Source organism: Crotalus tigris, unplaced genomic scaffold (assembly GCF_016545835.1).
Source record: "Crotalus tigris isolate CLP2741 ecotype Arizona unplaced genomic scaffold, ASM1654583v1 scf7180000017633.3093840, whole genome shotgun sequence".
NCBI classification, from domain to species: domain Eukaryota; kingdom Metazoa; phylum Chordata; class Lepidosauria; order Squamata; family Viperidae; genus Crotalus; species Crotalus tigris.
In genome coordinates, this window is record NW_024096527.1 from 1,739,132 (window position 1) to 1,811,220 (window position 72,089).

Sequence of the window (72,089 nt, forward strand, 5' to 3'; positions counted from 1 at the left end):
GCTACCGGGGATGACCCATTTACTAAAGTGGAGGCCAGAGTAAGGGGCAAAATTGGTTTTAGGAAAAGGGCATAAGAAAAAGGTCTGTGCATATCACCAGAGGAAGAAAGCTGTTTCTCAACTTCCCAGCCTCTCCTTAAAAAGTTAATGGGTAATCTTCTTTAAAATCTGGCAAAGTAGTGTGTTTTGTTGCTATTTATCATGCCCAGCCCTTAGAATAGAATAAGAGTTGTATGGGACCTTGGAGGTCTTCTAGTACAGCCCCCTGCTCAAGTAGAACCTATACCATCTCAGACAAATGACTGTCTAGCCTCTTTTTAAAAATCTCCAGTGATGGAGCCCCCACAGTTTCTGGGGGCAAGCTATTCCACTGGTTGATTGTCCCATCAGGAAGTTTCTCCTTAATTCCAGGTTGCTTCTCTCTTTGATCAGTTTCCAACCATTGTTTCTCATCCTTCCCTCTAGGTGCTCTGGTGAACATTACCCCTCTTCCTTGTGGCAGCCCCTCAGATACCGGAATACTACCTACAGGTTTTAGTTTTCCAGAAATCACCTTCTCTTAAGTCTACTCTGTCCCTGTTTGTACTAGGGTGCATAGATATGATTATCTGCCGCCTACTTGGTATCAACCCTACTAATCACACAGCCCTTCCTCAGAGTGAAAATATACCGTATGTATATTGTATGTGCATATGCACGTACGCACAGGTAAACACACACACACACACACACACTGAAAGCTAGTTTGTCTAGTGGTTAAGGCACTAATCTAGTAACTGGGAGGCCATGAGTTTTAATCTGTTTTAGTCACATAAGCCAACTGGGTGACTTTGGGCCAGTCACTTTCTTTCAGCCCAATTCACTTCACAAGGTGGTTGTTGTTGGGAAAATAGGAGGAGGAAGGAGTGTTGGATACGTTTGCTGCCATGTTTGTAAAAATAATAAAGGCGGGATATAAATAAATAAAAATAAAATAAAGGGGACAATGGTGAACTACTTCTGAAATCATCAAAAATACACGCATGTATACATCCCATGCCCATAGTAGCCTCTCCTCTAGCTCTATGGGTTTTCTTAACAGCAACAATATTGCAATCAAACTGCTAAACTGCTTTGCCACAAGGGTGCTGCAACACTGTTAAGCAGAACTGGGAAATAAATAAAACAAAAGAGCTCCTGCCCGTTGGCATCAGTGCTATGCAAAATTCATTCTGTGGTTTTTCTTTTTTTTTAAAAGACAGCTTCTCAGTGACTGCCCAACTTTGACTGAATCAGAGCAACAGGGTGAAAAGGACTGCTGGGGACAATGGAAGCCTCTGCATGAATGCTGGCGTTTGGGCAGCTGCCTGAAGATATGAATTCCACCCATCTTTGTTTATTTGGCCACACACCCTGGAGAATCATAGCTCTAGATTCCCGATTTAGCAAATGCTTTGTTAAACTATTATGACATATATATCACCAGCCCCTTTTCCCATGGGAAGAAGGATGTCCCAGGCATGTAAGCTGATGAATACATAATGTATCCATAAATCCTAAGGCGGCTCTCAAGGCAAGTCCACCATTTTGTAGGATGTAGTTAGTAAAACATGGTGATACCTATAGGAATTAAGTCCACAAAATTTAATAATGTCTCACAGCCTAACTTATCCGACAGACAGCTGTTGTTTGGGTTAAGACAAAGGAATGCTGTGAATATGGCCTTGTTGTAATAGAACAAAGCCAGGTGATCCCTCTCTCTATATAAATGATATAAAGGAATAATGTGCAGTATCTTAATATTTTGAAGAAAGGTGTTTTGAATGCTTCATAAATAAGGGATGACATGATTAATAACATCGTCTGACTTCTCCGTCATAAAGAATCTAGCCTGCTCCTATGTCTATGTTTTTAATTGATCAATTCTAAAACAGCTGTATAGCAGAGGAAAGCAAACAGATAATCTTCACTCTTCTCTCACAAGAAATTGGAAATCAATTCTTCTTTGAGTTTTATTTATGTTGTTGGAATAGGTTTTATTGGATTTATTCAAAACATTTATGCATTGGCTGTCAAGGTATGTATCTGCAAAAGAAATACAGCATTAAAAGCCACAAAGATCGCAGGTCAAATGCCATGTAATTTAAAATAAAAATATAAAGCAATGAAAGCGTTAACATATGTTAAGATGTTCAAAAAGTAAAAACTAATGACCTGTGTGGTAGAGATAAACCTTTGCAAGATGTCATAGGCAAAATTGAAAAAAAAAAAAAAAGCTTGTTGTATGCATCTCAACTGAAATTGGAAGAAAAAAAATTCAAAACATTCAGAAATCTCTCGAAAGTTATTAGATTTCCAGTTGCCTCTCCCTGGCAAAACTGGGTGAGAAGCGAAACATCTTCAAAGAAAAACAAAAAAGTCCAGTTGCCTCCTGAAAAAGCACCTTTGAGGACAACCATGACCTGGATGACTGAGAATCTTCATAGATCCTGGCAAACCTCTAATGGTATACGGTAATGTTGAAATGCTGGCTAATTAAATGACAGTTTTCACAGAAAACAGTAAAAGTTTAATCAGAAATGGAACACAACATATAGATTTTTCAAGTTTCTTAGCGCTCTCACTGATAGCGATAAATGCAATCCTGGTATTATTTCCTTATCCTTCATTTAATCTCATTTTAATGTATCAATGTAATCCATTTAGAAATTACTATAGCACACTGGTAACCAATGCAGTGACAAACTGTTTTGATAGTTTTAACTTTTTATACATTCTACATTTGCAAATAAAATGACATTCACTTGAAAAATGAGTCAGAATAAAAGGGGTGGTTTTTACTCTGTTCTTAGCAGCTTCTGGCCCATTTACAATATATTGTCAGGAACTTTCCATGACATGCAGACGGGATGAAAGAAAAGGAGGACATTTGAGCTCTCCTGCATGAATAAATAATTCAGAAATTGAATTATTTAGCAGTAGATCTCATAGACTAAAAAGCTGCAATACCCAAGCCTCTTCTGAATACCATTACCCAGCTTGTCATTTCTCTCTTCTCCAACAGATCTCAATAGTAAAGCAGCAAGAATTCAGAAAACTTGAAATATTTTAAGAAAAAAGGCAGAACAGCGATTTTTGGTTGAGGGGACTTTTCTATTTACACTGGAGAAGGACAAGCTGCCCTTCATATTTATTTTGTGGGAAAGTGGGAGAGTTGCAATGTGGATGTAATGACTAAAGAGTAATTACATGAAAATTTAATCACATTTAGCTGGGCTCACACAATAATACACAATAACCTTAACCCAAATGAAGCTTTTAATGTAAGTATGCTTAAGATCACGGCTCATCTACTTGTAATTGGAGAATTAACCATTGGTGAGGGTGAAATGCCTCTTTTGCAAAGATTGTTCCATATATTTGTAAGGAGGCAGTCGCTGAAATTTTACATCTAAAATTCAGTTCTGTATGAGGGAAGCTGACCAAATTGGACATTAAATATATACACAGATGGACATGCCTTTCGGATATCCAGGCTTTGTGGTTTCAACAAAATTCCTTAGCGTGGTAGGCAGGAAATGGCTGATGTTTCTTATGGTTAACACAAGGAAATGAGTAATCAGAAGATTCTAGAGGAGTACAGAAAGCAAGAAAAGTATTGAAAATGCATGGAAAGAGTGATGGAATAAATCTGCCCATTTACAAAAGAAAGGCCAGGGAGGTTAGGAAGGTCAGAGAAAAAAAATTATAATGATTTATATCTATTTATATCTATCTATTTGATTACAGTTTCATTTTAAATAACCATACACATAATAAGAAAAGATAGATAAGAAGGGCTAGGAAATCATTGAGCCAGTAACTGTATTCATAGATCTCATTAATTTTAGCTATGATTATCTGAATTGGTTGGCAATTACTGATTAAAGTAATTTCCCTTTGTTTACAATTTGCAACTGCAGAATTCACATAACACATAAGGCCAAGCAAATAAAATTATAGTTTTGTTGGAAGTTAGCACCCATCCACCCTCCGAGAGAAGAAAATAGTTTGGTGGGGATATTAAAAAGGCATAATATTATATTTCCCCAAAGGATCTTAAAGGTAGAAAAGCAAGCCCAGTTTTTCTTAATAGCCAAGCAGAAACTAGGTAGAGGCCAGGTCCGTAGAATTGCAGATTTGATAATCCTATTCAGCAAGGTTGGAGCCAGGAAGCTAGGAGCTGATGAGATTAGAAAGACAAAGGCCCCTAAAATCTAACTCTAAACCCCATCCAAACTCTAAAGACATGACCTTTAGGACATAATAGAATTAACCCACCACCCTCAAAATACCAAAAGGACACACTGAACCTCAGGTCAAAGTTCATGCCACAGGAACAGGAACTCCAAACACAAAAGCCCAAGAAGGTATAAAAACCCACCACTCCCAGCTACAAATGGTTAGCTTTCCCAGAGCCACATTTCTGTCTGGCTCTGCTCTTCAATAAACTATTACTATAACCTTCTTTCTAAAGCAGTCTCCATTTTATTTATTCCCGGCTTGGACTGGACCCTGATGAAAAATTTTCTTTCCAGTTTATCATGATCTGTGAACTAGGACAAAGATGCCTTTCTCCACTGTGCAATCTAGCAACCTTTCTTGAAATATTTTTATATCCATTTTCTATTCATCTCTATTTTTTCATACAACACTACTTCAAGAGCAACATTGGTTATCGATTTCCTTTTGGTTGAAATTCAGTGGACTGATTGTCACCTGTAATGTCCTTCATAGCTCACAACTTGTGTGACTGCCTGTTCTCAATACTACCTGCCTAATTAGATCTTCCTGGATTATTGACTGCAATATGTTTTACATGAAGATCATCCAGAAGCTATAGCTGGTTCAAAATCCAGCAGTGCATGCAATAAGTCATTTCTTGCTAAACCGATTTCTCAAGGTGAGGTTGCTATGTGGCTTCCAGGTGCTGATTGTTATATAAAACTCTTTATGGCATAGGACCTAGTTAACTCAGGGACCACTGTTCTCACATTGATTCTTCCTACTTGGTTCATGTCAGACAGAATGGCTATGCTCCAGATCTGCTCAATTAAAGGATGCCATCTTGTGGGACTCAGGAAGCATTCCTTTTCTGTTGCTGCTGCTGCCATGTGGGACAACATCCCCAGAAATACAGATGGTGCCCTTAAGACCTAGCTTTGCTCCCAGGCCTGGGGTTAATATATTATATGTTATGGGGATTCTGTTATGTTTTTATTGTTATCGTTGTTTTTAGTCCGGGATGTCATGTTCTATTTTATGTTTTCTATCTTTTTAACTATTTTGTGTATTTAGATTTTGTTAGCTGCCCAGTGTCTACTAGAATAGCCAGCCACAATAAATTTAATTAATTAAATATATACATACATGCATACATCTGCCTCCATATTCCTTCACTCAGGGAAGGCCATCTTCAAGGATCACAGTGACCTCAGTTGTTGACTCCCCTTGTGGAACAGCATTTCCCCGAAAATTCCTACTGTTGACTTTCAGGAAAGGAATTAAAATGTGGTTTTCCAGCAGGCCTTGGGAGAGAATGTTGTGATGTTTTTCCCTTGGAGGGTAGAATTTGTCTGCTAAATTGATTATGTTCCCAGTAGTGTATGTTATAAATTGTTGCTAACATATTTTGATGTTATTATATTTTAACCTATATATGCCACAGAAACCTTTGCAAATGGAACAGCTTGTAAGTCCATTAAACTGAAATAAAAATAATTAAATGTTTCTTTCTAGATTGTAGGCTCACAAAGTAAAATTAATGAGCAGTTTGCTGCTTATGGAACTTACTGACACAATATGTTGTTGTATGCATTGCTTAGCACCTTTAACAGCTTAAGACCGGATAAATTAATGGAATAGGCAAGAGTTTTCAGTCTCTATTTGTTAAACAGAATCTCCATATTTTATAAAAATCTGTCTGAATACTAAGCAATGGGAAGCAGAAGGACCAAAGGAACAATTGTTCATTTCATGCCCTATTCACAGATTTCCTAGAATTGTTCTTCCATTTTCAACAAAATATAGTTTTACACAATTCACTTTAGCAGCAGAATCTAGATTTCTTGTATAAATTTAGTGCTTTAGATCAGTGTTTCTCAACTAAACAACTTAAGATGTGTGGACCTCAACTCCCAGAATTCTCTAGCCTAGGCATGGACTAGAACAGGGGTGTCAAATTGCCGGCCCACAGGCCGGTTGCATCATGCAGAGGCTGCGCCCACCCCAGGTCCAGCAATGCAAAAAAAGTCGTGATACATCGCAACATGTCACGTGATGCAGCGAGTTTGACACCTGTGGACTAGGAAATTCTGGAAGTTGAAGTCCACATGTCTTAAAATTGCTGAGGCTGAGAAATACTGCTTTAGGTATATAGAGGATCCTGATCAAAGATTTACTAGTTAAGGAGGAAAAGCTATTTAATTTTATCCTAAGTGGTGGGAGTTGGACTGATAGTGAAATGAAATCGCTCCTCAATGAAACTCAATATTGTGAAGTAATATAATAGTGTGTGTTATTTTGCTCGTACACACAATTTATTGACATCTGGCAAACTGGAGATAGGACAACTGAGTTGCAATGAAGGGGCAGAAAACTGAATTATAGGCTTCATTCTCTTGTATTTTTTTCCCTATTTAAGGTTAATTTTAAACAATACCGAGCTATTATTTTATTTACATTTTCCTGAGCATAAGATAAGCTACGCTAAGATAAGATAAGCTATGTTAAGATAACCTTTATTGTCATTTTTTACTGTGGGCACGACTACACACATCAAAAATGAAATTTAGTTGCCCGCTCTCAAAGTGAACACATACATGACACACACCTAAACATACTATATACAACATATAAATACTATATACAACTTTATTCATGCATTCCATGGGAAAGTTTAACTTATATGGTAGGGCTCAATGACAACAAATGAACCTGGTAAGAATTCCTATTGATGTTAGCCCATTTTATTTAATGCTAGGGCTTCTCCAGACTGGGTGACCACCAAAGCGCCTTGATCTGATGATCACTTGTCCCAAAGTGCCATAAAAACGGCTGTTCAACTATTCTGATATCTTGAAGAAAGCAGACCCAGAAGGCACCTAATCCAGAGAGCTGTCCCAAGACCCTGTTCTGAAGAACACTTAGAATGAGGCATTTAAACTACTGGTGAGATAGGAAGGTCCTAGGTAAGGGGTTGATTCTTTTATTTCTGCTCTGTTGGCTAAGGTATTATGCTGGCTGGCCCTTAGTGGTTTTGACCTGATCACACCATTTTCGTGAAAATTCTTACCCGATTAATTTACTGTCTTAGAGCAATGGTGAAGAGAATCTGCCATTCTTTCAGTTCACTGGAAACTGTCTTTCTTGTTTTTGAATAAATTCTCCCTGGACAAAGAAACAAAAAAGTCCTCAACACAAAGCTTGACTGTGCCATTATCTTGTTCTACTGAAACAGTGAGGGAAATGGCCAAACTGGGCATGCATGATTCCAAATCATGCATTCCAAAGAACCATGCTCTTTTTAAGTTTTGCTGCTGAACAATTGCTACAATGTAGGTGCAAATGCAAGGCCTGTGTGAACCTTCCTTCCTTCCTTCCTTCCTTCCTTCCTTCCTTCCTTCCTTCCTTCCTTCCGTTTGATACTTTGGTCCTCCATTTTAACTTTGGTGCTACATGGCTAAGTTTATTAACATCTATATAAATATTAAACAAACCAGATAATCACTCAGCATGATTCATGAATCCATTTTTTATGAGTTGTAAATCATTCTAGAGAAAAATTTTTTAAAAAGCATTTCTATGTTCTTCAGAGGCTATTGAAGAGGAGGAGGAGGAAGAGGAAATAATAATGAGGGAAATTGGAAAAGCTATGGTTCCTCGTGAAACATTATGTTATTGTAGTTGATTATGAATAAGCAAAACAAAGCCTAGGAATAAATAGGAAAACATAAATTCTAAAATTTAACATCTTAATGCTTTTTACTGTACTTCCAAGAAGTCACCATAAGTTCATTTCTCTACTAAAAATTGGTTGTACCTTCTAAAGTTATCTAAACATTGTTGTGCCAAAATTATACTAATGATAACCAGTTTTGTATCACGTTATTAATGACTGGATGATGCTATGAATACTTTGTATGTCAACTAGTAGTGAAATGACTAGAGTAAATTTTTTTTTCACAAACTACTTAGTTCCTCATAGAAATTGCTGTATGCCAACTAAGTGCTAGGCATGACCTGAAATAGGAATGGGGAACAATGACAGCACCCTACAATGTCTTAAATTCTGTATTTTCCCCCTATATTTGGAATACAAATAATTTCATTTTAAAATACGTGTTCCATATCCTGAGAATCAATAGAAATTTAGTTTACCTCTTTAATTTAATTAAGTTCACAAGATTTTACACTACACCCATCATATCAGTGAAGGTATTTTTAACATTGTCAGAGGAAGAGCAGCAAGGCTTGGTTAAGCATCATGCAAGAGAGATCACAATGAGAATGTTTTGCATGGGAAATGAAGCTAGGTCCTTCATGTCTGTAAGGGAGCTTTATTCTGTACTGTAGTGCAGGAGGAAAGAGAAAAATCTATTCTATGAAGATGTTAAAAGTCAACACTGACTTGATAGCACATAATCAATGAATATTCCCTATTGAGAGGCTAAGTTCACATATCACCTAACCCATGATTTTTCATTATGGCTAGGTTCACATATCACATAAAGGCATAAATCCTGGTTTCTACATATAATGACTGGAGTCACATATTGAACTATGCCAGAAATAAAACATATTACAGTATGTAATGTGTCCTGTTTCAACCTCCAAGCTCTTTGAACCACTCTAACCAACTGATCTGCAATATTTCAGCTAAGCATGATGGCAGAATAACATTTTATCTATTTTTGTTGTCACCTACTGGTCATCTGGATTTTTGCAGCTTAAATTTGGTAGCCCATTTCTAATACTGTCTTCTAATGTTTCCTTCATCCATCTGGTCAATAAGTGGAGCACAGAAATTACCAGAAACCTAGCATCTTGTTCATCCTGGCACAGGTAATCCTAACTCAGGTAGTCCTTGAGTTACGACCACAATTGAGCCCAAAATTTATGTTGCTAAGTGAAACATTTGTTGAATGAATTTTGTCCCATTTTAGGACCTTTCTTGCCACAATTGCAAAAGGGATAACACTGCAACTGTCATAAATATGAATCAGTTGCCAAGTGTCTGAATTTTGATTATGTGACCATGGGGATGCTGCAATGGTCGTAAGGGTGAAACCGGCCATAAGTCATTTTTTTTCATTGCTCTTGTAAATTTGAACGGTCACTAAATGAACTGTTGTAAGTCAAGGACTACCTGTACTTATTCTTTTATTTCCTTTTATGGTGATGAATAAGGGGAAAAATCGTTGATAGGGGCAGCAGGAGTCAATCCTTCTCTGGAGCAGGACATGGCAGTTGGTTCCCATGGGCTCAAAACACCCTGTACAACAGCAACACTTCAATATCCTCACCTCAGCATTTGCTCTGGAGAAGCAACTAAAAAACAAGTTAATTGGCTCCACTGTAGAAATGTGTTTAAAGTGCCATTGTTAGGATATAGGAGTACAGGACTGCCTGCCCAGGGTCAAAGATGACACAGTGAAACCTATCTGAGTCCAACTGCTTACACTTGCTGGACAGAATCTTACCAAACTTAAGCTATAACTTTCTTACCTGACTTTATCCTGAGATGTAACAACCTCAAATCTCATGCCCTCCCCCTCCCCTGGGACTGCACCATTTCTTAATTTGGGCTTCCCAAATTGCCCAAGAAAGCTCTGTGCTGTCAAGACTTCCCTCCATTGCTTCTCCAGGTGCACATTCCATCACAAGCAATGATCTCTACTTTTAGTCAGCACAATCTCTGTGGTTTTTTAGGTCGATCAATGTGTTTTCTGGCTTGGTGGGCTGGGGGGGAAGAGAGGGAATGGTTCTGTGTGAGTGGCAGGCGCGTGGGCTGTTCCAAATGGGCCATGGCCTAGTAGTTGGGGACCCATTTTAGGTGACTTAGCATAATATGTAAATCTTGTCACAGCATTTACTGCATGTTCACAATCCAAATCCACAAGTATTTTTCTAAGATGATAATGATGACTGTATTTGTTAAGGCTATCCAACTCCAAGACTTATAAGCGCAAAATAGGGTAGAGCAAAATACAACAAAACAAAACAGCTAAAGTATTATCTAACAGCTAACTTCAACAAAACTAAAGTCCAAAGGCTCACTGGAATAGCATCGATTGAACCGACTTTCTAATAAACAAGGAGATACAGCCACCCATATTTCTGGGATAAGGTATTCCATCAAGTCGGAACCATTACCAAGACGGTCTGTTCATCCAGGCCATGAAGCCTACTGAGGGAAGTTAGCCCAGAAAAGGAAATATTAAAAAGGCAGAAAAATATATTTTTCCTCAAAAGGACTTTTTTAAAACCAAACCTGGCCCCTAATCTATCTCTCTGCCCCAAGCAAGAGCTAGCCCCATACGAATGCAGATGTAAAACCATCAGATAATTGAAGCCAGAGCAATCAAGACGACAAAAGAGAAGATCTGCATACCCCACCCAAACTCTAGTAGTCATTAGCCCCATCACCTGGGAAGCAGGATATGATAATAGGATTAAACCACAGATATCAAGGCCTAGACAAACACTCAGAAACAGCCTCAAGGTTCATGCCACAGGAACAGGAAACTATTCCAAACAAGGCTAGAGAGGGTATAAAAAACCTACTGCCCACGTGCTCTCTCTTTTTTCTTCTCCTCTGCTCCTTCTTGCAAGGACCATCTTTCTGCTTCTTCAATAAACTGTAACCTTCTTCCCAAAGCAGTCTCCATGTTGCCTATTTATTCCCGGCTTCGATGAACCAGGATGAAGACTTAGTTCTCACACTACTAAAATACATGCCAATATATTCTTTTGTGTATTCGTCATAAGTAAGCCACGAATGGGCAGCGGTAGAGAAGGGCCCATAGTTAGGGGTTGGTAGAAATTGTGGTCTGGGTTACAGCGGGGTTTAAACGTATATATAACTTTTTTTTAAACTACCAAGAGTGATTACATATCACAAAGAGTCTTACAAAAAGTCAGATTTTTAAATCACTTCGGGCAAAACCGCTTTGAATTTTCCAAGAAAGAATATAAAGGGAGGACATGTGGTTTCAAATATAAAATATTAGTGTAGATACGATATAAATTCTTATCAAAGAATGGGCAGAAAAACGACCTCAAAGAACAATCAACGAGTCTAGCAAACTGCGCTACAATCACCGTCTTTCTATTGTCCTCAACTTGCCCGGACAACTTTTTAAAAGTCTTTCAGTAGATTGCCCGGCGGACTATGGTTCTGCCATCTTTCAAAAGAGCCGCCACGGCTTCAACGCCTGGCCTTCGACGCCACCATGTGCAAGTCGCCCTTTGGATTCATTTGCCCGTAGCCACAATGGCGGCCGGGACAGACCGCGTTCAAACAGCGAAGAAAAAAAAAAAAAGCAAAAAACTCAACCCTCCACCTCTTTTAAGATGGCCGCCCCCCCCCCTCGTCTTCACCGCCAGCGCTCAAGAAGGCCTCGCGAATCCCACGGCGGGCAATCCAGCCGCGAGCCGGAACCCAACTTCGCCCCCGTCGCTTAGTTTCCACCAATGAGAAATCCCCGTCGGCTTGCGCTGGATCGAAACGGCGAAATTCCGTTGCCTGCCCGGTCAAAAGCAACAGCCCAAGCAGCCAATGAGTTTTTAGCGTCGGGAAGGAGTCGAGGGCGGAGCCTTTCAGCGCCGCCATTTTGTGAGTCTATATAACACGTAGCCGTTGGATCCGCTCCTGCTACTCCAGCGCCTGCACTCCGCTTCCCTTCGGGTTGCCTTCGTGTGCCATGGACGGGTAAGCGATAACGAGAGCGTGGCATGGCGGACGGGGGGACGGCGTAACTTGCGAGGTGATATTGTTTCGGGAGAGCTTACCTGGCCGGGTCGCGTAACTGAGGCGAGGGAGCGGCCGCTCTCCGTCCAGCGTGAGAGAACTCGCCGGACGCGGCTGTGGGTGTGCAATGGAGACAGAAACTGGGCCACTCGCACCATGGCAAAAACTTTGGCCGAGTTCTGGAAACAGAATTGAGAAGACCGGGGAATACACGTACCGCCGTCCCAGGACAGCCCCCTCCCCCCCTTTTTTTTCCTGTACCGGAATTTGCCCTTTTTAAAAGTTCTGCGCCGGCGCCGCCATCGCTCCCCCTCCCTTCCTCGCTCTCGTGCGGCGCGCGCACGCTCCCGGCCCCTCCCTGGATGTGCTCTAAAATTATCCTCCACGCGCGCGCGCGCGACCTAAATCCGGCTGCCCGTTGCTGATATTCTGCGCCTCGAGTTCTGTCTGCAGCCCTTTCTGCTTATCATTTCCGGCACATGGTTCATGGTTTTCCCCAACCTGGTTCCCCCCCCCCACCTCACCCCCGTCGCTCTAATTCAGGAATATGCTCGGTGGGGGAAGCTCGTATAGTTGTCGACCTGGGGTGTGCCGGATTAGAGTAACTGTCGCGGCCTTTGCTCCATCTGCTCCCCTCCTGCGCTTTTACTCAAAAGTCCCAAATGCGCGACTTGCTCAACATTCCGGATATGAACGCGCCCGTGCGTCCTCGCTCCTTTCCTCGCTTCTCCATTTTTTTTAATTAGCTCTCAAGGTAGTTCCTGCTGGGTTCGGCTGCCTCGTGCTCGCTTTTCTGGCCACGCCCCCGTCCCACATTTGGCCGCCTTCCGTAGCCCGGATATTAATTAGCCTAAAGGGCTTTCTTTTCTGCCTCCGCCCTAATCCCACTCTTGCTTCTCTTCGACTTAAAGACAAAATAATTCCCGAGTGAGGAGACTTAAAACACGTGCATTAAAGAAAATAAAGGTATAGTCCTATACGCGGTTTATGTACTGAACGGTGACCAAAAAGTTGGAGGCATCTAAGAGATAAAATGGTGTGTGAGTTAGAATTTTTTTAAAGATGGTGTGATGGCTTGACACAGATGGGAGATCAGAGGCGTTTAGCCTAAAGAGTAAGAATTGTGGAGGGAAGATAAATGATATGGGGGAGATAAAGAGAAATTTAATAAGCCTTCCTTTCTAATTACCTCTGAATGTTCAGAGATGCAATTCCTGATGATGTGATGATCTGTATTCAGAATAGGTTCTTTTATCTAATTGGTTTTTATTCCATGACACCCATCTTTTAAAAATATTTGATTTACATTTGAGTCCTAGATCCCGTCATTTATCTTGTTTCAAGTATTTTCTAATCAGAGTGAAACCTAGTATGTATCCTTCTCCCTTCAGTGCAGTTCCCTATCATATCTTGATTCAAAGAATTTAATTTTGCTCATTAAACCAAAAGGCTTAAGAGCAATTAATGACTGTAACATGACAAGACAGTTCTGTAGTGTAGCCTTCAAGTTTACGGTTCATTTTAAAAAATGAAACTTTTGTAAATAAGAAGGAAACAAGTTAAAGATCAGTTTGTACTGTTAAGATCAGCTCATGTATAAATAGCTAAATGAATCATTATCTACCAGGTAGTAGCTGCAGAATACCAAAAGCAAATAGGATCAACTAATATTGGATATTTAAAAAACCCAACTGAAATTTCTGACCCCATAGCAGAATATTTAAAGAGATCTGTAGGACACCTGGAAAACTATAAGTTGGGTAGTTCTAAGCAAACATGTTAGTAATGAAAAAAAATAACTAAACACATGGTGAAGAAACATTTTTAAAAGAAAATCCTCATGGATTCCATAAGGATAAACTGTTCCATTATTTGAATGTATCAGCAACACTTTTCAATATGCTGTACTTGGGTTTTCAGAAAGTCTTTGATGAAGTTCTTCATAAAGGGCTCTTGAGTAAACATAGTAGTCCATTGATATTCTTACCTCTTAGATGCAACATACCTCTAAATTCAATTTCAGGGAAGCAGCAACTGGAGGGAAATATATCTTCATCTCCTAATGTAAACATCTCTTTGACTACATTGTAAAATAAAAGGAGGACTAAGATTGACCTTGGCCTAATCCATCAAAACTATTCTTGCAAATACTCCGGTTTTGCTTCTTTTCTTTATTTACTCCGAACCTTTGTACTGGTAATTGAATTCAGAATCTAGACTTGAAATATATTTAAAAATTGTGATCTTCTTTGCTGTTAATATTTTTAAAAGCTATTTCATGGAATAGTAATATTTCCCCTTATTACATTACATTTATTTTACACTTGAAGTTGTAGCCTTTTATCTTCCTTTTTGTGGATGTGGTCATATCTATATCTTAGAAATACATTCTCATCCTTGTGTCATCAACCTTCAGAAGAGAGGGTAAGTGATACAATACAGATAGTGCAAAAATCCACTTACCAACTTGTATAATATATTGAGATGCAGTTATAAAAAAGGGAACTTTTGATATTATACCATGTTTTGTCATTTTAATGTTACCTTGACTAGTTGCAGAAACTGCTCTATATCCATCCCATTTTTCATATATCAGGCATTTGTTATTTTTATCTGTTCATTGTGAACCTGGTCAAGTTTTTAAATAGAACTTTTTTGTTTGATGACTGGTATACCAGATAAGCTGGACAAAAGTTGTCAAAACTCTCTGAATGATGGGCAAAATTATATCTATTATTTGTAAATAATTGAACAGCAAGTACTATACATTGTTTCTTCATTTGCAAAGCATAGTTACAGAAAAAAAATCCCTCCCTCCCTTTAACTTTTCTCAATCCAGTTTTGGAATCAAGTTTGGCAATTTCCACTTTCCTTAAAAAAATTTTTTTAGCAGGCTAGTGTACTGTAATTCTTGCTTTATGCTTCCCTTAGAAAGCTTTTTTTTAAGCCAAGAAATGTTTTCACTTTTCAGTTAATTGTAGATGTTCTTGGTGGGAACTTCATCATTTCTTCCTTCTGTAAACCTAGAAGAATAAAATGCTTCCTGTTACATTTTGCATGAGAATGAAGAATTTCCCTGCAGGCTTTAATGGGTGGGATTGTTATCTGGGTGTGGAGATTAGAGGTAGCTTTGTTTTTTATCTAAGCTGTTTAAAGATGATCTTGAGTAATAAAAAGTTTAGAAATTTAACTTAGGAGGTGTTACAATGTTTGCGTGGACCTCAAGAGGCAAATGATACACTGTGATGTCATCTTGTATAATGGCATTTGTATAATAATGTCACATGTGAGTTTCCATTTTGGAATTATTACGTGGTATTAACTGCCATTATTACAAAGTTGGAAGGGACCTTGGAGATATTCTATCTGCTCAAGCAGGAGCCCTATACCATGTTAGACAAATGGTTGTCCAACATGTAATACTGCATATTATTTATTTTAGCTAATCTGTCAGGCCAGCCAATATTATTATCTCTGAAAGTATAAGAAAGAATTTCTTGAAAAACGTAAAGCCATTTATGCAGCCTTTGTTCCCCCCAATGTATTTCTTTGTCCTTGTGACTACTACTTTAGCTTCATTCACAGAAATTCTTATATGCAGTGCTGATGCTGGGAAAGGGGTGTGTAATATGTGCATGCAGGGACAGTGTCAATTCCCTTAGGGCTGCCCTAGCTGCCAAGAGAACATAGCATCTGTTGAAACTGTTGTAGGCTTCGCAATGACGGCTGATGAGTTCATTAAATCCAGGGATTAAAAAAAAAAAAAACCTTACTTGATGCATAAGATTTAAAACAAAGGGTGTAACCTTGTTATTTAGTCTTGAAAATCAGGTTTTAGATGTAGTTATATGTCTGCAGGAACAATTAACCTTGTACTACCATAAAACTTAATTTGATGTGGGAGGCATTACCATAATCAAAAGCCTACTATATAGAGTTGGGTGGAGTATTTTTTTCTCAAGCTTAATGGAATTTGTTTCATTCGGTTTGTCCTCTAACTTGTTTTAAGCATGTGGAGATAAATGTCATGTGGCTTTTATGCATTGAAATATATGTGCAATATTGTATATTTGGCTTGAATATAGTCTGAATATTGTATCACATTCTTAGTAAGAGCAGTTTTTGTGGTATTTGTAGTAGACCTACTGGGAGATGTGTATCTTCCTATGAATTAAATTTCTGATTACTTTTTTGTGTCTAGCACTATTGTAAGCATGCATTGTCTGCTAGGAATTTCACATTTTAACCTTCATTTCACTGTTTTATTTCACATATTTTTGATGTAAATTGGCTAACTATGTAATCTTTCTTTTTACAGCATTGTCCAAGATATAACAGTTGGTACAAAGGTAAGTGTTTTTAATCCCCTCATTGTTTCAACAACTGCATGTTGTAAACCATCCTCACAGAACTAGGCTGTTTTAAGACTTAGGTCTCTGAATGTTAATGAAATGAGATTTCCATTGTGCTTATCACATTGGTATTGTGTGATGCTTTTTTGGGAGGGGGTTGCCATATTCCAGGGGAACAGGTTCCTTGGAGCCATCTTGGAAAGATGGGTTAATACCACACAGAAAGCAACTTCCCCTCTCATCCAAACTTCTAGACTGTAAAATTTCAAAAGAAAATATTACATTCTTTGCTGTGTATGGAGAGTAATAGTGAAATTGTAGAGGAACATGCCAAAATTGTGTGAACTTGAGAATGCTTCAGAGATATTTGGTGATATGGAAAAGCAATATTTGACAGAATTGTGCAAACAAGGTAACTCAGTTTGATATTCTAAACAGTATTAGATCAGTTCTGCTTGTGGGAAATAATTTTTTGAAGCTTTCAGGTTTCCTCAGTGCATATTGAGAAGTCTTTGTTGAAAGGCTGGTACTTAATTAAAAACTAGTCAAACATCTTTGAATAATACAAAACATGACTATTCAGTCTGGATATTTTGGTCCTAGATTTATTACCATTAATTACAGAGATGATATGATGAATAAACACCTATCAGCAAATTAATGAGAAATAGGTGTTCTGAGAATGCATCCCATCTCTTAGCTGCTGAGACATTGTAGTCTTAATATGTTGCTATCTATGAAATGTGAATCTTCTAGTCAGCAAGATTTCCAGTCAATTAAATTTATCAGAATTATATTCAAATAGGTAAGCGGGAAGGAAAGGATGATGTGATTAAAATCTGAGTTGTGCAGAAAAATAATTTTGAAAATTATGGCATACTGGTTATGTTGAAGGCTGCCTGAAGTCTAAAATACTTGAAATATTTGAGATGCCTCAGTTTTTTTGTAATTGATTAAAGCTGTTTTTAGCTGTTGAAAAACTTGTTTTATTTAAAGTATTTCTCAAGTGCTATTGTTGCTACAGTATTGATAATTCAAGAAATATCAATTTTAAGAATTTTAAGAATTAAAAATCCAACAAGTAAAATAATAAACAACTTGGATTGCAGAAGAAGAGCAGCAAATATAAAAGATTTGAAGGCTAAACCATACAATAACCAACTAAGGAAACTATGTATGTTTAGCCTAATGAAGAGAAGGTTTAGGGATGACACAGTAGCCAATACTTGGAAGGATTGTCACAGGGAAGAGGGGCAGAATTTGTTCTCCAAAGCATCTGAAAGCAGGACAAGTAGCAATGGGTGGAAGTTCCTCAGAGCAAGATCCAACCTGGAACTAAGGAGAAATTTCCTGATTGAATAATCAGTGGACCAGCTTGCCTCCCACCTTGGGCAGGAGGTTGGACTAAAACTTTCTGGTCCTAGGATTCTCACCTAAGACTTGGATAAAGTATATTTGTCAAGGTTCCTGATCAATGAGACCAGATAAATCAGAACTCCCAGGCAAGAAAATTCCTCAAAGAACATGTTTATTGGATACATAATATTGACAGGTTCAAAAGTGAAACCTGATCTAAACTTTCCCTACAAGAATCTAATACAATGTAACAATTCCCACCCATGCTATCCAATAGAACATCTTGGTGGGCTTTCTGACTCAACAATTCTCTGCCTTCCCTCCGGCATGGAAATGACCTTGGTTCCCACAAGAGTTGTTCATGTTTAGACTACCAGAAATACCATCTTGCCCCTCTCCCCTTCTTGTGGCAACCTAGAACAAAAAAATAAAATAAATGGCTGCAGCCAGGTTCGTTGTAAAGTTGACAATATTATTATAAAGTTGTGCCTTATATCAGCTTTACCCAAGGAAAATATATGACTTGGCATGAAATTTATGCCCAACTCCCTCATCACATAAATATCTGTATTACTACAGAAGTAGTGCAAGCTCTGTAATGGGCTTCATTATACTCTGGTTTGACCTTGTTAGAGAGCAGTTCACTCTGTCAGGCTAGATAGACCTACTGTTGTACAGGGACTAGGATCTTTGTCATGGAAACAGCAAATATGGCTTCAGGCCACAAGCCAAGAATGTCAGTGGAGACATTCCAGGTCTTAATGTACATCTTCAGTTCTATTACATGCTGGCTCTTGGTGGGCTTGCTCTAACAGGCTTTATCACATATGTGAGCCACATGTGTTGACATAAATATTAACTAATGCTTCTCAGTTTAAAAAATATGGAAAGTATGTGAAGTATGCATCTTCGTCAGTTTTCTGGAAAAATTAACCCTTTAATTCAATAAGACAACAAGAACGTATGATTATTTAAACCTAGGCTTAAGCATTTGACTGCTGTATTCACATACCAACTGCTAGTGAATTGTATTTTAGGGAGCCACTTTGTGTTAATTGGCTGGTGTTAGGATTTTAATTCTTATTAGCCACCTCAGCTTTATTTGTAAGGTGGGTAGCCATATAAATTTTACATACATACATACATACATACAAATATGTGTGCATGTCTGCTATGCCCAAATATATGAACTCTATTATGGCATCATGTGCTGGGCTAGTTCATATGAAATGCCGAATCAAACTATTCTAGCCAGTACTTTGTGTAAACCCGGTTGTTGCATTGCAAATTAAGGAGCATTTAGATCATAGTTCTCATCCAGAATCTGAAGGGGTTTTTTCTGTTGTATCACCTGCCGCAATATTTCTTGCTGTGTTTTTACATAGTGTATTATACATGGTACAGCCTTATTAATGTGTTTTGTAATTTTAGAAGCAAACTATAACAGTTTGGTCACACGAAGTAAATCAAAGTTTTAAAATAATGTTTGTGTTTTAGATTCTGAAAAATGAAAATCACAATAACTATTCTGGCAGAAAATATTGATGTCCTCCAACCAAAAGTATTTGTCCTATTTGTACTCTTATCAGTGTGGAGAAAACAGTTTCTGGAAAGTTGTGCTAATAGGTTTCAATAAGCAGTAAATGTTAAATTAGGTACAGGTAGTCCTCATTTCACAATTGCCTCAGAGAGTGAACTCCTATTTGTACTCTTATCAGTGTGGAGAAAACAGTTTCTGGAAAGTTGTGCTAATAGGTTTCAATAAGCAGTAAATGTTAAATTAGGTACAGGTAGTCCTCATTTCACAATTGCCTCAGAGAGTGAACTTTTGCATTTACAGATGTGATGAAAAAGTAACTTGTGACGATCATTCCTCACATTTACAAACTCCACAGGTCTGTAAAGCAAAGGAATGATAAGTAAGATCATAAGCATAGTTGGGGTTTTACTTAGCAACTGCTTCATTTTAACAACTGAGTTACCAGTCCCAATTGTGTTGCTAAACAAGGACTGCCTGTGTCTTATTTTAAATACAACAGTTAGGATCACATTTTCTGATAATTTAGCCTTCAAATCCCTGAAGATTAACAAGAATCGAAGAAAGGTATCTTCCTCTCAATAAGTGGCTAAGAGTAGATAAACAGATATCAACAGGTATCAGGAATGCTCTGGTCAACAGTAGTTCTGATAATTCCTGAAAATTTGTTTATTTTTAAGTGAAGCAAGTTTTATGTTTGTGAACTTCTACAAATAGACCGAGGCCAAGTGTTTATGCTGGAGCCCTGCTGCTCCCTGGTTATTGTGGGGTGGGGCGGGGTGGGGTGTTGCCATAATTGAACCAACTAGAGGCTGAAATTAGTTTTTATAGTTTCATGTTTGATTCAAAGGTTCGGTGAGATAAGAGTATCTCCACATCTATCTTTGTCTGTCTTATATGATATCAAAACAGGCTTCCTGTTTGGGCTCTAGCAACGCAATGCTTCCTTTTCCAATATTATCCAGTGGTACATTTATTAAGTAGAACAGCTGCAAACTTCAACTGAGAGACTAACTAGACTCTAGATGAATTTACATTGCTATTACACTTTATTTTGTCACAGTTTGTTGAATATTTTGTAGTCTGATTTGTAAAAAGTAAACTTTTAACTGTATAAATGTGCAGGAATATGTAAGCAAACTTGGTCAAGAGATTCTGTGTTCACCATAATGAAATAAAAGCATTAAAACTTGGCTTGGATGAGAATCTTGCAGTGCAATCAATGCACCTGTAAATGTTGGAAGCTGTAAACCTGGGTGTGGAGTTCTGTATCAGACAAGAAAGACTGCATAACTGACTATTCTGAGTTCAAGAACTCTGAGCCATTTGACAGCCCCACCCTTCAGATCCATTCAGAGTAGAGGTTTATTTTATGACTTGTCTCTAATAGTAGCTGGAAGAAGCCTGAGAAGGCTAAGAAGAGCAATACAGCAGAAGATAGCTGTGCTTTTGACCAGTCATGAGATCTTTTTGAAAGACAGACAAAAATTGATTTAACAGCTTAGGAACCCAACAGGACCAACAATGGAAGAGGTGGGGAGGGAACCTAATGTCTTCTGGATTTGCTGAATAAAAATTGCAGAATTCCCAGGCACCAACAATAGTATAAGGGTGTATGGAAGTTCTAATATATTATGAAGGGCATCAGTTCTATCTCTTGTTTAAAATTGATCTACCTCTTTCAAGTAATAAATGCTATGCCTCTTAAGTTTATTCTATATTTATAACTAAACAATAAAGGTGGGGAAGGTGATCCAACAAGACTGCATATTAGAATTTCAGAAGATGTCTTGGCTTAACTAGAGTTAGTAGAGACCATATTTCAATCTAAAATCATTGGAAATAAGTTTTCTAATCATCCAAGGAATTCCAGAATCATTGATGGATCTAACCTAGCCTCCTTGCAGAATACAGTTTATAACAGCATATATTTTTATAGGAAGAAAATATATACCAGTCATGGCGAACCTTTTAGAGACTGAGTGCCCAAACTGCAACCCAAAACCCACTTACGCATTGTCGAGTGCCGGGTGGGTGTGGTCCATTGGGTGGGCGTGGCTGCGGTGGTAACGGCAGACTGGGTGGGACTAAAAAGTTCAATTCCAACTTTGCAAGATCTTTTTTTATGTGAGAAGTTGAAATTGACTGATTTTTTTTTTTTTTTGCACACGGCGGCAGAGGCCTAAAGTGAAAAGGTTTTATAAAATCCAGCTGAAGGCCTAGGACTGGGGCGACGGCACGTGTGCCCACAGAGAGGGCTCTGAGTGCCGCCTCTGGCACACGTGCTATAGGTTTGCCACCACTGATATATACTTTTATAAGAAGAAATATTGTGTGTGTGGGAGAGAGAGAGAGAGAGAGAGAGAGAGAGAGAGAGAGAGAGAGAGAGAGAGAGAGAGAGAGAGAGAGAGAGAGAGAGAGAATGAATGAATGAATTAGGGATACCTGTTCTCTGGATTGAAGCAAAGGTTTTATTCATATTCCTAAAATTTGCTTACCTAACTTAGAACGTATTTCAGTTAACTGGAGAATATTAATCATGCATTAATTGTGTGTCATAAAAGACAGGATATTTAAGTTGCTGAAAGATTTGAAAGAAGTATAACTAGCCAGGATTCCTTTTGATTCCACATTGAAAATCTGAGACAAAAAATATATAGTTATGAATAATAAAAGATTTTAAAAAGTGGTTAAGCCATCTTGTTCCTCATAGCCAACATGGCTATGATTAAAAAAAAACAACTAAGCATCATTAGGCATGGTTAGTACTGGAACTGGGAATCAAGAAAATGCAAGGTGTACAGGCTTAGAGAGGAAATGGGAAGAGGGGAGATATGTAGGAAGAAGACAGTAATAAATGGTTTCTATATTTTTAACCAAGCAAAACAGCATGATGTGTCCATAAAGTTACGGTGAGTTGAATTAAAGGAGGTTTCTTATATTCTTTCTAAAGTTTGGATGCTTGCAGAGGAAAGATGTCATATTGTAGCATAAAATTAATTCATAGGATTGAGCATTTCTGTTATAATGGAACTCACTTTTTATTTTTTATTTTTGCTTTAATAACGGTACTGAAAAAATTATATAAAAGTAATTTAGTCTAGGTTTTTATTAAAATTTAAAACATATCTTTTTCACTGCAGTATGGACTTGTTATCTGAGGCCAATAAATGGTGCTCACATGGTCAGGTGCTTCCAGCTTATTTGTCCAGCTGTCCTGAAATATTGTAAACAGTCACAAGCATTTAATAAATGTGTAAATCAGCACTTTTCTATAATAACTAGAGATATTCATGGAATGGAAACATTGTTTTCTTTCAAACATGGAGCAAATCACTGCATTCCATAAGTTCTGGGATCAGCCCTAGCTTGGCAGAACTGAAACCTGGAACATTTTCAGGTTTCAAATCAAAATCCAGACACTGGTAGGTTAAGGCTGGAATGCCCTGCACCCTCCCCCATCTGAGCTGCTTTCTGCATGGCCCAGACTGGTGGCTTGCCTACCCCCCAAATTTCCTAGCACTTACTTTTTGTTCCCTTTTTTCAGCCAATGGTGATATTTCAGTGCTGCATATACGCTACTAGCCTCACCTTCAAGCTTCCCAGCAGCTTCCCTGCCTCCAGCCAATAAAGATAACCCATTTTAACTCTGATTTCTTTTTAGACCTACAGGTAGTCTTGACTTACAGCCATTTGTTTAGTGATCATTTGAAATTACAATGGCACTGAAAAAAGTGACTTATGGCCATTGCAGTATCCCCATGGTCACATGATCAAAATTCGGACATTATGATGTTTGCAGTGTTCCTGGGTCATGTGATCACCTTTTGCGACCTTCTGACAAGCAAAATCAATGGGGAAGCCAGATTCACTTTAACAGCCATGTTACATACTTAACAATTGTGGCAAGAAAGATCATAAAGTGGAGGCAAAACTCACTTGACTGTCTTGTTTAGCAATGGAAATTTTGGCTCAATTTTGGTAGTAAGTCGAGGACTTACCTGTATACAGTGCAGATTTTACTAGTTGAGTGGATTACTTGCTATACATCATAACTATACTTTGGAATGTTGCTGGGGTGGTGGGTTTAAATGGAACTTTAATATAGAAATCATATATGCCAATGGGGGCAGGATATATACCATGCTGGGACATGTGATGGCTGAGCAAAAGAAAGCTACTGGGGGCTACTGAGTGAAAAGTGATGTGACACACTTCAATTTAGTTTTTCACCTTCATCATACAGTACAGATCATAACATTCAGTTTAGTCCCCAATTTGGATAAATGTGTTTTGGTTTGATAATGGACATGGGGCAAACTGGTTGACATAAAAAAATCTTTCAGCAAAACCCAGTATTTTGCAGAGCTTGGTTATGTATGTAGGCATTACTAAATCACTATTACTGAAAAAGCAAATGGGAATTAATATGGACAGGCAGAATCCTGCCATTTATTCATTCAACATGCTCATCCAAAGATGCTATGATTAGAGAGCTCCAATACATTTAGTAACAGGATAAAAGACCGTTAGTCAAGAACTTTCCTAGTTCCCCTTATCCGTCTTCTAACTATAGTGCTTTCTCAAATGAAGACTGTCTAGAGAAATAATACTATAATACTATTTTTGCAAACATGCAGCATGTATTTTCTAAGCTTCAGCTGCAATCTGATTGAGTATATCAAGCTTTGTCCAAATTTCTGCCAAATTAGATAGGTATTCCTCCCTCTTTTATAAGAGGTGGATAATGCTGAGCTTTCTGCCTGGGATAAGCTTGAGCTAAAAAATGTTGCCAGACTCATTTGCACGAGAAGATTTTTTTCCTGAGCCTTCATATCAATACAGCAGGTAGATGTGATTTGTTAATTTTATAGTGCAGCCTGAGCCTTTGCAAGTCACCGTGCCCCATAAATGCCTATCTTCCCCCTTTTCTGTCACCTTTGGGGCAAAAGATGCTGCTTTTGAAAAATGCATTTTAAGAAAGAGCTCAATTTCACATGCTTGAATTGGTCTGCTGTTCATCTAAGAATCTATTTCCTTTTTTTCATATGGGAGTAGTATTCCACTATTACATTGATATTTCACTCAAAGCAAAATTGTTTCAAAGTGGATTGAACTGCAATTCTTGACTTGACCTTCATGTTGCAAACCCAAGCTATCTATGGCTCTCTGTAGTTCCCTTGCTTTAAGAGAGGAAGTCTGCAGCCCAAACAAGCATTCAAATAAACTGTTTCTTTTCTTATATTTTTCAGAATATAAATCTTACTCTTGGTTTATGGGCACTGTTGGAGTTGCTCTGTTCCTTGCTTGTATGGTTCTTAACATGTCGTTGTTGCTGATTCCATTATGTAGGGCTAAGTGGAAAATCAAGCTTTCCCTTTACTTTCTCCACCCATCTCAGTTTCTCTACCACTTTTAATTCTTGTTTTCATAGCACCTGAATAAAAATTAGCAAAGTGCTGTCAACTTACTTTTTTTCCTTTCTGTTTCTCTTTCAGCGGGGATCTGACGAACTTTTTTCTACTTGTGTCACTAACGGACCCTTTATCATGAGCAGCAACTCTGCTTCTGCAGGTAACACTGATAGCCCCCAAAATTTTAACATTTCTTTAGCATTTACTTGCCAGGAGAGATTGACCCTCCAAAGCAACCTGAATACTTATTCCAATCAGTTAAGTAGCAATTGGCTCCAAATGAGCTTTTTCTATCATTTATTAAAGGGTTTCAGCAGTCTTAAGTTCCATAGTGCTGATACCTGAAATTATGCCTCAAGTTTTTTATAAATGATTAATGCTGATGAAATATTTTGCATAGCTTAGAAAAACAAAGTCCATCTGCGGGGGGGGGGGGGAATTATTGCAAAATGGATTTGTCCTCATGTAAGGGTTATTTTCTGAATATGTGACACAACACTGGTAAGATCACTGTATTAAGACTATTTTCCAATGTCTGCAATAATATTTGTTCGAAGCGTACTGGGTGTTTTTATTTTGACTTTGTTCTCCTGACCTTCACTGTTGTGCTTATAGTCTATTTCATCAGAGTTCCCTCTTAAGACTAGCTTTTGTGTATTCTGTAGCAAATCTGTTGCTGCAGAATGATTTTCTTCTGAATATTTAATCCTGATGTTTTATAAAGCCAGTCAATATTTACTGGTCTGGCATTATTTATTTGTTAAACTTAGGGGATTGTCCAACACTGGGATACTTACATTTTAAAAGATAGAAAACAAAAAAAGCATGTCTGGACACAGCACACTCCAAATAATACAAAACACAACCAATAGCAGTTCTACAACGTTCTTATCCCAAGATCAAGTTTGAAAAAACATCTGAAAAATCAGGGAGGAGGGGTATTGCTCCAGAAGGCAGGTTTCATGACAGAGAACACACTTTCTAGAGCCTGATGGATGGCATCAAGCTTGCCAGCTCTGCCTGATCTTGCCAGTTAGGCAGAAACCATGGGCGTAGATGGTCTCCCAAATACCTTCATGCAGTGTCCTGAAGGGCTTTAAAAGTGATAACCACACCTTGAACTGTACCCGGAAACCCCCTGATAACCAGTGAAGCAGTGGTGCAACATGGACATGCTGGGCCATGCCCATCACTACTGGCACCATTGCATTCTGGATCAGCTATTTAGTTTATTGAGTTACAAATTACTTGCTTATTTTTGCTTGTTTGCTCTTAACTGCCTTGTATTTTCTATTGCTGGTATTAGTCTTTAGAACTAGGTGACCTTTGAATTAAAACGAAATTGTAAAGTTGCCCTTGCTGTCTAAATCATGATATCTTTGGATTGAAACATGTATACTTAAGTGCCTCATCCCCAACTCTGTTTGGAGTACAAAACTATTGTATTGATCAGCTGTATGATTATGGAAGCATTATGAAATTGCTGTTAGCTAGTTAACATGTTCATAAGCTGTGTCTTAAAGCACCATTGCTTGCCAGTCTTAAATTGCTACTGTTGGTTACAAGTTGCCCTAGAGCAAACAGACATGGAGGTAAATCTATGCAGGAGGTGAAATTCCCATCTGGGTTTAAATTATGAGTAAGGTGGTAACTTTATGATTATCAGTATATAGGTTATTATAGCAAAGCCTGAAGTTCACTGGATTACTTTTGTATATACTGTACTTACCGTATATTCCGGCGTATAAGACGACTTTTGAGAGCGTTGAAATCAGCGCCGAAGTCGGGGGTCGTCTTATACGCCGAGTCGTCTTATATGTCGGAAATAACGTAGTTTCTGGCGTATAAGACGACTTTCTAGGCATGCGACTCGGCATCGAAGATGGGGGTCATCTTATACGCCGGAATATACGGTATATGGCCATGTCAATATAATTAACTATATTAAGCAATCTTATTAGAATAAATTAGTCTGTACCATAAGTAACAGTTTTGCTGATGTGCACATTTGGAAACTTGAGGTTGTGTCCTAGAAATTTTCACCACATAGCTATTAGGAGTTGATGTATACATTTACAAAATGGCTGCAGTGGGGAGAGTAATGAAAATAGCGTGCAAGATTAATATCACGACTCCATTAGACTCCAGGATATCCTATAGCACTGTAATTTAACTTTCTTATGGCAAAGTAAAAGAAAACTACATGCTATTTTATTTTATAAAAAGATGCCTGTAAATCCTATGAATAATGAAACCCTGGAGAACTTTCGGAAATAGTGGTTTTGCAGAGATGTATTTACTATATTGGTTAACTTGATGTTAACCAGTTTTTTTTAACATCAATTTTGTTAACTTGATGTTCCAGTTTTTAAGTGTGAAATAGATTTTTTAAAAATAAAAAATGACGGGAGATGTGTGCAAATACACTAGTGGGCATTTATGCTATAATCTAGCAAACTGCAAGTGTTTAGAGCTGATTAATTTATAATATGATCAGGCTTGCTAGAACTTTATAAAAGGGAAGTTGCCATATAGTAGCCTTTTGAACAGAAACAGTGAAGTGACTATGCAACTTTTTTCATCTTGTATTCAAATTCTAATCTATGATAAATGCACTATTTGTCTTGATTACATCAGAAACTACCTATTCTTGTGTAATATTTTTCTAGCCAATGGAAATGACAGCAAAAAATTCAAAGGTGACAGCAGAAGTGCAGGAGTTCCATCACGAGTAATCCATATCCGTAAATTACCTAGTGACGTTACAGAAGCTGAGGTTATTTCCTTGGGGTTGCCTTTTGGAAAGGTCACAAACCTCTTAATGTTAAAAGGAAAAAACCAGGTAAGCCATTTTCAGATGTCTGGGGTTTGTTTGTTTGTTTACAAAATTTAGTTTAGCTATGCCAAAACCTTGGTTCTGTTTTGTTATTTAAAGGCTTATCTGTCTATGTGACAATAGAGACAGCTTTTTAAAAATTGATTTTCAGATTGTGGTTAGAAATCTTTGGGCAATATAATTTTTTTTTTTTTTTGTTCCTTATAATCCTTTACCAGGCTTTTATAGAAATGAACACAGAAGAAGCAGCTAATACTATGGTGAGCTACTATACTACAATTGCTCCTGTGCTCCGGAGTCAGCAGATCTACATCCAATTTTCTAATCACAAAGAGTTGAAGACAGATAATTCTCCAAACCAGGCAGTGAGTCAAAATTTAAAATATTACAGATTTTATACTTTCAAACATGTTATACCACAATTTGGACTTGTAAGGGAAACAAATAATTGTCCATAGGACATGTGACAGAGCCCATTGGAGTTAGGCAGTTATAACAGATTTGAAGTAATAAGTAAAATAATAGTCAAGAAGGATGGTTCGCTGGGTGAATATATTTAATCACTATATTGGATCAGGTCAGAATCTTTAATGGGGATGTGTATGAAATGGAAAAGTGTATTGCACTGAAAATGAACTACCATGTTTCAATTTTGAATTGCTTCAGATCAGCCATAGTTTGGCATTGAGTGATTGCTTTGTTCTTCATTATGGGCAAAACAAAATAAGGATATGAGTGAATAAGACTTCCAGTGAGGATCACAGTGAACTAGATGCTTCTCCAGCACTGGAGATGGATAATCCACTAATGCGTTAACTTAATCCTCCTGCCCAATCAGATCAAGTCAGCCAAACTTGCCATGCCTGTCCTGGGCCTGATTGCCCCAGTTTTCGACTTGATCTTGCCTTGAACAGACGTGCAGGTTTGGCTCACAGACAGTTAGATACCCATTAGTGGATTATCCATTTTAGACTAAGAACTTTCCTTCCTTCTGAGTCCTCTGAGCAGCGTTGGGACCAACGTTCCTCTAGAAGACCAAATTCCACTGATTCCCACTGGGGCTCAGCTTGCAAACGGAGGATTCCGTTTGGCCTCTAAATCCTCCCCCCCCCCCTTGTTTAGGAAAGGGAGGCTTTCCACATTTTTCCTTTTTCTTTTGGTTTCTCTTCCTCCCTACCCCCCCCCCCCAACTCTCCCGGCGTCGAGGCTTGCGGCTGCAGGCCCGATGAGCTTAAAGAGTCTGGTCCGCCTGGCGAAGGCCACAGGGACCTCAGATTTACTTGCTGTGCTTTCGGACGCTGCGGTGAGGAATCAACTCTCTTCTGGTGTCGGAGTTCGCGGCTGCAGCTCCGACAACCTTAAAGAGCCGGTTGGTGGGGAGAGGCTGCAGGGGCCTTGGACGGCCACGCGTCGTCTCTCGGCAGTTCCGGTGGCGGCGGGCTCGTCGGAACACCGACGACCAGCTGAGAAGGACCTTTCTTCAGCTCCGTTCCCCTCTCCGGGAAGGATCATCAGGCTGGGTGAGTTCTATACGCTGCGGAGCCGGAGGGGGTGAGCGGCCTGAGTCACGGTCACCATTTTGGTGACCGCGTGGCTTCCCAAAGCCTCGCTGACGGCAAGGGGGGGTGGAAAAGGACTTTCCCACCTACCTCTCCTGTTCTTAAATCCTATCAAAGGCTTTCCTTTCAACCTTGGGGTGCTTTTCCTCAGTGAAGGCCTAGATCTGGACAGGGGCCCTGCTGTCTGCAGCTACCATCTTGGAGGCTTCGGCCTAGACAGGACCGAACAAGGCCTCACTGAGGCCTCCCTTGACAAGGGCCTTTCCCTACTTTTAACAGCCAAGGTTACCTGGGGGAGGGGATTCTTGGTAATTTCCCTCGTGGCAATCGGAATTTATCCTGCTACCCTTGGCATAGGCTCAAGAGTTAATTATTGGGCCTCCTGGTATCTTAAACCCTGGTCACCTTGGGCTTGCTAACCACTACAGTAGTCCTAGCCTCTGACACTGTGCTGTTGCCACCTTTTATCTTGCTGGCCTGGCAACATAGCAAGCCCCACTAGCAGGCCGCAGCCCACTCCAGGTAGAAGCAAAGCGACTGCAGGTAGAACCGGGGCCTTTTTTTTTTAGATACCACTGGTTCAGTGGCCGGGTGGTGGTGGTAGGGCAATCTAATTCCAGCCTTTGCCCTACAACCTTATCAGCCAATTGATCCCTTTCCCAGGTGCACCCTCTCGCGCACCTGAAGATTTCATACCAGCATGGAGGATAACACAGCTTCCCAGTCCAGGGCCACCTCTCCTTCCTCCTCAGTCCGGAAAAGGCACGGATCTCCCTCCCAAGAGGCCACTGGTGGAATCGCAGCCGAGATCAGGCCCAAGGCTGCTTCAGGGGGAAAAAACCTCCAAATTGGCTGAAAGACAGGCCCAGCAGGAGACACCAGGCATTGGAAAAAGTTTGAAAAAGCTCAAAAAACAGGCCAGGGCTGAGGCTGCTCAGACAGAGGCCACCTTTTTTGATCTGCCTTTAGGTCTTGCTGCTTCTCCACAGGAGATCTGGGCTCCGGTGGAACCCGCCTCTTCCTATGACCAGACCGAGGAGGTACCTGTGGTCCAGGCCTTCAGATCCCCCCATACTCCATGGGTCCCGCAGACCCTGGAGGCCACCTTTACACCCATGGCCGCAGGGCTTAGAGGGGAGGAACTCACCCTCTCATCCCTGGACAATAGGATCCAGACCTTGGTAGCTCAGGCAGTGGAGCGGGCACTTACGGTCAGGGCTCCATCGTCCATCGTCCCAAACATTCTAGACTATTTACTGCAGGGACTGAATAAGAGGTTGGCACCTAATACTTTGCGTAGGCAGGTGGCGGCCCTCTCTACCTTGCTCTCTTGCGACACAGTTAGTTCTCTGGGGAAACACCCCTTGATACACTCCTTTCTCAAGGGAGCTACAAATACCAAGCCACCTGTGGTCCACAGGTGTCCCACATGGGAATTGACAAAGGTCCTTCAGATTCTTACCTGGGCTTCCTTTGAGCCCCTCAATTCGTGCGACATGAGGTCCTTATCCCTCAAGGTCGCCTTCTTGGTGGCCATCACTCCGAGATGGCGGCTCTCTCGGTCAGGGAAGATCTGTGTATCTTCCATCCGGATCGGGTCACTCTGCGCTTGGACCCCACCTTCGTTCCCAAAGTTAATTCTCTTTCATAGGACCTAGGACATCGTCTTTCCTGATTTCTTCCCCAATCTGTCCCATGAGATGGCATTCTCTGGACGTCCGATGGGCTCTCCGTTACTATATTAAACGGACGGCCCCCTTCCGTAGCTCCAAGGCTTTGTCTCCTCGCCTTCCTCCAGGGGTCAGAAGGTCTCGGCCACCACGATCGGTCGTTGGATAAAAGCTTGCATCACAGGGGCATACTAGTCCAATTCCTTGCCGATTCCACCCCGTGTCACGGCCCACTCTACACACAGTGCGGCCACCTCGGCGGCCTGGGCCACACAAGCTTCCATCGAGGAAGTATGTAAGGCAGCCACATGGTCTTTCCCGTCACCGTTCATATGGCACTACAAGCTGGATAGGTACGCTTCCGCCGAGGCATCCTTTGGCAGGAGGGTCCTCCAACAAGTGGTGCCCAGCAAAACAGTTCCAAACTTGCCCGCTTCCCTCCTGTAAGGACAGTGGGCTTTGGTATGTTCCATTAGTGGATTATCCATCTCCAGTGCTGGAGAAGGCGCGTTGTCCTACCTGAACACCGTTTCTCAGCATGGAGATGGATAATCCACACCCACCAAATTAGGTCCTTAGGCCTAGGGTCTGTTCTGTGAGCCAACACGTCATGCTGTCAGTCAGTAGCTGCGTCCTCGAAAACTGGGGCAATCAGGCCCAGGACAAGCGTGGCAAGTTTGGCTGACTTGATCTGATTGGGCAGGAGGATTAAGTTAACCCATTAGTGGATTATCCATCTCCGTGCTGAGAAACGGCGTTCAGGTAAGACAACACCCCCTCTAAAGGAGTGGGGACAAGAGAACGGCAGCCAGAGGCGAATGCTGAGTCTCCAGACAAAGGAGGAATTGTGAGATCTAGATAATCTGGCTTGTAGTTAAGAGAGAAGTTTTCTTTGAGACTTTGAGCTATCCCAGAGGTTTCTGCTGAAGGCATTAGAGAAAAGCTAATTAAAGTCCTGGCAAATTTTTGAATGGAGGACACAAACAGAAACTGATAAATGTTTACAGAATAAACTCAAGATTTGCAAGAACACAGAATGTTCCCTAGGAATGTTTTGGTTCATTTTGTCAGGAAGAAGACAAGGTTTAAGTTTTGCAGCATTTCACTGCAAGATTGAAGATGGATAATACACATATAACTTTCCTTAAAGAAATGCCTATCATAATTTTACATAAGAGAAAAGATGTATTTTTTAACTGAAAGGTCAAAGCAGAAAAGGATTCTATTTGATGTGACAAACTGGAACACTTGGAAAAAGTCATGGGATTTTGTTTTTATGCATAACTTCAAGAATATTAGATGCACAAAGATGGAAAGATTTGGTAGTACACCATAATGGAGGAAAGTTGGTGAAGATAACAGAACTGCCTGAGATGGCCAGTTGACTTTTTTATTGAGGGTGAAGATGTTCTCTATATTTACAGCTGATTGGAAATCCTTTGGAGATTATGTGTGAAACAAAAAAAAATGACCTCTGATTTATATTTTTAATAATTAGGAAAAAAAGATGTAACCATAGAGCAAGAAGTAAATTTATAATTGTATTTATAACTGCTAAACATCAGAAGCTACTTCTGGGAATCCTTTATTCCTTCTTTGTTTTTACACTTTGTTTTTTTTTCCCTGTTTTTCATTTTCTTACTCCGTTAGTTTCTATTTTTATCTTCATAACATTTTTAATTTTATATATATGTGTATTGGGATGAAGAAGGCAAGACGCCCCTTATTTTCTATCTCTCTTGTTCTTCTCTGTATATATTTATTTGTTCATTCATTTTGTATAGCTGCCAGTCTCGTTATTTCCAGTATGACATATCCCATTAGCCTGCCCCACTAATTGATGCTGTCACAGATGTCCCAGTATGGCATATTACACCAGTCCATCTATGGCAGTGTTTCTCAATCTTGACAATTTTAAGGCATGTGGACTTCAACTCCCAGAATTCCACAGCCAGCAATGCTGGATGTGGAATTCTGGGAGTTGAAGTCCACATGCCTTAAAATTGTCAAGGTTGAGAAACGCTGATCTATGGGTTGCTGTCTCTGGACAGCATGTCTCACCAACTTGACTGCCCCCGTCTTCTCAGCCCCTTCCTCCCTAGCTCCTCTGTATTACTGTTGCTAATGTCCTTAGATTCCCTCCACTCCTCCTATCCAGGACATTTTGATCTATGCCTGGATGAAAGCACCAGAAACCTGCATGTTTCAGTTCTGACATGGACCATTTAAAATCAGCTGTTCTGTGTACTTAATCCACTGTCAAGATTTTACATCAACAACTGTGATATAAGAGATCTGAAAAACAATTTGCATAGTATTTTCCTGATGTTAGGAAGTTACGGTCAATATTACTCTTATATTGCAAATCCAAAAATGAGAGGCTGGGAGAAGCTTATCTGGGGATATCTAATAAAGCAGCATTCCCCAACCTTTCCGGGTTGGTGGCCTGGGAGGGGGACGAGGGGATGGTTTTGTATGAGGGGCAGGTGTGCACACGCGCAAGTGGGGCTGCGAGTGCTGGTGCCTGCCACACATGCCGACCTGCCACTCAGGCAGCCCGGTTGTGAATAGGCCACGGCCCAGTATTGGGCTGTAGTCCACAGGTCGGGGACACCTGTAATAAAGTAATCCTTGCTAGAGGCAATAATTTGGATTGGAGTGTTGTTTCAGAGCTATTGTATTAAATATGTATATGACTGCAGGTTTTCCTAGGTTTAATGGGATTTAGTGGGCTAGACCTATACTACAGCTTTTTTAATTTATTAACTGTGGAAACATTGTATTGCTAATCATTATTATTATTGTTAAGGTGAAGCATAGGTAGTCCTTGGTTGACAACTGCTCATTTAGCACCAAACAAATAGTACTTAAACTCGTTGACAACCCTGAACGAGTAGTACTTTAAACAGCCATTGCCCTTATGATGATTGCAGCATCTTATGTCTGTGTGATTACCATCTTTGACCTTTTCTGCTGACTTCCCACAAGCAAATTCAATGGGGAAGCTAGCAGGTAAGGTTGCTCCCTCTCCCATAGGTTTGTCTTCCCTGGAGCCACGCTATAAGGAAGTTGCAAGTCCTGGTCATATGAGGCCCTCACTTAATGACCGGCGATCTTCACTGATGGGAATGGGATTGCTGTTGCTAAGTAATGCTGTCACATAACATGTTTTACAGTCACATTGCTTAGTGATGAAAATCCTGGTCCTAATGAACATTGTTAAGTGAGGACTACCTGTTTCTGTATTCTGGTTTCTTTTATGTTTGCATATCTGCACTCATTGAAAAACCCTTTATCTTATATGAAGGAGCAAATAACTCGGCTTCTTATTAATAATTTATCATGTATCATCCTTTCATAAAGGGCAGAATCCCAAGATAACATGCCTCTAGGACAGTGGTTCTCAACCTGTCGGTCGGGACCGCATTTGGGGTCGAACGACCATTTCACGGGGGTCGCCAAACAATGCAGTCCGCCATTTTTTTCCCCTTTTCCTTAGCTGTGCTACTCCCTTTTATTCTATTGGCTTTTGAAAGCCAGTAGAATAGACTCTCTTGAATAGAGTCTAATTCTATTGGCTTTCAAAAGCCAATAGGAATTGTCCAGGCTGACTCTGCCCTGCTGAGCCCGCCAAAAGTCCCATTCTGCAAACGGTGCTGCACCAGTTGAGTAGTCCTTGACTTAGGACCGGTTGAGTAGTCCTCGACTTACGATCGGTTGGGGGTCGCGGCATTAAAAAGGTTGAGAACCACTGCTCTAGGATTTTTTTCTTTGTAAAATAGCAACTGAATGTCATATTTGAGAGAGTTTGAAAGAAAATGATCTTTGCTGTTATTGGATAATGGATACATGCTTTTTCTCCCTATTTCCTACTTTATTGACGCGTTAAAACTTGATTCCATAGCGTGCTCAAGCAGCCTTGCAAGCAGTAAATTCTGTCCAGTCTGGGAATCTGGCACTGTCTGCTTCTGCTGCAGCTGTGGATGCTGGTATGGCCATGGCTGGTCAGAGCCCAGTCCTGAGGATCATTGTGGAAAACCTCTTCTATCCTGTTACTCTAGATGTCCTCCATCAGGTGAGATGCGACTTCCATCTTTTCGGTGGCCAGCATGTGACAGAGAACTAGTTGTGATAACTTGTGCCACAAGTGGCATGACTCTTTATGGTGTCTTTCATTAAACCTCACACTGTTTTTTTTTTGTTTCTGACATTTGCTTAGATTAGGAGCATATACAGTATATTCTTACGCAGCATTATTTTTGATCCATCCTTACAAAATAGATTGGATTCTTGGGGTCCAAAAACTGCTTTTTGTGTTAGATCTAGATCCTCTAACCTTGCTCTCTCCAACCAAGTAATTTGACTATAGCTTCTATTTTTACCATTTATCATGCTTACTGGGACTAGTAGGAATTGCACTACAGACACCTTCAATTTGAGGGACATTGTTCTAGTTACCATGTGTAATTGGCTTTTATTCACTAAGTGTGCATTAGGGGAAAATTCCGATATGCCTTTTGGATAAAATCCTTTGGATGTGCCCATGTAAACTAGAATACCTGTGTTCTTATCAGTTAATAAGGTACATGTTGCTACATATATTAGACATTATTTCACAAGGGCTGTGAAACACTTTGGATTTAATCCCTGGAATATGTTTTTGAACATAAATGAGCTCAAATGTGGCACCTCTCTGCAATACCTTGAAACTGGTTTTTGCTTAGATCACATCAAAAAAAAAAAAAACTTCAGATGTATTGATGTATCTTTTGAAGAATGAATGCAAAACACTGTGTGGCCATAATGCTTACATCTTAAAAAACGTCTCCAGTCTGTCTAAAATATTAGCAGAAAGCAAAGCATGGGGGAGGGGTCATGTTTCTTTCTGTAATTGTTTACAAGCAGACTTTGCTCTGGAAGAAGAGATTGGTTCATTGCCTGCAAAATAAAGGAAATGTTGGAGAATAGATCTACAAGGTTCCTTTTTACTGTACCTCTAGTGCCACCTAGAGTTGCTAAATTCAAGATGGAATTGCAAGAAATGTGATCTGCCCATTGAGACTGGGCAAAGATGTCTTATGTAAATTTGTCAATAGCTCCTTTATATGTTTGAATCTTTTGGTTTTTTCCTCTGGAAGTGGAAGTTTGTGGTATAATTCTGTTGTGTTAAGTTGGTATCATTCCCCAACCTATTTCTCATTTGCAGAAAAGGCTTGGAAGCAATTGCTTTATGACTTCTTTGTGTTTGTGTGAACACAGATTTTCTCCAAATTTGGGACAGTGCTGAAAATAATCACATTTACCAAGAATAACCAGTTTCAAGCACTTCTGCAATATGCAGACCCCGTGAGTGCCCAGCATGCCAAATTGGTGAGTTCTCTTCTTGTTTCTGTTTCCAGTCTGTAATGTCTTGAAAATATTATACAAGCATATTACAGGAAGCAGTCTATACAGCAGAACCAAAATAAAACCATTGTGAATAGTACTATCTGGGATATTTTAGGTGACTTAGAGGAATGTTGTGAATTTTAGAAAAGTAGAGATCATGCAAGTTTTATGAATTAGGTCTAAGTTTTAAACATAAGAGTACATATCCCTTAACATTAATTTTATTCCCCTTTTGCTTTACAAGTACCTTTAGGAAGAAGGAAATCCTGCTAAAACTATATAGCAGTGGTGGCAAACCTATGGCACGTGTGCCAGAGGCGGCACGCGGAGCCTTCTCTTTGGGCACGCGCCATCGTCCCAGCACACATGGTCTCTAAAAGTTCGCCAACACCAGCCAGCCTGGAGCCGCTGTTGGGGAGGTGCCACCTCCCCCTGCGCAGCAGTGCAGACATGCCTCGCTTATGGGCAGGCAGGGCGGGGCCTCGCAGAGGAGGAGGAGCTCGTCCCTCCATGGGACAAGCTGCGCTTGGTGGACAACCTGTAGGTGCCGGCGGCGACAAACTTGGCTGTGTCCCTACCGCAGGGGAAGTCGTAGGAGAGACAGTGCTGGCCGGCTGTCATGGTCAGTGTGGAGTGCCGGGACTGGTGGGCACAGGTGGCCGATCTCCACCCAAAGCTCTGACTCATAGGAATGGATGAAAAATATCCAGCGTCAAGAAGGGAAATCGAAAGAGACAGTGGACAGGGCCTTGCAAGCGGAGTGTGAAAGGGCGCTCTGCGAAGGTTAGGTCAGCGGGAGAACGGTCCATGCGGGGATTGTGGCGGGGGGAGCAGGACGCTCCATGCGAGGGTTGGGGTGGCGGGAGAACGCTCCGTGCGGGGGTTGGGGCTGCAGGGGAACACTCCATGCGGGGGTTGTGGCGGGGGGAGCAGGATGCTCCGTGCGAGGGTTGGGGAGGCGGGAGCAGAACACTCTAGGGGGGGGAGCAGAACGCTCCGTGCAGTAAGTAAACTTTAAAGACAGTTTTAAAATATGGCAGTATTCGAGAAAATCTTGCTCCTTACATGGGATCAGGTTTTTTTTCTTGACTCCCTTTGGCTGTTCGCTGCCAGACCATCTGGGAGCAAAAAGCCAAGGAGAGGGGAGAGAAGCCTCCTTAAGTGGGATGGCCGGGGGGGGGGGGAGGAGAGTTTCGCTGCCAGATTGTTTTGCTTGATGCAGCAGAATGGGAAGGATCCACATTCTGCAGTAAGTAAACTTTAAAGAGAGTTTTTTTTAAAGTATGGCAGAGAAAATAATCCACCTTATGTGGGATCAGGGTTTTTTTCTCCACTCCCCGCCCTCCCCGCACACCTCAGTACCTACCACGGCTGCCAGCTACTCGAGCAGGTCATTAGGCCACCGCCCACAGCTGCATGCCCACCCAGCACAAAGGAGATGAAGCAGTCAGCTAGGAAGCCCCACTTAGGCTTAGAGGTGGTAGAGCACACCCAGGGCCAGCAGGCAAAAGACCATCCCAAACAGGGAAAGCCAGATCCACCCAGGCCCAGCAGATATGGAGAGAGGCACACAAGCCTAGCTGGGACTGGGGGGCCATGGCACCGATGGAGATCCGGCTTTCCCCACTTGGGGTAGCCTTTGGCTTGCTGGGCGTGGGCCTGCTTTATCCCCTCTACTGCCCTGCCTCCTGCCTCACCTTGTCTTGTTTCACCTCACCCTGCAGGACCCTCACCATCCCACCTGCCAGAGACCTCCTGGATCTCCCCCAACCCTGTCCGCCCCCACAGGTGTCTGTCCCCATGAGTAACATTGAGGTGGCCACGCCCACCCAGGCCATGCCCACCCACTACCATGACCACCATGGCCACGCCCACTCTGGCCACGCCCCTGGCACGGCGATGCATAAGTGGGTTTCGGGTTGCAGTTTGGGCACTCCGTCTCAAAAAGGTTTGCCACCACTGCTATATAGCATAGTAGGGAAAGGCATTGGTGAAGAAGCAGAACAAGGAGTGCTACTGATTTCCATCCTCAGACATTGCCAGCTCCTGTCTACTCTTTCCAGAGGAATATAGGATTGTTCTAGAATAGATTTTAGGTACAGTAATGTACGTTGCTCAGAGATTTAAAGACTTAATATCATGTTCATCTGAATGTAACTTTCAGATTTTTGCAAACAGTTTTATGGACACTCTTAAGACTCCCTCTCTAGAGATTATTTTCTCTGTTTTATACGTTGGGTGGATATGGAGTGTACAATTCCCCCCCCCCCTCAAATAACCTGCTTGGCTTAGATGCACTCTGCTTTGGTTTCCTGTAGTCTCTCGATGGGCAGAACATCTACAATGCTTGCTGCACCCTCCGTATTGACTTTTCCAAGCTCACAAGCCTCAATGTAAAATACAACAATGATAAGAGCAGAGACTACACCAGGCCAGACCTGCCTTCTGGAGACAACCAACCTTCCCTTGATCAGACTATGGCAGCTGCTTTTGGTAAGGGATTGAGCAAGAGAATTTTAACTGGGAAGTCTGGGGGATAATCTTTATTTCTTCTTAGCAATAATTAACTGGCAAATTAGGCAGCCCACTCTTGACTTCATTTTTCCTTCCTCCTAACCATCAGGTCAGTCTACTTTATACAGTATTTGTAAAGACAGCACGACAAACACAAAGTGCTAACGTAGCTACAAGCTTCCTTTCCATGTTCTGCTAGCCTATGGCATTATGTTATCCCAAACAACTAGATATAAATAGTCCACAACTTATGACAGTTCATTTACCAACAGTTCAAAGTTGCAAAGGCCTCAAGAAAAGTAAATTACAACCATTGCAGCCCACAATGGCCATCACTGCAATTTCTCCCACCACCACAAATGGCGTTTCCCAACTGGCTTGCATTTATAATAGTTGCAGTATCTTACAGTAAATTATTTGCAATTTGTGACTTTCTCAACCAGCTTCCACCAGGCAAAGTTAATTGGGGAAGCCAAATTTGCTTAGTGACCATGATGACCACTGTAAAAAAGGGTCATAAAATTAGGCCCAGTCACACAATAACTCGCTTAATGACCATTACTTAGCAACCAAAATTCCATCCCAGTTGTGGCTGTTGAGTAAAGGACTGCCTATATTTTTTTTTATTTTTAATTTGTTAGTAAGTGAAAATATTAATAACCAAATCCAACATTTAGATAGTTAGCTCTCTAAGAACAACAAACAACTTACATAAGATCCCTTGATGTAAGAGATATATCAAGTTCTCTTAGAGCCATGTGTTGAGTGATGTTCTAGAGGCACCTGAGGCTCTATTGATTAGGAAAGGAAAGACCTTGGGGAATTTCCTTCATTTCCTGTGAGACAACTGATTATGAAGAGTAAAAAAATCATGTGGCACATTTAAGGTAAAATTACTGTGCTGAAGCCTTTACTGGAAATACTTGGCAAAGTGAACTCTGTTTCACGGTAATTTACTTCACAGATTTAAAATGTCGGAAGATGTTCTAGCATTCTTTCCTTCTCTTTAAAAAAATAAGAGATTTCTCATTTTCTTTCCTTTACATTATTGTCTCCGGAAGCAAACCTATTTCATATACCTGTTTATAACAGAGCTTTCCAGGGCATTACCCATAGAACATCTCGCATTTCTTCTTGTACAAAATACCTGTGAAGAAAAATGTAATTAAGCTTTATAGTTCACACCAATTGTTATCAGAATACCCAATCCAAAAGAAAACTTTGAACAGTAAAACAGTTAAATTAGTTCACTTGGCTCTAAGAAAATTGGTAAATCTTATGCATGATGTGCATAGGGTGTGTGTGAGTTGTGTGTGTGTGTGTGTGTGTGTGTGTGTGTGTGTGAGAGAGAGAGAGAGAGAGAGATCTTGATTAAAAACATGTGCCCTACTACAGATAACTGGAGTTTCTCATATCTAATGAACTAACCAATCTTTTCTATTTTATAGGCGCTCCAGGGATCATTTCAGCCTCTCCTTATGCAGGAGCTGGCTTCCCTCCTGCTTTTGCAATTCCTCAAGCAGGTACTGTTTCTTTAAACATTGCTCACGCTTTTGTTGTACCTTTGCCCTTCTTCCTCCCTCTTATTTTGGACTCCTAAATGTTAGCAGGTGATTGGGAATAGTAGTTTGTACCATTTGAGAAAGCTACAGCCACAGGCTCATAAGATTCATATATTCTGTGAGGATCTTTGTCATCAAGGAAATTGTACTAACAGTTATGTCCTTAGTTTCGGTAGTGGGTTTTCAATGTGCCCAGAGTCCTCTTACTCACATGCAGTGGCTTGGATCGTAATGAAAATGTGCATTAAATATCATTAGTTTCAACATTTGCTTGGAACATTTCGTCCTAGTAAGATAAAAACATTCTGGTTGATTTATAGTATGGACGCTATAAAGGCAATAAATTAAAAAGAATTTGTCTAGATAGGCTGTGGCAACAACTCAGTCTACCTGAAGAAAATGTATTTTATTTTGACAAAATCACATGGGCATGTTGACGTTACGGTTGATAGGGAGGCTGAAAAGCCGTAGATTTGAGATTTGGTACTTTATGTAGAAATTCTAATGTCTCAAGTGTAAAATTCCTATTAATAACTTTTGATGGATTTTTTATTATTAAATCTTACTGGACAGAGTGCTTAAAAGGGAAATGTTTGATAATTCTTGCAAGATATACATACTTTCCCTCCCTTTGGTCCTATATAAAATAAGGCAGAACTATTCATATTCCCACACAATCATCCCTGTTCTGAGGGACAAAGGAGGTAAATGTCTTTTATGTGCCTTTGATACAATAGAATAAGCTCATGTTTAGATGCTTGTATTAGAATGATGTCATTTGCCAGTGACTGGAATGTATAAAGTTATGGTTTTAGTATCTGCATGATACAAAAGAATGAGGCACTTCTAGCATGCCTTGGTGAAAAAACCGTACAAATGCACTGCTTTGTGTGTCATCTCCCTTCCTGCTTCCCCCTTTCCCCCCCCCAGTGGTTTTGCTTAAATAAGCCTATGAAATTTTGCAGAACTTGTTTAAAAGCAGATGTCTGATTCGCACGTCACCCAAGGAGAGCCAAATGCAGCCCCACAAGGCTATTCCCTCTGTCGGAAGCTGAGAGCAGAGTCCCGAGCAATGCCAGAACTGGAGATGCTTCAGCCCATTAACGTTCAAGCGTATCTGGTTTCTGGGCCCTTGAATGAGAGAAAATGTACACACTAAAGTTACTTTCTTTAAGAAATATGTTGGTCAAAGGTCCTTATTTCCACTGCAAGTCATAGCAGGGAATGTGCTGTGGACTTCTCTACCGGTTAATACTTTTTAATTTTTTCAGGCCTCTCAGTTCCAAATGTACACGGAGCACTTGCTCCTTTGGCTATCCCATCAGCCGCAGCAGCAGCAGCTGCCGCAGGACGGATTGCTATTCCTGGCCTTACCGGGGCAGGGAACTCCGTTCTGTTGGTTAGCAATTTGAACCCAGAGGTTAGTGGAAGCCTTGTAATCTTTTCTATCCAACTTAATCTCATTATTTATTTATTTATTTTGCTTCCTTCCAATTTCTGATCTTGCTTCTCTCTGAACTACTTCTTCCCCCAAAAATCTTGTGCTGAATTTTCAATGCGGAATTTTTTTTCTCTCTCCCTGAAACGGAGTGTCCAAAATCAAAAGTCCAGCAGCTGATTCAAAAGCAAATAATAAGGGGTGTGGACCACTATACCTTGCCCTCAGCCATCGTGGCAATTGTATGTCTTAGAAGTTGTCGTCCAGAATAGCTGTAGGCACACTCCTCTGCGTTTGGATATTTGATGGGCTGTGGGTGGAAGGCTTAATGTTGCTCCTTCCTGGATGTGAACCAAAGTGTTTGCTGGCCTGCTCTCATTCCCCAAAGCGAAATTTTAAGACCACTTCATTGCAAAATTTCCTACTTTTTATATCCTATTGGTTTTGTCTCTACTTGGGTCTTCCTCACCACAGCAAAAATCCTGTAGTCCTCCCCCCTGGCATGTTGTAACTTTCGAACCCTGCAGTTGGAGTGACAGTGTTTTATTCTGTCCTCTTTATGGGTGTCTTGATCTTTGCCTCCCCTGCCAGCTTAGCTTCATTTTATCTTTTGCCAAGTATTTATTTTCTTTGACATGCATTGATACATTTTCCTTTATCAAAAAATTCTTTAAAGTTGTGTGCCTTATTCTGTTCTTTAACTTCTTAAATAATTTTACATTTTTCAGTTCTATTTAACTTTCTCCCCTTTTTGATTGAAACATTTGGCTGCCTTAAATGGACCTTGAAGGCATGTTAAACAATCTTCTGCACAAAGGATGTAATTCAATAGATCCACTTGGACGTTGAAGTGGGTTACTGAAGTAGAAATTACATTCAGTTTTAACTCTGCAGTGAGCTTATTGCTTGAACCCTGGTGCTTAAAACTATGCTTAAAAGTTAAATTTCTGCTTACATTATTTATGTAAGAAGCTCTACTGCAGAGGGATGGATGAAAGAATGATCAGTTTGAAAATTAATAGGAAATTAACCATTTATAATTCATTTTGTTGTTTTTACCTATCCACTACAACTATTCTTTTTAGGACATGAGGTTTTGCTAGCAATACTCAGCTCATTTCAGGAGCTTCTGGAATCCCATGAATTAGTACAGTTCTGACAGCAGAACTCTCCTTTTCACTAGGGAAAATTTGGCAGGGGTGATCAGTTATGGAGCAGATCCCCTAGATGGGGTTTGGATAATTGCAGTAGTAAAGGGAGGATGCAGTATAAAATGTTTCAATTCTCCCTGAGCATTGACTTATTCCCTTACTCTCTTTCCAAGTAAAAAATAAGCATTAGATTAATGGCTACAGAGTTTCCTAAAGTGAGTGAGCAGTTAGTGAAGTTAAGCAAAGAGTACACAACTGTAGCTTCAGGCACACTATTGTTCAATTCTTTTTAATGTTCAGTAACATAATAGGAAATTCCTAATGAACTTATTATGCTTATTATTATTTAGCTTAAGTTGGGCAGAGGAAGCATATTCTATCCTATATTATCCTAGCAATCGGATATCTGAACATTTTTAATGAAAAATACCTTTTGTGGAGATCAGAAAATGAATGGCAAATTATTTTAAATTGAAAAGGGGTAGTTGAAGCAGCTGCTTCTGAAAATAGAAGGAAAATAAATGTCTGGAGCTGAATTCTAAAGAGCTGAATACTGGATGAGCGTACCAAAAATACAAGTTAATATGAAATTGGTTGGATCTCTTTTTGCATCTTAAATTTATCACTTCTGACCTCAAATCTGCATGGAAAATATTCCATAGCACTTTTTAGTTAGTATATCTTTGCAACCAAAATTCTGAGGCTATTTTACTCAGTAGATATGCCTAAGTGAGTATTGCTGAGCAACTGATTTCATGCCTCTTTTATGTGTTTATTTTACTCATTCATCCAGCTTCTCTTTTGGGCTAGAAGCTACGATATCTCTAGTGAAGCTGAACTAACAACTTCAACTTTTTATTTTTCATTGCTTGTGTAATCAGTGTTATAGAAACTTAATCTGTGCATACAGTTGAGAGGCAGTATTCTCCAGAGGGACTCTTACTCACCATCTCCTCCTTCCCCCTTCACCAGCATTGGAAACTATAAGAAACAGGAGACTGGCAAACAATTGTGGCTGAGATGTAGACTAGTATGAATTCTCAGACTATTGTCGGTTTTTGTGTTGATTACTTTTGATTTATAAATGTTGCCTGCAGTTTCAATGTAGAGTGGTACCGAAGTGTGCCAGTCAGTTGGTATATGGACATTTGTGGGTATCAAGACTGTATATCTCATTTGCAGTGTACACAATGCTGCTTCACACTTTGGGCTTTAGGAAGACCACTCAAGGGACCTTTGTGGTATCCATTTACTTTATTGTGTAGGGTGTCTGTTCTTGATACTTTCTCAGGTAGAAGAATCTACAAGGAGAAATTGGGCTAGATTTAGTTCGGCAGCAATGTTGCCATAGCTAGAGCTTGACCCCTAAAATAGCTGGTGGGGAAAGAAGAATCCAGCCCTCATCCAGATTAAAGCTGGATTTTCCTTCAGTTTGGTATAAATTTGATGCCAGATTAGTATGAATTGAAAGCCAGATTGTTTTAACTTTTCAGCAGATGGTAACTATCTTAAGAAAAAGCTATAGAACAATGTCAGTTCCTACCAGATTATGGAGAGAAACGTGAAGTACAGCTTAAAACTTTTGACATCAAAAAGAACCTTTTCACCTGTTGCTTGAAAACCTGTTCAGGGTTGTTTAAAGGTAGAACTAAGTAAATGCTTCTGTTTTAGAAGGCTGATGGGAGTCCTTGGCAGGCTTTTCTTTGGAGCTTTAAATGGGCCTCTATTTCTTGGCACTGTCATGCCCAGGATGTGAAGCTTGCCATCATGCCCTTTAGTCACTCTGTTGCAATACTGCCTCTCCTTCTTAGTTATATCTTACTTAAGTAAAATGCTCTTCTTTTATTGTTGTGTTCCACTAGGTTAAAAAAACCCTATTAATATTTTTTTTTCTGTTGAAAGTGTTGTATGTTTTAGAAATCTATAAATCTTTACTGATGGAACACGACATATTTCTTTTATGTATTTACTGACCTGTTTTTGCTACTTTTTTTCTTTTCTCTCCACCCCATCCCTCAATATTTTTTTTCCTCCCCTTCTCCCTGATCCGGAATTTCTTTGCCAACTGACTGCACGGTACTTCTGCTTCCTGTTGTTGCTTGAAACAAATATATATACATATATATAAAAATGCCCCCCTCAAAAAAAAAAACCTTCCTGCTCTTCGGAAACCAACTTGCCCTTCAATATTAACCATCTTGAAAACTTCATCATCCATCAACCAATTTCGCCATTTCCTGCGGGGACTCTACCTTTCCTTCGTTGTCGACGATTTGCGCAACCTTCACTCTCCCCTCCGATTCCTTACCTCTTCCCTGTCCCTCCGCTGCCTTGCTCTGCTGTTCTCTAAAGAGAGTTACACCCCAATGCCTCTTTATTCTTTTCGGTATGTTATCATTCACACTTTTTTATTATCTTTTTTCATTTTGAGATTTTACTTTGGGGAAAGCAAGTGTGGTTGAGGGAGGGTCAGTCGTTGGTTGAATTCTTAAGTTACGAAATTTGTGCTGTTTTAGTTTCATTTTATCTGTTGTGCATGGTTTTGATTGCTTTGCATGTCTGTTGGGCAGATCAGAAACAGATAGCATGTGAAATGGTTCACCTCAACTCTGCTGGCAGCAGTTGGCATTTCATTGGGTGCTCCCCAGTATGCTTATACATACTCCAAAGAATTGCTCCAATGTTCTGTTGCTGATCAGATTTATCCTTAGCAGAATAAAGCAACTTTTAAGTGGAGTGAAAACAGTGTGGGGTTTGAATGGGTCTTGGATGAATTTAGGATAAGTAACATTTCTTTTTGAATACCTGCTTTTTTCTTTGCTAACTTCCCTAAGGGGTATATGGTGATGTACAAAGAGTGAAGATTTTGTTCAATAAAAAGGAGAATGCCTTGGTTCAAATGGCAGATGGCAATCAATCTCAGCTGGGTAAATACACATTTCTTTATTTTTAATGTTTGTGTGTGGGGGAATAAAGTAGATCTATTGTTTTTTGCTGAAATTCTCACTTTATCGAAAGCATATCATATTATCATGTTTTATAATAAATAGAAGTCTTTGTTTCTCCAACTAAATGTTGTGTTTCCTTAATCAGCATGCTTTCTGCAAGCTATTTCAAAAATAAAATGTTGTTTTGTTCATACTTTTCCCAAAGAGGATACAATTCTACACATTTTTCTTTAATGCATTATGCATTTGGTTAGTGGTTTGTTTTTTTTCCTTAGTTGACCCAAAAATTCTGAAGTCTATGTTTTGCCAAGCATATGTTTTTTGAGGTTGAAATAGTCATGTGCATCATGCACATTTAAGGAGGTGTAGGTATTTAGGACCAAAGTGGGAAAGTGCTTTGGATCTTGCATTTCCATCCCCCGCCCTGTTCGTCAGGTGCATCTGTAAAAAGTCATGCCTTTTCTTTGTCTTGCAAAGTACTTACAGTTCCCAGTGACAGCAAGGCTTTGACTGAGCTGGGTCCAAAGGGTGTGTCTTACTTTGGACCTACATCCCTGTAACTTTTTAAACATTAGTGATTACACCTCAAGAGACAAAATGCAGTAACAGCACAGAAAATTAATTTCTATTAAATCTAATACACTGACATTATCTGACTGGCAACAGTCTTGATATAAATCATATAAAAGGCACAAAATAATCCTGAACAGCTTCCCTTTTGAAACTTTTCAGGGCTATTTTGTGCCTTTTATATGATTAAACCTTGTGGCAATACATAGCTGTAACATACATTTTTCCTTCTTAAGAATTGCAGAGCATTATGAAAGCTGTTACCTGTCCAGAAATTAGTTTTGTTAACATATATCAGCGTTCCCCAACCTTTTCAGGTTGGTGGCCGGGGGGGGGGGAGGAGGAAATGGTTTTGTGTGAGGGGCAGGCACGCACACACAGTTTCATTTGTGTGAGCACTCACTGCTTGCGCAAGTGGGACTGCACATACGCTCACTCATGGCTGGTGCAGCCCTGTTGGGAGCCATGGCCCATAGGTTGGGGGCCCCTGACATACACTTTCAAACCCACATCTTTCAGTTGAGTGGAAATGTAGGAACTGATTCTCTACATTCTTTCATGAGCTAGAAATATCATTCTATTGATTATTCCACCCCAAGAATCAGGTTAACACTACAAATAATGACATATGAAGAATGTCATCCTTTTAGCCTAGAGCAGTGTACAACATAAGCTGTGCCCCATCCATACCATTTTATGCTCTTATCTTGATGGCAGAAAAATAGACTTGGCTCTGAATTTAAAAATGAGCCTTATTGCTTATCCATGGGAGAATGCCACTTAGAATCTTTTCATTACCTAAAGCATTTTTATTCTTCTCTTCTTAAACTATAGGGTCTCAGGATGGCTTAATCATTCTTAAGCTTACTCTGTGTGTGTGTGTGTGTGTGTGTGTGTGTGTGTGTGTGTGTAGAGAGAGAGAGAGAGAGCTTATATATAACAAAATAACTCACAATCACCAGGAGAAATAGGAAAAAAATTAATAAAACCGAGCTTTCGTCGGGAGCTTCCGATATTGTCAGGGTTATAGCCACTTGACAGAAATGCCTTAAATAGGGTTAATTAACATTTGCGCCTGGCTCCTTATTGATGGTTTTTTAAATAATTTCTTTCCTTAAGGGGCATTTATAGTGGATATAATACAAATAATCCTCAACCTATGACCATAATTGGGATCAAAATTTCTGTTACTAATTGTGATGATTATTAAGTGAGTGACATACAATGTTATGACCTTTTTGCCACAGTTGTTAAGGGAATCACTGCAGTTTTTAAATGAATTGTGCAGTTATTAAGCGAATCTGTCTTTCCCCATTGACTTTGCTTATCAGAAGCTGATCGGGAAGGTCACAAACTGCAATCACATCCTCCCAGGACACTGAGCTGACATAAATACATGCTGGTTGCCAAAAGCTGAATGATCATATGACTAGGTTGCTGTAAAAATCAAAATCATCATGATGTTCAGTAAATGGTTGTAAGGCAAAGACAACTTGTATTTTCTCATTAAATCCATTCCTCAAGTTTTGTATGTATGTATGACTCAGGAACGCTTTGGCATTTGGCATGAGAATAGCACAACTAAGAGATGTTGGCATTGTAAAATTAAGTGCTATGCAGTATTGAAAGTGGAACCTTTGCACCTGGTGGTGGAGAGGTTTGTACAAGCCCAGTAAACAATGGATCTGAGTATGGGCTGGAAGCCAGGCTTTTATAGGTTTTTCTCCTTTTTTTAATTTTCGGCAGCCATGAGCCATCTCAATGGTCAAAAGCTGCATGGGAAGCCCATCCGCATCACTCTGTCAAAGCACCAGACAGTGCAGCTGCCCCGTGAAGGACAGGAAGACCAAGGGCTGACCAAGGATTATGGCAACTCCCCTCTTCATCGCTTTAAGAAGCCGGGTTCCAAGAACTTTCAAAACATCTTTCCCCCTTCTGCCACTCTTCACCTCTCCAATATTCCGTAAGTGGTCTCCTTGTTCAAAGAGAGCAGTCCTAAGGTAACAGTTAGTTTAGCTAATTTGCTTGTTTGTTTTCAGGTCTCAGAGCAACTCATACCAGCTACTCAGTTATGTTATGACATCATATAATATGTTTTAAGGCTTCAAGTATATCAACTTGGTACATGAATCTATATCAGCAGAGAAGATCCTACATGTTCTCCATTTATCCAACTCCCTTCCTTGTCTACCCTCCCATTGACCTCAGATATACTGAGTCTCGGATGAGATTTTGTGCCCAGACGGTGGCTGAGCAGCTCAGCTCAGATCCTGTTTTGGGGGCAAGAGCAACAACTTCAAATGCAACGTATAAGTAATAGTTCAATTCCCTAGCATGAATGATCTAATCTTTCTTTGATAGTTTGCTGTTTGGGAGAAAAATGTCAGCTTCAGAGACACGGAGAGAAGAAAAGGGCAGTGTCAAAAGAAACTCCTGGGACATTATTTTATCAAGAGTGTAACTTTACTGATAGAGCCATACGGGCACAAAAGAAGCAAAGCTAGCTCTGAGGTTTTCACATGAAAAACAACATAGTTAACTTCCCCTTTTCCCCATTTGGGCCACCCGTTGTCCACCAATTGGACACGTTCTTTTTACTTTGGGACAGTTCCCAGCGCACAGCTTTGAAGTATCAGGATCTTCTCAGGTTGCAAATGGCTCACAGAAATTCCTCACCTCCTTCCCAGCTCCCAATATATTCCAAGCATTCCCCTCCCCCTTTATTTCTTTTGTCAAATTGTGAGTTATGTTAGGAGTCAGCCTTGACAGCCAATCTGTCTTTGTATATTCTAGCTTTGTCCAGTTCTGATGTGTAGTCTTCACACAGATTATTTAAGGGAAATGAGATTCCTTAATTAAAACAGGCTCTTAAATTTAATTTTGAGCAAATGCAAGGAACATACAAGTAGCTCTGCTTTTTTTTGTTTTGGGTATCCTTATACAATATGTGAGCTTGTTGTGCACCTCAAATGCAATGTGACTTTAAATTCAGGATGGCTTAGAAATTCATGGCCTCCATGATGCCTGTTTGCTTGTCCCACTTGAAAGGGGCTCAAACCATCCAGGTGATCACACTCTGGAATTGCCTTGGAGCAGATGGCATGTGATCAGAAAGTGGAAGATACTGTTGTTTACTCCTTTGTCATGGTAACTTGTAAATTGCCTTGCTTGTATGTAGTTTGTCGATATCATTGGCCTATATTAATTAGAATTAAATGTCTTTTTCTGTTAATGACTGAGATTCTGTAAGTCATAGAATTGTGATGAGAAATAAATGATGTTGGAATGATACTTGATATTTGTAGAAATGAAGCAAGGATTCCATGTTTTTTGGGGGGGGGATGTAAAATCCCAATCGCCATTGTTCAGTTTGTGCCCAATTGTTCCTTCTCCTCCAGGCCTTCAATAATAGAAGATGACCTCAAGCTGCTCTTCTCAAGCAATGGTGGGATGGTGAAAGGCTTCAAATTCTTCCAGTAAGTGGTCTTAATTTTCCTGGAAAGGGGAGGAGGGCAATCAGTTGTTTCTTGAATGCTTTTCTGCTTCATTCTTGAGGAATCCTTGTTCCTCTGAAGGTTTCTGTTTGCTACGTGGGAACGTGTAGCTTTCTGTAGGCAATATATGGAGCAGGGTTTCTTAAACTAAGCTTTGGCTATATCCTTTGAGTAATTGCTCATTTGTGAGTTGAGGATACAGTTTGGGATTGCTGCCGCCAAAATGTTTGCCAAACAAGTGTCCTGCCTCCCCTTTTTATTTTTTGGGGTCAGGATAATAATATTTAAGGCTGGGAAAGAGGATAATTAGGTCAAAAAATTCAAGAAAGACTGGTTCTGTATAAAATAATACAGGTAGTCCTCAATTTACGACTGTTTGTTTAACATTGGTTCAAAGATAAAATAGCTTTGGAAAAAATGACTTGTGACCTGTACTCACACTTACAGCCATTGTACCTCCCCTATGGTCATGTGATTGCAATTTGGGCACTTGGCAGCTGGCTCACATTTATAACCAGTTGCAGCATCCTGCAGTCATGTAATTGCAATTTGCTACAATTTGGCAAATTTTCAGTAAAAAAAAAAAAAAGCCCATTGAGGAAGCAGTACTTGCTTAATGACTGCAGTGATTTCCTTAAATGACAGCTGTAAAAATTGTCATAAAATCAGATCTGACTCGACTTATGACCACAACGAGTTACGACAAATTCCAGTCCCAATAATGGGACTGTTGGATAGCTGTTGGATTTTGTATCTGGCTTTTAGCATTTCTCTAAAGTCTTTGAAAATAAGTGTTAGCTTATTTTTTTCATAAGAAATTCTCCATGAAATCACCTAACATCGGAATATAAGGGATTCTGTCAATGATAGTTGGCTGATGCTAGATTCTAGTATTTGAAATGAACTTAATTTTGTCTAGGACACATTTGCTTGTTCATCTTTCTGTCTGACAAAAGTTGTTTTTGGCAGGAGAGACCGCAAGATGGCTCTCATTCAGATGGGATCCGTGGAAGAAGCCATTCAGTCACTCATCGACCTCCACAACCACGACCTTGGTGAGAACCACCACTTGCGTGTGTCCTTTTCAAAATCCACAATTTAAGTGCTTTGGAAAAGCATGCAGCAAGACGGACCTGACTGAAAAACAAATCACCACTCTTCTTAATAGGCTCAGCCTTGCATATATTTTTTTTTCAATGGCTGGACCACCAGCAAGGGGTGGGACGACTTCCATCATTCCAGAAACAAAAAGAAGCCACTTTATAAGAGAGAGAGAATGCAACTGAAGTGACCTTAAAACAGATTTTATTTTTTTAAGGAAGAAAACAGTTTACTGTTTTTTTTAAAAAAAAAACGAGTAAATCTTAATTCACATTGCTATAATCTTTCTTGCAGAGAATGAGATAACAATCTTTGACCAGGAAAAAAAAAATCACAAGCTTAAAACGTTTACATTCTTTGTTGGAAGCCTCTCTGGGAGTCTTTTACCTTTTCTCCCACACTTAAACAAAACAGTCCCTCCCCTTCCCCAAACAGCTTATCAACGTCACAATGATGCCTTTATCCTTGAGTTCTGGAAGAGACCCCCAAACTGTGCAGTTAGCTTTAACATCTTTTTTATATATATATATATATAATTCCCCAAACACGGTTGCCTTGGGAAGGGGGAATGGGCGCAGGGAGCAGAAACATTGCCTTTCCCCTCAACCTTTCATTGATTATCCTCTGGTGCCTTAGACATTTTCTTTACCTGAGGTAGAAGGAGCAGTAGATACTGGGAAAAATTGAAGGTTACTGTCTTCCACAGAGGAGGAGACATGACAGATACCTTTCTCAGTTAAGCAATCTAGACATTTCTGCCTAAAAAGTCTTAATTTGCAGATGTGCTGATTTCCATGCCCACAATGTTTCTCACCTTGAAGGCTGATAATAATAAAAAATCCTTCATTATCAGTCTTATTAAAGCTCAGATTGATGGAGTGGAGGAAGAGGGAAGTTTCCTTATCCTGCTCGTCAACATTTCCTCGTCTGCAATAAGTTTCATCGGGTTCTGCTTGATACAAGTAGTCCCCGACTTCAGAATCTGAAACCCCAGAACAAACCTGTTCAGAGTATCAAACTCCATGAACTTGAGTTTGAGATTAATATATTTTGGGCTCTTACTTAAAAGAGTTAAGATGCCATTAAACTCCACTCTTAGATTCATCCCTTACAACAAGCCCTCTTGTAGTAGTAGCTTCAACTTCTTGTTTTAATCCCTTTTATATATTTTTTTACATACAATCTGTTTTTGCCTAGCAATACTTTCCAGTTGACCAAATATTCTAATGAATTCATATATGAAAAGGCAATAGTATATTTTCTTTTATAGATAAGATGGTATGAATATATCTGACTTGCTTTTCTATTACCCTTGTATCCTGTACTCTTGTATTTTTGTTTGTAAGATGGAAAACTAGTGCAGGAATTTAGTTTATCAAGGTGATTTCATGGCTGAAAATTAATGTTATACTTTGAACAATATTTAAAGTAGTGACCGTCACTTGTTTTGAAAAAGGAGATCCACATTTAATGGGTCATCTTAGTTTAATAACTATGCTTTTATTTAAAGAATATAAACTTAACATCTTTTTCTGAGTAGCACCTAAAATGCCATCCTTCGTGGCCTCCAACTTTTCCATGCTGATCTACCTTCTTTGTATCCCAGTGTTGCCTTACATTGCGTTCCAACTCATGTAAGATTTTTAAAGATAACCAGAATCTTATACTTAATATCAGGGTTACTTATTCAAAAATTGTGGACCAAAGTGTTTTTTTTTTCAATGTATGTGATGTCTCTCAAGTCACTGTGTTCCCTGCTGTTTCACATGAGCTGTTGATGTGCTTTTGTTATTGATTTTGGGAAAGTCTTAACTTTTTTAAAAAAGAAAATCCTCCCCGATGTTATGGGGAACCAATCTATGCTGGAGGAATGTGTGATATTTTGCGTGAGGTTCTGCTTGGATTGCCAGCATACAATACAAATTTGAGCTATTTAACAACTGTCCTCTTTTTGACCAAACAGTACCATTTCAGAAAGTTAAAATAACAGCATCTGCTAAACAATTCCCCTATTAGAGTTTCTCATTACAAATATTGACTCACACAATCAGAGGGTGTTAACTTTGGGGTAAAGGGTAGCATGGCAGGACTTGGAAAGGTATCTAGCCACTTCCATAGGGCAGCTCCATTCCAAACCTCTGCAGTCACAGATAAGAGATAGCCAGAGGCTGGCCCAGAGCAAGTAGTTTGCCACTGAGATGTCTTTATGCAGTGCTATTGGAGAAAATGATGTCTATGTAAAAGGTCTCTTGCCCTGTAATTGAGTGTGTTCTTGGCCAACTTGACCCAATTAAGCCATAGTTTCTAGTGAGTTGTTGGGAACAGAGAGTAAAAACCTCTATTTGCCTTACTTACTCTACAGTACTGGGCTAGCAGGCAATATTGGCAGTGGCCATTCTTGGAGGATGGGCAAGAGACCCATGGCAGGCAGTGGAGGAATAGAGTCCTCCCTAGTTGCCTGACTCTGTTCTAAAGGCCCAGAACCAAGTATGAGGGGCACTAGAAAAGGCTTGGGGGAGTAGAAAATAATTGCCCAGTAGCTGCAAGCTCACAGCAAATACTTGATATTCACCAGAACAATATTAAAGTTAAAGGGACAAGTGCTAAAGATCCTTTAGGATTTAGGCCTTCACAATCATTCAGCCACCAGTGGCACCCAGAAATAACACTAGATCCTAGCAGAACCTTGGTTAGAATTGTCTGAAGTTTCACTTTCTAAGTGTGTTCCCGAAGCCTCTCTTGTCCTCGGAACACAGCCTCTTTGCTGACCTCTTTGATAACTTGAATCAGTCAGCAAGACATTTAAGGTTTTTCTTTGTGTGTTCAGGTGTGCTTTTCCAAGAAGCACACCAATCTTATTGCAGTTAATTGGGAAGAGGGGCTTCATCTTTTTTTTTCTGACCCTGTGTTTTGTTTTGTTTTTTGTTTGCATGTAAATGTAATGAGAAAAAAAAGGTGTAAATATTTATAATTTTTTATACCTGTTGTAAGACATGAGGGGATGGCAGAACTCGAGTTTTTACAGCAAAACAAATGTATATTTTGATAACCAACTATTAAAGGTTCAGTATTGGGGTTGGGAGGGGAGGGCTACCAAACACACCACAAATTTGATTGCCTGGCTTAAAAAAATGTAATGCAAAAAAAATTGAAATTAAAAGTATTTTATAACAAAACGTAGTACCTTTTTCTGTAGTGTTTAGATTTTTGCTTGTTTGGATTGTAGAAAGCAGTCAATGGCCTATCTGTACTACTTTTTACTTTGGCTTTCAATAAATGTCTTCTGTATTCTTTGCTTCTGTTTTTTTCCTACCTGTATTATTGTGCTATTTTTGTTTTGGCTTAACACCCCTTCCTCCTATAATGTGACTCTAGCTGCCTCCCATTTTATGCAATCTTCTTTCTCCCATATTTCTCTTGAACTGGTATGCATTGTATGCATTTAATGGCAGATTTAGCTGTCTGTACTCTTTAACACATAGATCCTCCTTTGGAGTATGAAAACAAATACCAATAAGATGATTTAAATTAAGCAAAGAGAAAGCCTCTGTAACAAGCATGGCTTTGGCAACCTGTAGCAAACTATGTCCCTTCCAATGATGAAGTATACTGGTAGTCCTCAACTTACAACAACTTGTCACTTAGGAACTCCTGAAAGCTACTTATTGCCCTGTTTCAGTGTTCCAACATAAACAAACACGTCACATGATTGCAATTTGGGTACTTGGCAACCAGCCTGCATTTATGGCTGTTTGCATCTCCCTGCATCATGTGACTGCAAGGTATGGCTTACTGGTGGAAGCTGGTGTTTACCTCCGCTTTCTAGCAAAAACCACCTGATAGCAAACTATGAATTTGCTTTACAACTGCCACATTCACTTAACAATTGGCAAAAAGGATCATAAAATCAGGTTCTGTCCTATGGCAACCAATTTTATGGGCATCATAATTTTAACAACTGAAATTGCAGGGTCAGTTACAGTCAATAGTCAAGGGCTGCCTGTATGAGCTCATTTAGACCCAAATCTCACTGAATTTTTACACTCTTAACTTGATTTATGAAATGACATCATCGTATTAATGCAACTTCCTCTGGGTGTTCCTGGAATTTTGTCTACACGTGACTTGGCTTCTGAATATGTGCTGAATCTGACACAAGCCTACTCAGAAGGGGAGGCAGTCTGGGTATTGGTGGGAAAACTAAGCATTTCTGGAAGAGTTTGGGGGGGGGGAAGCAATTCCATTGCATTTTACTGCTGCTGTCTGGTATAAATCAACCTCCTTATGACTGAGCCTCATTTCTCATAGTCTGAACAGAATAAGTTTAAATTTTAATAATCAGTCCCTTTTAGTTTTGATTTTCTGGTTTGCCCTTTGTTAATTGAGAAACTTAATGGAGAAATTAAAAATGCAGGGCACTTTATAATATGTCTAATCCTGATGACTTTATGGTGTTGGGGGTTTTGTTGGAAAATAAATGCCAACAAGATAAACTTGCTAGAAAATAAATTTTGTTATGCAAAGAAATATCTGTGTAGGAAACACGTTAGAAAAAAAGCTTCAGAAGATATTAAGATTTTTGTCTGAAAAGTCTTACTACATTAACAGTCACTGATGCATTTGCAGTTCTATCCAAAAATGTAGGCGCCTCTGGTCAAAATATGCACATTTTTAAAAAAATTGTTCCCAACTCAATATAAAATGGATCCCAAATTCACCATTTGCCAATAATGTGTGCTTGCAGAATTGGGGTCAGCTGAACCTCAGTATGAGAGCAAGTGTAGCTACAGAAAAGGTGTATTACCTGACAGTTCTGTTTTTCCCTATCGTAGTGTCTTCCAAGTGTGTTTGGTTACTTCTAAGACACGCACGGATTGTCATTCTGGGAACGACAGCCCCAAAGCAACTTGAGGGGCATCAAATTAAGGAAGACTAAATAAATTAAAAAGCTCAATTTGGGTCATTACCAGCACTGATCAGTGACTTTGTTCTTGTTTCTGCCTGCCACTGATAACTAAATGTACGTGCCAACTAAAATTAAGCAAGAGGCTGTTCTGGTGTGGTGTCTATCTTTGTTCAGATTACCATGCGTGGTAATGAACTTAATTATCAGCTATTTATAGGATTCTATTCCTTCAATCTTATAGGGAAACAGCATTTTTATATTAAATAGTGGAAAGGAACAAATGGGATTGCTATTTTCTGTTCTTGGCTCCATAATCTGAACTCCAAATGTACTTTATTTATTTGCATCATTAGACAATAATTTGAATGGTCTGTTCTAGAAATTCTATTAAATGGGAGGATGCTATTTTTATTTTGATGGTCTCCCGCTTTGCTTTGTCATGCACAGGTTATGTTTTCCTTAACATAAACCAAGATCTGCAACCTTTTCATAATCATCGTTGCTCATTTTTTTCCTCCTGTGCCATTTATTAACCATTTTCTTTGTGTTTTGCAATTATGTTGCCATTTTCTGTTACCTTAAACAACAGGTTGCATTGCTTTAGTTTAAGATAATTGGATTAAGGCTACCAATCTCTGAAAAACACAGGCTCTTTATTTTGGGGTGGTTTAGCATGCATTCATCCTCTTGCAGTGTTGATTGAGCTTCACCCAGACCTTTTCAGTGTTTTGGTTTTTTTTAGAGGAAGAGGACGGAGAACTCAAGAAAACATCCTAAAAAAGGAAACCTGGTTTATATATGAAAATTTTAAAGGGACGTGTCCCGTCTGGGTAATGAAGCTGTCTATAGATTGCGCAAACACAATTAAAATAATTTACAAGCCAGTTGTTCATTATTCTAGGGTGACCCTTGTGTATAGGTTGTAAACAGATCATACAAGCTGTCATAGTTGCCCACCACTGATCAAGATGGCAATACAATAAGTGAGATTTTTGTTGACCCACCAAAATAATTCTGAGAATGGTGTGTTGGTTCAAATAGAGAAACTCTGCAGCTGCCCCAATCTTTTTGTGTAGCACCTTTATTAAAAACAGACGGGCAGGCTGTATGTACTCTGTGGAATACAGAGATCAGGCTGCAGAAGTTTGGACATCCATTATAAAAGCTTCACAGAAAGTGAGTGGTAAACTCAGTGCACCTGCATGCCTGCCAATTTACCAATTTATTAATATTGGTAAAACTCACTTCCTGCCTCTGGTGATGATGCTTCCTGCACGCTTTGATAGGACTTGACTTTTTCTCTCTGCTATATATCAACAATCCCTGAGACAAATGCTCTGTTGTAGAATTGTGGTGGTTTTTTTCCCCTGTGCATCTCTTACCAAATACTCTGGAGTAAGTTTGCAGTTGTAAAATGGCGTGGATCACTGGAAAACAGCTTTCCCTTGGAGGAGTTGGCATTTAATGTGATTTTCCCTACCAGAATGGACCACCAGAACTTTTCCCTTGGGAAAATGCGTAGCATGTCTGGCTATTATCGATAGTGGTGGGGAGAGATGCCCAGATTGGGGGGGAGGACTGTTGCTATGGTGACAGCAAGGTCAGTAGGGAAGCAGGGCAGCCCCATAAATCATCCAAATGAGCTGTGAGAATCAGTGCAGTGTCAAACAGGGCATGTGACCTGAGGCAGTGTGTCCCCCCTTGGAACAAACTGCTCCCCTCTATTTTCCTCCCTCCCCCTCCCTTAGGAGGCCTCAACAGGTGGCATCCGTTACACTCTGAGCAAAAGAACCTCAAATTTCACAACTGGCTTGTTTTTTGAGCTGCGGGCTGTCCAGCTGCTGCTCCTATTTGGCTTAACTTTTTTTCTGACTTTTCCATGACAACCTGGCCCCTCCACCCAGCCTCCCTGGATTCCCACACTGAATCACTCTAGGGAGACCCCCCCCTCCCCAATCTCTCCCTGGGCATGCTTTGTAACATGATGAGGCCCCCTTCACTGACTCTGTTCCAACGGGCTGAACTGGCTCATCTTGGATAAATAGAGCAATTACCGCGTTGTCAAATTCTTTTACATCTCGGCAGGGTGGGGGGTTGGGGATGTTGTGTTTCTCTGTGGAAAGTTCCTCTTGCAATATATCCAGGAAAAGAAAATGTCTTCACAAATTAATAAGCGAGGCACAGCTTTTTGTGCGCTAAAAGGTGCCACATTCTGGAAAAGGATTATGCGGTTATCCTTGGGTGTCTTTGAAATGAAAGGGATTTGCCTCCCTGCATATTTTATGCTTCCCTTTGCCTCTTCCTGCCAGGATAGTTTTGTGATCTACTTTAGCAAGTTGGATTTTGAAGCTTTTTGCTTCAGTTGCAGGAAGGCTTAAGTTCTCTCATGTTGCAGAGGTATAGGGTCCCCCCATTCTGAGACGGGGGTTGGACTAGAAGACCCCCAGGTCCCTTCCAACTCTGTTATTCTGAATATTCAAGGATGTATATCTGATTGTGACAATCTTCACAGGCCAACTTGTCCTCTGCTAATATGACACGATGTTTGAAATGCGCACAAAGTCACATTTCAAAGATAGGTATGGCTTGGAGACTTTGATTAGATGATACATCTAGTTCTTAAGGACACAGAAAAATTAATGCTGACCAAAAGACTATTTAAAGGTGTTAACACAAACAATCTGTAGTTCGCTATCAGTGATAGTACTGTAGGAGATGACCGGGCTGAGCCTGAAGGAGGGGTCAAAATGCATCATCAGTGCCTGCACACCCGCAAAAGATCTAAGTCCAGCCCACCTTGAATTCTTTATTCTTAACTCTTGCTAATTTCCCTTGACTGTTAGTAGTTCAGATTATTGTAGATATCTTAAGCTTGCAATACATCTTTATGCTATTTGAATCTCCTGATTTCCCCTGCACTTGACAAGTGCCTTGTGATAGTGTGAGTGAGCTACACACACATATGCACTAGGTAATATAGTCATAAGAGGAAGTAATCTGTCCAGGAGATCCCACTTTCTTCATTTGAAAGAGGTTTAGTTATTGCTTAGACTGCTCTCCAAGAAAAAAATATATGTTCCACAAAGGAGCTATGCTGCAAATTGGCCATCGTACCTTTTCGTGTCATCTTTATCTATTGCCCATTCTATCGAGTTGAATCTTCAAGATTGTCATTTAAGAAAAATGTACGTGAAATATGAATAACACGGTGAGGAATAGGAGTAAAGTAATTCTGGATCATCTCTAAAGAGCTTCTTCTGGTTCTGTTTTTAGCTTCCTTCTGTGTGCTATTCTCCCCCCACGGTTCAAATTAAAATGTTCACTTGCCCTCTGAGAAGTTGGACCAAGTTCTTTTTTTCCCGTGCTATCTCACTCATCAATCCACTTAATGTCCCTTTTCTCAGAGTGCAAGAAAACATAAATACTAATACAATGCAACGACTGAGTACTTTTTAAAACTTAAAAAAGAGCAGGAGAGACTTAAAGTCTGGACTTCTGTCCGAGATCATTTCGCTACAGTAGTTCCTTCTAATAAAAGGCAGCCGAGCTTGTTAAGCCGTAGTATATTACTGTTGCAATTGGTTTGTGTGTCCAGAGAGGTAAGATGCGGTTTGATCAGCAAACAGCAGCTTTGCAAACCGAGCCTTGAAATGGAGACCAACCTCATGTTGCAAGCTTCTTTTCCTTGCCTCTGCCTTGATCTGAGAACAATCATGTCTTACAGCCATGGTCAACCGTGACATAACATTTGCAGGACCTTCTCCTTAGGTCAGGGGTAGGCAATCTTGGCTCTTTTATGACTCGTGGACTTCAATTCCCAGACTTTGCTTGTCAGAAGGTCCCAAAAGGTGATCACATGACCCTGGAGATGCCGCAATGCTCATGTGAAAAACAGTCATGTCACTTTTTTCAGTGCCATTGTAAGTTCAAATGTCCACTAAACTAATGGTTGTAAGTCAAGGATTGCCTGTACACAAACTCAACCACGATCCAATTTTTGATCTGCCGTGTACAATATTTGTGAATATGTAGGCTAGAAGAGGATGTACAAATGTTTTAACTCTTCATTTTCCAAAGAACTTTTAAGATTTTCATTTTTGCACAAAACAAGTAATAACAAAATTTCTGGATTAATGTATTTTGTTGTATATAAGTGAATTATCTGACCTTTGGAGCTTGGAGCTTGAAAACATTTTAATTTCATGAATAATATAACATTTACATTACTGTAAATGTGCACATATGTATTCATGTATGCGCACACACACACAGAGATGCGTTTTGTCACAATTCAATTTTTGAAATATCAGACATTAGATGTTGAGTAGGCAATGGAATGCTTCCGATTTAAAGGGGAAAAGATGCTTTGAAACATGCACACTACTCCTGATGGCAAACAGCTTAAATCAAATATACCTTTTCTCACCTCATCCCAGCTTGCATTATTAGATGCTCATGCTTAGTTTCTCAGAGATGCACAATCCAAAAATACCAACTGCTAGTCCAAAACTAGATGTAATAAGGGTAAAGGAGTCCCTGCGGATTTTACTCCACTAGTTTATAGGAGGTGATGCTCATCTCCGTTTCAAGGCCATTGAGCCAGCATTGTGCAAACACATATCCATGAGTCATGTGGCCAGCATGACATTATGGAGCACTGTTATCTTCCCACTGAAGTGGTGCCTATTTATCTACTCACATTTGCATGCTTTAGAATTGCTAGTGCTTTTTTCTAAAAAAAAAAAAAAAAGGTGCCAGAACTCACACGTCATACAACCCGCGTTGCCTACCCTACAAGGTTCCATCCAAAAAAGGTGCCGGAACTCCGTTCTAGGCGTTCTCTGAGAAAAAAAAGCTCTGAGAACTGCTAGGGTGGTAGGAGCTGGGGCGAGGATGGGAGCTCATCCTGTTGCTTGGTGCTTGGGTCTCAAACCTGAGCTGCTGCTTTTCCAGCTGACAAGCTCAGCATCTTAATTGCTGAGCCACCGCACCACCCCAAAGCTAGATGTACCCTGTCACAAAGTTATAAAACCAAAAATGAGATAAATAGGGGAAAATGCATTAGTGTAAGCAGAAATTACATTAATGCAGCTCTGGCCGCTTAAGAAACAATCTTGCTTTTTAGGGCTGGGCTGGAAGTAGTTTTTGTGGTGTGTAGGGAGAAAGCATTGCAGAGTAGATATTTATGTCCCTGCAACTCTGAGTAAATAGGAAGCTGTGCAAGTTGGCTGCTTGTTAGTCACTACGGAAACAGGAAAGGGAGGGTTAGAGGGACATATAATTATCCACCAAACTGATGTAACTTAGCTTGTGAGTTGCCCAGTGTACAGGTAGTACTTGGAGACTGGAATTTCCATTGCTAAGCAGGGCAGTTGTTAAGTGAGTGGTGCCTGATTTTATGACATTTTTCCATGCTTGTTAAACAAATCACTGCAGTTGTTAAGTAAACCATTCAGTTGTGAGTGAATCCAGCTTCCCCCATTGAGTTTGCTTGTTTGAAGCTGGCTGGGAAGGTGGCAAATAGTGATCACATGAGCCTGGGACTCTGCAGCCATCTTAAATACACGCCATTTGCCAAGCTCCTGAATTTTGGACACGAGACCATGTAGATGTAGCAACAGTCATAAGTGTGAGAACCAGCCTTGAATCATTTTTTTCAGTGCCGTTATAACTTTAAATGGTTGCTCAATGAATGGAGGCAAGTCAAGGAGTACCTGTATTTGCACACAGTTAACCGTGTACCCAGTGTAAGCATAACAAGGACATGATAAGAAAATATTTTGCTGCAGGCTGCAGGCTGGGCCTTTAAACAAGGAATTTCTTTTTTGACCCAGGTCTACCGTAGTCAGTGTTTTGTTTCTGAAATGAGAGTCTTTCCCCATAAAAGGCATTCCTGGGGCCCTGTTGTGTGGAAAATATAGTATTTAATTTAGACAGCTCAGTGATAACTGTTCAGATGAACACATACCCGGGTTACAGAATTCAAGTTCCATCTTTGTCAATCTGGATATGAGCAATTAATCCCAAGCATGTGGTGCCTTGAGAAATAATAGCAACAAATAATTATGGAATACTTTAAAAGACATTCCCCTGGAGGGGCAAAAAAACCCCAAGGATTGGATAGCACCATTTCCGATTGACGTATTTTATTAAATATCTCAGGCCAGTGTATTGGGTATCCTTTGTCTCTATCCAAGAATTCATCTGCTTTCACAATGATGGTCAATTTTACAAGCTCTCTGTAGGAGGAATGATAGAATTACTCAATCATGAAGACACCACAGAACGCTGAAAGGGCTTTCTTGTTGTGTCAAAATATGAATGGAAAATATGAACTGCACCATATCTGCTCCATCTATTGCGGAATTCCTGCAGAAACTAAGGATGAATGCAATCCTTTTTCTACAATTAGAACTCTGCCTCTTGATCAGAAGCTTTGGGCATTTTTTAAACTTGAAGTTTGAAAAAAAAAAAACTTCTGCATTGTGCTACGAAGAGAGAAGATTGCTCGGCCTTGTTTCCTTACTTGTTTCATTAAGAATACCAGTTTGATTTTTCAGGCTCCCATTTCAAGTCTCAAAGCCTGGCCTCTCTCATAAACGACTACCAGAGACAGAAATAGCAGATGCCAAGATTGGTGGTGGCAGGAACCAGCTGCAGTGTCAGCTCTGACATTGTCAGATCCAGTGGGACAACATAGCATCCTTTCTCTTCGCCCCCCCCACCCCCAATGTTTAGTCAAGTGGGTTAACTGCACAGCAGTACATCCTACAAAGCTCCAGCTATGGCTTAACATTTTAGCTTCTGTTGATATTTCCAAAGGGTGGGGGAAAGTATTCTATCACCATCTGGTAAGTCAAGCAGGATGCCAAGAAGAAGGCAATAAAGGATTGGTAATAGCAACAAAGCCTGGAGCAAGAAACAGAAAATAAGATGCTACAGACGCAGTGGTTTTCAGCCTTGGCAACTTTAAGACGGGCGCACTTCAAATCCCAGAATTCCCCAGCCAGCATAAGTGGCTGGAGAATTCTGGGAGTTCAAGTCCGCCTATCTTAAAAAGTTGCTAAGGTTGAGAAACACTGCAATAGAGTGGAGGTTGATTGATTTGTTCTCAACTGCCCTGGTTAGCTACTTGATCCTACAAACACTTTGCAGAGTAACCTTTCAACATAGACTCTCTGCAGCAGAGGTCTTCAAACTGCTGGCCCGCGTCATGCCAAAACCATACCCACCCCAGCTCCGGCAATGGGGGAAAAGTCACGATACGTCGCGACACGTCAGGTGACGTTGCGAGTTTGACACCCCTGCTCTATACAGACCTGAAAAAAAAATCTATCAGGTCTGAGTGCCATTCCTTTACAAAAACTCTTGGGGAAAAGCAATAGTTTTGGTCCCCAGCTTTTCAATGCTTTTGCCTGTGTTAAGTATCAACCTAACCAAAAACAGTTCACTCATCATTGCACCCGCGGACTGACTTTTGCTATTCATTTTGGTAGGGCTGCATTATCTGTTCAATTAATAATTTTTTCTGGCCTGCTCTTTGTTTAGACATGTTTAAATGTAGGCAGGGGTAGTCAACCTTGGCTCTTTTATGACTTGTGGACTTCAACTCCCAGAATTCCTAAGCCAGCACAGCTGGCTCAGGAATTCTGGGAGTTGAAGTCCACAAGTCATAAAAGAGCCAAGGTTGACTACCCCTGGTATAGTGTAACATTTGCCGCCGCCTCCTCGGTAAGAGCATCCAGTATTGAATAACAGATCTGGAAGAGTCCTTAGAGGTCTTCTAGTCCAGGGGTATCAAACTGACCCATGGGCCAGATGTGTCACGTGCAGGCCACATGCACCCCAGCTCCACAAAGGTAAAAAATGTCACGATACATCACAATACGTCATGTGACACGATCGATTTTGACACCCGTGTTCTAGTCCAACCCTCTGCTCAAGCAGGAGACTCTATATCGTTTCAGACAAATGGTTGTCCAATCTCTTCTTAAAAACCTTCAATGCTGGAGTACCAGTAACTTGTGATGGCAAATTATTCCACTGATTAATTGTTCTGTCTCCTTAGTTCTAGCTTTGTTCTCTCCTTGATGAGCAGGAATATTGTCCTGATCATCTATAGGTGGGTCCTCGAATTACAATCATTCATTCAGCAACCGGTCAAAGTTATGATGGCACTGAATGGAGGGATTGCCAATGGTCCTCAAACTTTCAGCCGCTGCAGCACCCACATTGCCCAGATCCTTCATAACCTAGGATCACAGATACTGCCACATTGATTCTCTATTCCCTTTTTCAGTGCCCAAGCACACACATACAACTTTGAAGGGGAATCATAGATACACATTTTAATTGAAATAACAGAAGGTTCCAAACATATTTCATTGATAACTATTAGATACCTGGCTTACCGCTGGCTTTTGTACTATCTTAGTACATCCTGGCATGGAGAAACCAAGGATTTGTATTGGTGAACCCCCAAAAACACCATGAATTTCTAACTCAACCTTGTTCCCTCATGCTTCCCCTTTCACTAATGAACGCCACTATCTAAGCATTCTTCTTATGTCCTCCATAGAAGGCTTATTCCCCCAAACCCACCCACCAAACCATATGGTTATATATGCCTTCCTTCTAGATAAACCCTTTTATTCATGCCAACATTCCCTTAAAAGAACCTTTACCTGTCACAGTTGCTATGAAGAGAAACTTAGAATTCCATCAAGGCTTCATCACACAAATGGAAAACATGAGCAAAATCCCCAGGAAGATAGAGGCTGCCATCTTGGATCTCGATTTGGGTGGACCCTTTTACTGAGAGTCATGGAAAACAGAACATCTGTATCTGAAAGGGGGTGATTAGGCAAAGAAAACCCCACTGAATCCCACTAGCCCTCCTTCAGTATAGATTAATCCTGCTAAATGTATTAGGACTCCATCTTTCCCCATCCATTTGTGTTTCTGTGATTGCAAGAACATTCCCAAAAGTGGTCTGTGTGAAAGGCTATTTCAACATCTCAGTTAACACTCAGCCAGAAATAAGCCCTCATCTCACATTTGATTTGAAAGTGGTTAGATCCTTATAACACATTTAAATACAGAAAGTTGGGACCCAAAATTCTTATTGAATGTTTTGTATTAATAAATTCATTTCACTCTAACAAAGGACCCTTTCCATTAAATACTTCCTGCAAGAAAAGTTTCCTCACTTTGTAAGACAGGTGGCTCTGCTGCTGAGTATTTCCTACTGTTAGGAAGTTTCTCTAATGTTTAATTGACATCCACTCATTTAGTTTTCATCCTGCCCTCAAAACTGTGAAATAAAGAGTTGCCCTACAGTCTATGGGATAGCTTTTTAGGTATCCGACAACTGCTATTTTATATTGTCTCCATTCCTGCTTTGAAGAAACCCTGACCATGATGAAGACGCAGTAAAAAAAAAATTCCAAAATTCTCCACTAAATTTTATGACTTATAACTGCCATTTTCAAGGATAGGTAGGGTCTATCCCAGTGATGGCGAACCTATAGCACACGTGCCAGAGGCGGCACTCGGAGCCCTCTATGTGGGCACACGTGCCGTTGCCCCAGCCTCGCCTCCCCCCATGACCCCCTCACCCCCTGGAGGAGAGTCGCCCCTGAGCATGGCCCACACAGAGCAGCACAGCCAAGAATATGGCAGCCAGGCACCATAGACAAGACTCTGCCCTCATGCCCCATCCCGCACAGTTGATGCTGCGGGGTGCGGGCAGAGGGCATGGCCATGGCGCTGCTGGGCTGCCTGGGCAATCTGCAGTGGGCCCTGGAGGTGGTGAGTGGCCCTGTGGGCAGGTGGGGTGGGGGACGGGATGAGGGCGGGGCAGGGGGTGGAGTGGGCGGGGCCAGTTTTTGGGCACTCGGTCTCTAAAAGGTTCACCATCACTGGTCTATCCAATAAGGTTTCTATTTCTAACTTGATTGAAATCATGGGACATTAGATGCTTTTGTTTAAGTGCCTGTAAAGCTTTGAACTAAGAATTCAACATCTTGACCAGTGTTTCTCAACCTTAGCAATGTGAGGATAAGTGGACTTCAACTCCCAGAATTCTCCAGCCAGCATGGAGAATTCTGGGAGTTAAAGTCCACATATCTTCATGTTGCCAAGGATGAGAAACATTACTCTTGACAATTATACTCCAAGTTTAATATATTTATATATTATTTAACATCTCTCAAAATCTCAGGTGCTATAAGATGGAGAAATGGTTCTAAAATGGATACTGAATTCTGTGAATGTTTCTTTCTGCCCCAAAGACATTGTAAGCTCAGTAGCCTTCAGAAAATACTTTGATAGTGATGGGCAATATCTTTGAACTCACTTTCTAAGAATTGTCTAATTTACCATGTCTGTATTTGGAGAATATTTCCACTGCCTGGTATATGACCTACTCTCTTGTATGACAGAATAAGAAATATAATCAAATTACATTCTCAAAAATGTTTGCAACAACTTTCTATTTTACATCCATCCTCTTCTCTGTTCACTTTCAAACACTTCGATATTTACAGATTTCCAATTTAGTTTGGAATGAAAAAAATCTCTTTCTAAAGCAGTGTTTCTCAAACTTGACAAGATGCTTAGATTTTGACTTCTGAGTGAGGAATGGTGAGCTAACACATCTCCGAGCAAGTGGAGATGACATTGCAACTATGATCAGTGAGTAGACTGGTCTCACAGAACCTCTCTGGACACAGAGAGGACAGGAGATTGTTTACTTATTCTCCAGATGGCTCCTCCTGCTGAGAAAACTGCAGGATAACAAGATTGACTCAGCCTTCCATCCTTCTGAGGTCGGTAAAATGACTCTGTAAACAGCTTAAGAGAGTGCTGTAAAACACTATGAAATGGTATTATAAGTCTAAGTGCTTTTGCTATAGCAGTTTCCTCCAAGACTGAGCACCAGGAGACAGGCTTTGGTCAGCACTAAGACAAATGATAGAAAATTGCATCTGAATTACTCCAGGAGATATGGGATATGGATTATAAGACAGACATGATAGCTAAAGTGAAAATATATGTCTTATTTTAATCTTAGTCAAAGAAACCATCCGTGTACTTCTTTTGCTTCTAGCAATCTTGAATTCATTCATACTGTATATTGTATAAATAAATACAAATGATATGCCAAAAGAATGTCCTTAATGGGTTTTACAAAAGAGGTTTGCTAAAACTTAAAAGGAACCTTTGAGATGGAGAAAAAGAAAAACTGAACAGAGAGTACACCCTACGACAACATCTGAATGAATTCAAGATTTGCAACAGTGGCAAATTCAAGATTGCTAGAAGCAAAGGACTACAAAGTTGGTTTGTTTGACCAAGGTTAAACTAAGACATTTTTCTATAAAATTCTTGGAACACTTTATGGACTGATTGTTGTTACTAGGACTGAAATGTTAGTAATTTATGGATTTGAGTATGGGTAAGGGATGGGCTATGGAAAGAAGAGCTACTTGCATGTACCTTATACTGTAAGGGGTGAAGAATTACTACGTTTGTACTTGTGATGAAGAATCAAAAATCACTTTAACTATTTTCTCTTTTTCTTATTTTTTCCTCTTTCCTTTTTTCTTCTTTTGCACTTCCTATTCTGTTTCTTCATTTTTCTTTTCTTTTCTGGATTTAGTTTGTATTGTCTTTTATTATTTTTTTTAAAAAAATCAATATAGTTTTTTAAAAAAAGATATAATGGACTTCAACTCCCAGAATTCATGTGGGTTGAAGTTCACCTATCTTCCCTATCTATTCAAAGATGGGGAATTCTGGGAGTTGAAGTCCACCTATCTCAAATTCGCCAGGTTTGAGAAACACTGCTCCAAAGCATCGCAGAAGATTCAAATTTTAGAGGTAGATTCTCCCACCCCTTCATTAACACATTACCCCATCTTTAGTACTACAACCTCCCCACAGACTCCTGGGGGGAGGGGCAATTTGACCTCAGGCTTCCCAAGCAAGGGTTCACCAAAGGCCAGGTTTGGAAGAATTGAAATCCAACCAATCTGAAAGGCATCAGGTTGGGAAAGGGTGGCTTATATCCAACTGGCGTTGCTCAGGAAGACACCCCAAATAAACCCAGACTGGATTGTTCCAGTCTCACCTTCTCACTCTTGCTATCATTACAATCACTAGTTATGAATAATCTATAATTATTTTAATACCACCCATATTTGTTCTTTTGTCTGTTTTAAGTCTTCTGGAAAACCAAGCCAAGAATTCTTCAATAGTATCCATTCCTAGTGCAGTAAAAGACAGAATAATCCCAAAGGTGACTTGATCCAAATCTTCTCTGTTTAAAAATGTTTTCCATGTGAATCCTAGAGGTTTGGGCCATTCGGGAGACTGTCTACTTCACCAAAATTGTTAATATATATTCAGTCTTTGAATTACTGTTGTACCAGGTAAAACATGTGATTTCACCTTGGTTTTCGAATATAATCATTACAAAGTCCTACCATCTGAAATTCAATGCTTGCTTGAAAAAAAGTCGCACTTTTAATCATACTTTGGCCCAGGGTAGCAGTGGCCAGAGGTAGGTGACGGGATTATTCCTTAAATCCCCGGTTGGCTTGCATCTTCTTATAATAATTTTCCATCTCCTCGCCTTGCCCATCCTTTTCCCCCACTGTTAAGCTAGCTGGTTTTCTCCGCAGCGTGGATTCCCGGCTGGAGGCCCCCAGAAGGCTTTCTCCAGGGCTGGTTTCTGCTGAAACCAATGATGCACTCCCTCCCAGACCCACTGACACATTGATGGTGGCCACGCTGCCGTAACGGGCCTCCTCCTGTTCAATGTCGCTGACAGAGGAACCTGGCGAGACTCCAGCACTTTTGGCAGGCCGGAACCCATGGTAATCTTTGCTCATCTCATTGAGCTCGTAAGCATCTTGGCCATCCGAAGCTTTCTGGGTGGCCTTCCATTCCCAAGGCCCATTTCCAGAAGACAGATGTACGACTGGGTGGTGAGGGGCATGAGCATCGATGGTAACCACACTGGAGCTGTCTCTTTCTGATGGAGAGCAGTACTGGGAGGAGTCAGAGCTGGTGGAAGACGAAGATGTCTCTGAATGCTTGGGTGTCACCGATACCATCCCGGGTTGCTTGGACATGGCAATCACCTGCATGAGGCGTGGTGGGTTGGCCACCCGTTGGGCGGCCCCCTTCTCAGCCATCATCATCCACTTGGCCCTCACAGCCGAGCTGCTTTTGGGTGAAATATTAGCACCCGCATTAGCTTGACTTTCCTCAGGGATGTGGACCAGTTGAGTGGCCCTGGGTCTTGGCTGGATGAGGACCCGAGGACCCATAGAGGCACGCTCAGCCGTTCGAGCCTGGACTGTGGGGTACAAGGAAGGTGGGATATGATCCTCTTCTTCTCCAGCTAAGGAATCTGAGCCAACTCGCCTCGCCACCTCTTCTGCCAAGGTCATTCCACGGCCTTCCACTGATTTCTGTTTCCATTCAGTGATCAGCTGTTTAGATCGGGAGGCGTCCACTGGAACGTGGATGGTCATATGGCGGCGAGCAGGATCGTCCATTGAGGGGGTGCTGACCCGTGGTAATGTGTTACTGAAGGTCACCATGTTTTCTTTGCCCATAGGGCTCCGGGGTGCCAAAAGGTCCACGTCAACACTTGCCCGTTTCAAGCTCCCTAGCGAGTTCTTCTCACGTGGCACTTGCCGATTCATCCCTTCCAGCCGGGTCTGAGGGTTGAGCTCATCAGTGCTGACTGACTTGTTCTGGTGGTAAACGGAGTCATGCCCACGTTGAGTCAGGGCTCGGAGGGCATCCTTGGCAGGAGGGTTGGAGGGAGCCTTTTCTATTGGTGCCCGGAAGTTGCCCACTGCATGATAGGCCTGTGTGCAACAAGGAGCATGGGGTAAAGATCTAAATAATTTCAGAGGAGCATGGAAATAGATCTCTATTTTTCATAAGTAAGACTTGGTACAGCTCTCTGGGACTACATGGAGGAGGAGTGGCAGAACCTGGGGGCAGTGTTAAAAGAGGGCTCAGCCTAGAATCCCTATGTAGCCACAGACGTTATAAGTCCCACCTCCCTTGAATTCCATTGACTCCTATCTATCTACAAGTAGGTGCTAACCATTGAGAGGATTCCTGTCCATAAGCTAGCAATATTAGCAATAAATTAGTTTAATTGGTCTTTCACAGGTGGACCTAGTCGTTTGAGCCTGACTTTCTTTTAATAATATAGGGCAAAAAAGAGATTTAATGATACAGGCAGTTCTCGATTTACGACAGTCATTTAGTGACCTTTAAAGTTGCGAAAGATCCCCCAAAAACTACTTATGATCTGATTTTAAAGTTTCAATGTCATTTCACTTCGGGCACTCAGCATTTATGACCATTTGCAGCGCCCTGCAGTCATGGGATCACAATTTACAACAATCTTGCCAAAAACCAGTTGGGTTTTTGGCAAAAACTGGCCCACAGAAAGCAATAGGTTTGCTTAACAACTATGGCATTCATTTAATGATCACTGTATTTGCTTAATGACTGCCACAAAGAAGATTATAATTGGATGTGGTCATGTGGTAACCTGTTTTACGACCATCACAACTTATGATTATAATAGCCTGGCTCAATCATGGATGAAACTCGAAGACTACATGTATTCCTACATACAAGTAGTCCTCAACTTACAGCCCGAATTGAGCCCAAAAGTTTTGTTGCCAAGCAAGACAGTTAAGTGAGTTTTGCCCCATTTTACAGCCTTTCTTGCCACAGTTGTTAACTGAATCACTGCAGTTGTTAATGACATGTTTATTAAGTGAACCTGGTTTCTCCATTGATTGCTTGCCAGAGAATCTCAAAAGGTGACCCCATGACCCCAGGACAAAGCCACCATCATAAATACATGCTGGCTGTCAAGCGTCTGAATTTTGATCACATGACCATGGGGATGCTGCAACAGTGGTTGTATCATGTTTCGCTGGGTCTTAATTTTTGCTCCAAAAGACACATTAGGGCTTATTTCCCAGGTAGGGCTTATATTTGGGGAAATACGGTACTAAACGTGTCCATCTGGCTGACGATCTTAACTGGGATTTATTTTTGGGGTGGGGCTTATATTAGAAGTGTCCTGAAAAACCATGCTAGGGCTAATTTTCCAGTTGGGTCTCATTTTCAGGAAAACATGGTAGGTGTGAAAATGGTCATAAGTCACTTTTCAGTGCCACTGTAACTTCAAACAAATGAATGGTTGTAAGCTGGGGACTACCTGTAACTAAAAATGGTCATGCTATAAAAAGCTGACAGGTCAATCGGAACTAGACTGTTTCTGCATGTATTCTTTTTCTCTCCACCTTGGAGAAGTTTCCATGCTTTTCAGAGCAACACAGCCTGAGAAAGGTTACCCGGCATGATGGATCTACCAGTTTTAGGAAACAGGAGCCCTTCTGCCCCCTGCCCCTTCTTCCCACGGCCCTTGGAAAGACAGACACTTACCAGGTAAGCAGCAATACCAGAACCAATCAAGAAGCCCACGTAAACATCAATTGGGTGGCTGCGGTACTGGGTGATCTGCGTCAAGCCACAAATGCCAGCTGCGATGGCAAAACCGAACACCAAGATTGGCTTGAGGAGCTTGGTGCTATCTGAGATTATGGAGTTGAAATACATCTGTGGATGATAATGGAGGTTGTCAGCTTTCCAGGGTAAACCGGACAGGAAACACGACTAGATGAGCTATTTCTACTTTGTTGTAAGGCTACCCGAACAGATTCTTGCAAGTCTCAAAGTACAAACTTCCCACCTGCCACTTTTAACTGTTAGACCGCCGAACAAGTTGTGGGCTCCTGCCTTACTTGTTGGATTGTCCTTCTTTCCCTTAGGACCTCAGGGGTAGGCAACCTTGGCTCTTTTATGACTTGTGGACTTCAACTCCCAGAATTCCTGAGCCAGCCTTGCTGGCTCAGGAATTCTGGGAGTTGAAGTCCACGAATCATAAAAGAGCCAGGGTTGCCTACCCCTGCCTTAGGTCACCTAATTCTAGGCATTCCATTACAGAGAAGTTGTATAGCAACCCAATCACTTATTATCTGGAACTTTTCACTGGATTGCGATGGAGACAGTATAACTTTGCTAAGTACAGCCCAATCGCACAGAGACACTGAGCAACATATAAATATAATCAATTATGATCTTTTCAGAGCAACATGAAGTCACAGCTACCAATACTTTAGCTGGTGTTGGCCTTCATTTGCATCACATTCTTCCCGAGAACCAAGGATGTGGCAGGATAGATGGATGGATGG

General features: G+C 40.5%; 2 protein-coding genes across 5 annotated transcripts in view; one reads left to right on the top strand and one right to left on the bottom strand.

Moving 5' to 3' along the window:
• The first annotated feature begins 11,683 nt into the window (after positions 1 to 11,683).
• On the top strand, positions 11,684 to 54,174 carry PTBP1 (polypyrimidine tract binding protein 1). Of its 2 annotated transcripts, XM_039334724.1 has the most exons (15): positions 11,684 to 11,950; positions 16,308 to 16,338; positions 24,733 to 24,808; positions 27,318 to 27,490; positions 27,703 to 27,849; positions 34,618 to 34,788; positions 35,973 to 36,083; positions 38,420 to 38,594; positions 40,064 to 40,138; positions 41,449 to 41,597; positions 45,119 to 45,152; positions 45,601 to 45,693; positions 48,031 to 48,247; positions 49,683 to 49,760; positions 50,748 to 54,174. In XM_039334724.1, exons 1-15 carry the CDS (start codon positions 11,943 to 11,945, stop codon positions 50,878 to 50,880), a joined length of 1,671 nt encoding a protein of 556 aa, XP_039190658.1. In that variant the 5' UTR covers positions 11,684 to 11,942; the 3' UTR covers positions 50,881 to 54,174. The 2 variants fall into 2 exon arrangements, with proteins under 2 accessions (XP_039190658.1, XP_039190659.1); XM_039334725.1 differs by lacking the exon at positions 24,733 to 24,808 and having other exon boundaries at positions 11,687 to 11,950.
• An 11,479-nt stretch (positions 54,175 to 65,653) lies between these two features.
• The window catches only part of PLPPR3 (phospholipid phosphatase related 3), a 19,473-nt gene continuing 13,037 nt past the window's right edge, over positions 65,654 to 72,089 (bottom strand). For all 3 annotated transcript variants that reach the window (XM_039334727.1, XM_039334728.1, XM_039334726.1), the window contains 2 exons: positions 71,281 to 71,454; positions 65,654 to 69,671 (listed from right to left, as the gene is read on the bottom strand). In XM_039334727.1, the coding sequence (XP_039190661.1) occupies positions 68,364 to 69,671; positions 71,281 to 71,454 (1,482 nt within the window). In that variant the 3' untranslated portion in view covers positions 65,654 to 68,363. The remainder of the gene's footprint in view (positions 69,672 to 71,280; positions 71,455 to 72,089) is intronic.

What these genes read in the sequence shown, in the direction of transcription:
- PTBP1 (XM_039334724.1), top strand. An exon ending in GACTATGGCAGCTGCTTTTG is followed by an intron (nt 38,595 to 40,063) that starts GTAAGGGATTGA and finishes TCTATTTTATAG; the next exon opens with GCGCTCCAGGGATCATTTCA. An exon ending in AAAGGCTTCAAATTCTTCCA is followed by an intron (nt 49,761 to 50,747) that starts GTAAGTGGTCTT and finishes TGTTTTTGGCAG; the next exon opens with GAGAGACCGCAAGATGGCTC.